The sequence below is a fragment of the Tyto alba genome, unplaced genomic scaffold (genome assembly GCF_018691265.1).
Source record: "Tyto alba isolate M040663 unplaced genomic scaffold, T.alba_DEE_v4.0 Super-Scaffold_48, whole genome shotgun sequence".
NCBI lineage: Eukaryota > Metazoa > Chordata > Aves > Strigiformes > Tytonidae > Tyto > Tyto alba.
The window spans coordinates 7,208,921-7,281,009 of NW_024881324.1; the positions used below are offsets into that span (position 1 = coordinate 7,208,921).

General features: G+C 43.0%; 1 long non-coding RNA gene across 1 annotated transcript; it reads left to right on the forward strand.

The window, feature by feature from the left end:
* Positions 1 to 21,996: 21,996 nt before the first annotated feature.
* LOC116963171 lies at positions 21,997 to 36,161 on the forward strand. The gene is made up of 4 exons (XR_004407992.2): positions 21,997 to 22,166; positions 22,996 to 23,196; positions 24,977 to 25,172; positions 36,053 to 36,161. It is a non-coding gene; the product is annotated as an uncharacterized LOC116963171 (long non-coding RNA).
* Positions 36,162 to 72,089: the final 35,928 nt, after the last annotated feature.

Consider the following 72,089-nt stretch of genomic DNA (forward strand, 5'->3'; position numbering starts at 1 on the left):
GCGCTACTGCAGCACTACAGATCTGACGGGTGTAGGTAAATGGGGAAAATGTCAGTCCAGTCCTTTTTCTGGGGTTTGCCAGCATTACAGAGGTACTCATATAGAAATCCATCAAATACTGTTACCTCCATATATGTGTTAATAATATTCTTAATCTTCATTATATTTTCTCTTGGGCCTATATGCTGCACAAATATTTCTTGGCATGCCTACAGATCTCTAATTGTTTATTTGGCTTGCCTTAGGCCAACTTTAAATGAATGTGTACCAAAATCTTTGCTGTGTATGGGATTATTTAAGTTCTATTACTATACCTGTGCAGTATTGTTGATCATATGTCATCCCATTCAATAAAACCAAAAGAAAATGCAGAAAGGGAATCCTGATGAGTTTTTGATCAAAGTGATATATTGAGGAATCCATTCAGTGATATTGAAGGGGGTTAGGGCTATCTCTACATGTTTCAAGCTTGGTAGAAGTAATTGTTTATACTTTTTTCAGAGTAACCTAGAGGGGACAAGGTTGTGCTTGTAACTCTAATCTGCAACGTCTAAGCTACCTTGTCTGGTAGCACAGAGTTCAGTGTGGGCAGAAGTCTTGCCTCTGACACTTGATAAATACATAGGGGGCATTTCCTCTCAGGTGAGCTTGCTTCTTAGTCTGAACCAGAACTGAGCTTGGGTGTTTTTGTTTTTTTTTTTTTCAGTCTCCCTCAGCAGCCTTTCCTTTGGATCCCAGCGTTAAGCGTGTTGCATGAAGCCCTCTCTTTTATGTGCACTGGAGTGACCTAGTTGTCCTAGGTTGCCTCTGGGGGTGAGCAGCCAGTGACCTGAATACACCCACAGCAGTGGAGACTGAGTTTCTGAGTAAATGCCAGTGAATGGGGAGGCAGACAGACGTCAGGAAGTTGGGCCCACAAGATAGTGAAAGAAGTTATGAAATATGGTGCTATAAAAATTCTTCTGTGGGGTCCTCAAACCATTGGTGTATCTCTCTTGTGGTTTATGACATTTCTGGCATGACAGAGAATGACAGCCCTGTCTTTCAGTGTTTGAGGTTATTTATTGTGTGTCATTGCCTTTCAGCCTGCTGTTCCAGACAGGTACCCTCACATCCTTTCCTTATTCCTACACTGTTGCTCCGCTTTGCTGTTTCTGTGTGGTGTTATCTACCACTTGAGTTAAAAAAGACAGGTTGAGAAAAATGTGCTGGTGTATTTGCTCGAATGGCACACTGCAGGGGCCAGATTTCTCAAAGAACTTTTGTGCCTGTGTGGCACTGATACTTGAAGTAGGGTGGTTGGGTGTGCAGAACAGAGAGTGCAAATGCCTGCAGAGGTCTGGCTGATTGTGGCCAATGCGCCCTGAGGCAGGCACAAACGCAGATTATGAGGCTCAGTGCTACACCAGTGGCACACTCCAAAGTGTTTGGCAGTGGTCCTGACAGTGCCAGGGTTGAGGCTGTGGCAAAAAAAGGTACTAAACTGCTTGGATTTTCCCCATAGACCATAGGTGGCCCTTGGGCCACTCGCTGATCCACCTGAATGAAATCATACCACAGTTAGTACCCCTGACTCAGTTCCTATTGTGTATTCTCTCTGTTGCTTCAGTTTGGACAGATTTCCAAACTGCTCTGAGTGGTTTGAGTGCCGTGGTGTGGTGAGTGGACTGGCCTCAGTCATGCTGAAGGGCTTTTGTAGTTCAGTCCTTCTGCAAATAGGAGTCTCCAGCCCTAAAGCGATGAGCGAACTTCCCCAAAGGCGGGAAGGCAAGTTAGAAGGGAGGGCAAGCTAGAAGGGAGGCTGCTCACAGTTTCTCTTTGGTTCATTCAGGTTAAAAAAACAGCTTTGCATATGGAGGAAGAGCGGAGGCCTCTGTTGGCTGCCTTTCAAGAGACTCGCACCTTCCTTCTCCTCACTTCTGCACCAGGGAGTTGTGATGTCTTTTCATATACCCATACCCCATCACAGACCTACCCTGTCTCTACAGCTATCACAAGGAACTTGTCACATCTCTGTTTGCTCTGACCCCAGCATCTTAACCCACTCTCCCTGTGCTCCCTCACTTTTTGTTTTCCTCATCTCTTTCGCCATTTCACCTCCTGTTAGGCAAAATCTCCCCCGCAGAGCTACGCTGGAAGAGAGGCCACGTGTGGGTCAAGAGGGGAGAAAGGATTTAGACACCTCTAAGTGCATCTTCTTGACAAATAGCCTGGTTATGCTGGGTGAAGAGGGAAACGGATCTGATTCTTAGCCATCACCACCGAAGCCTGTGCTGCTGCTACACTCCAGGCAGCGCTCAGTTCCCGTAAGAGGAGCAGGTCAATTGGAAGGTTTCTGCGGCCAAGCTCCAAAATGCTCCCCAAGAGCCTCTGGGAGTGTCAGCAGATTTCTAACCGAGCCAAGAGAAGGGCCTCAGCGGATCGCCTGGCTAGCTGACAGCACCTCTGAACTATGCGTAGGATTAGCTGTTGTCACACGTGCAGCCTTCCTGTAAACTCAGGGTGTTCGGCTCTCTCCACTCCCTCGAAGCATTGCAAAGGACAGGGGCTGCGGAGGCGTAGGAGCCGCGGGAGGTTGGTGCAGCACGGCGGTTAACGCGGCATCTCCGGGTGGTGAAAGAGATGGGGAGAAGCTGTGAAAGAGGCTTTTTGATTTCATTACTTTCTTCCCGCACCCTGCATTCTGTCCGCAGAGAGCGTTTAGCAGATTCATGGATTTGGACTGCCATGTGAGTTGAAAAAAAAAAAAAAAAAAAAAAAAAAGTGAGGGAGAGTGAGCGAAAATAAAAGGAATCCATTAAAAATTGCCTCTGCTACCTCATTAATCTTTTGCAGCAAATAATACACGCAAAACTTGGGCTAGAAAAGTCTCCAAAGAATAACATTATTTTTTGTGAGGTTTTAACAAATTAAAGAAATAAATTAAGTCACTAGCACAGCAGGAAAGTGCTTGAGGCCTCCAGGATTTGTATGTTTTACAATTGTTCTAAAAATAAACTGGGAAAAAAATTTTAGAAGTCTTTCAGTTGAAAAATAATATTTGCTTTAAGCGGCCATGTTTGAGTTTTGCTCCCGTGCGGTGCTTCACCACCTTCCCCAGCCCTGAGGCTGACTTTTGGAAACAGGAGGCGGAAAATGGTAGGAGTGGAGGTAGCAAAGCAGTGCGGTAAAGGGAGAGGCATGCTGGGCGTTAGCAGGAAGGATGTAAAGCGGAAATTAAACCCCCTGTGCCTCACCCCACTGCAATTGCTGAGACAACGCATGTGTTAGAGATTAGCGACTGGCTTTCTGGCTGCCCTAGGCCCATACCAGTGGGAAAATTTCTGGCAGCTTTGGTGAGGTTCAGAAGAGAGGTGGCTGGTACCCCAAATAAATGGCCAGGCTGGTGTGTCCCCCCTCTCACTTTATTCTAGACTAGTCACTTTTTTAATGAGCAGAACAAGGCTTCCCAGGTTGCCAGAAATCAGAGGAACAAGGGCTGCCTTCTGATTTCCTTTTTCCATGCTCCTTTTTGTAATTTTCAGTAAAGTGCCTAGAGAGAACATCACTCCTTTTCTATTTTCTCTTTTCCCCTAAAATTGACCACTTTCCCTCTCATCCCAGCTGCTGCCTCAGTACTTGATTCCACTGCCTCTCCTCCCTGGGCTACCTCCACTTCCCATTCACTGCCTGCTGTCATTTCTTCCAGCTCCACCCAGGCCTTGCCTTGAGGAAGAATAACTACACTCACTCTCTTTCTAGCCTGTCCCAGAAATTGGAATAACTGTTTTTTGTCAAAGTCAGCTGAGCTGCATGATCTGCAGGTGAACAGAATTCTGGGGGAGGATTTTTAAAGGTATAAATGATGGGTAGGTGTCTAGCTTCCCACTGAAGATTATCACTAGGAGTTAGGTATCGTGAATTTTTCCTACTCCAGCCATTGCTCACACTGAAGCTGAATGCATACACATTAAAAAAGAAATTAGTTAAAGGATGCCTTCAGAGTTGCAAAGGCAAGGCTTCTGTTTTCTGGCAGGTAATGTGCAACTTGACTGTAACTGCCCCCCTACTCACCTAAATTCTGCAGTAGTGGAAATTATATATGTGCATGAGCAGCATAAGGAAACATTGACTGATATTCTGCATAGCTTTTTGCTGCTGGAGCTCTGACACTTCTTCCTCCAACCTCAGTTCCCTTCCCTGTAGAAGCCTCTGAAGGGACTCGGCCACTGATTTTGTGTGGATTACATGGGCGCAGAGTGATCAAACGTGTACAGCATGAATACACATACGCACCCATACACGCATGTGCATGACACTTCCAAGTCAGTGAATGCCAGAACTCCTGTTACCCCTGGTATCTTCAGTTAGTCCCCTTGTGAATGTTCTTCTGCTGTAGCCTTTAATTACATATGCTTCTACTATTTCCCCCCTCTTTCATCCCTGCATTATTTCGTGCACAGAATGGGCTGTACTCAATTACTGAGCAGAAACTTAATATTTAGTTTTCCCCTTACTGCTCAGTGTGTGGCCCCTAGCCTTATTTACTGCACAATATTCAAGCCCTGTGCTGATGACAAAATGGTTGATTTCCTCATGGGTTTTTCTGTGTCCTCATCATTGTATGTGTATCTGTGGCTACAGAAGTGATTTATGGTGGAACTTGTTCTGGTACTTGTCCCCAGCATCCTGATGGTGCCCATTTACTGCTTTCATTCTTGGGGTGGTTTTAGAATGGAAGAATATGCCAGGGAAAACTGTATAATTTGCTGTGAAGGGAGGTAGCTACTTTATTTTGTTCTTTTGCAGCTAGTACATGTTCTGTTTTGTTATAAAAGCTGTGGGCGAGCAGCAAAGAGGAAGGCTGTTTTATTCTGCCTGCTTTTGTTCTGAATAGAGGACAAAACTGCCCCTTCTCAGAAGGCTATGGGGAGGGCTGAAGAGCTTTTACAGAGGACAGTGTGAGGCATCCCAGTCTCTCTGACACCCACCCCCAAATGTGGAGCAGAGCTCATGGGAAACTCCTGAGCATGGCACTGGACCATGACATCCCCACATGGCCCCCATAGAGGGTCTCCTGGGAACAATCAGGAATGGTGTAGGGCTTGGAGCTGAGCAGAGCACACTGAAAACTGTTGGACTGAGACAAGTATTGGGAGCTCCCTAGCAGGTGGACACACAGCAGCCAGAAAGGAATGGAGGGGACTGTTTTTTTTTTTCTGTTCCAAGATCTCTATTCTCTCTGTTTTGAGTAGGTTGGATTTACATCTGTGCAGATCCTCACCCCTTTGGCATGCTTGGGCTGCTCACATTAAAGAAAAGGTGTGAGAAGATGACCTCAAAGTACTGGCTGGCTTGAGACCCAGTTGCACCCAAAATGCAGCCAGCTTGGCAGCAGCTGGATTTCTTTGGTGACATCTGCCTGTGCTGTACACTGTTAAATCCTAGTGGCAACCCTGGCTCTGGGGCTCTGTAGAAAGCTGCTGGCTCTTGCTGGTGGCTGTGCTAACTCCTGAGTAGTTTAGGAAGATAAGTTCTATGTGATGCTGACATTTTCCCCTGAGGAGAAAGGGAATACATTTGGTTTCTGTAGGGCTGCAACAGCAACCACTGCCTCAGACGTTTTGTTGTGTTTGGCTTGTGTGACTAGCGATGGTGTTTGCTGGGATGAGAATGGCAATCCTCCTTTCCTTGCAGTTAGAAAGTCAGCAAGGTGTTTAAAGATATTGATGGTTGGATGGGACTGAGGCTAGATCAGTATTTAGCATAAGGGCCTAGCAGGCTGAGGAGAAAGTCTCTGAGACTGTGATGGACTGTTATAAGTGTGGGGCTTATGTGTGAGGTGGCTACCAGGTGCTAATTGAAGGAGGAAAATAAATGTTTTCCCATCTATAATGTTTTATTGACGTTTTCCTATACATAACCTTAGGAGAACTTCATTTTGTGTTTTAAAGGCCAGCAGGATTGTCCAAAACAAGAGATTGCTAGAGGTGCATGACCTGATCAGAGTTTTCTAGAGCAGGTGACTAGATAAGGAGGAACTCCCAGCTTCCTGAAGTGAGGGGGGACATCGTTTAATAGCCATCATTTAAAACATGAGTAAACATATCTACATGAATGATGTCTCAATTTCACTACTGTGGGAAAAAATAAACCCTTACTTACTGCCCCAGTCACTGTGGTGTGAGGCCCAGGCTTGGCAGGAACCATGGTTCAGTCTCCTCTGAATTGCCAGCTCTCTAAACAAACTGTATGTTGTTGAAATGGAAGAATCTGTTTTCCACTGGGACTTAAAGTAATTTGTATTGAGCCCTGGGAGTTTCCAAGCTACCAGATTTTGAAATTGTCTTTGTTAAAACAGGAAAGAGGTCCTAGAGCATAGAGATTTTGAGTCAGTGGTCTGGATCTGCTCATCATGGGAGCAAAGGGGAGATCTGCAACTAGTTTCCGTATCTGGACAGCAGTGTTTATCAGGGTAGGGACAGAGATGCCAGTAGCCTTCCCTTTCACACTTGTTGCGGGAGCAGAGAGCAGCTGTGTTGCTGCATATCCCCCCTCATCACTCTGATGGTTGTCTCCAGCCTTGAGTACCAAAAATCTGTAGCAACAGGTTTCTGGCCTTACAGTGAGAAAGGGGAGGAGATAGGCTTGCAAGAGACTTATAAGGTCATGTCACACTAGAAATCTAGTGTTTGCCTTTGTTTCCTGAACAGCACAAACTAACTCCAGGAGGCAGAAAGTATGGAGCAATAGGACAGGTTCTCCTGAAGTGACCGTGGGATGGCCTGCGGGGAGCCAGGCTAAATTGAAGCTAAGGAATGCTTTATGGGCAGCAAGTTTAGAAAGATATTTATTTTTTTTTTTTTTAAAGAGGGCAGCTTGGAAGCTGTGGCTGGTTCTGAACCAGGGCTTAAGCACTGTAATGGGCAGGCGTGGAGGATATTCCATGTCTAGCCTTGGATTTGAGTCTGATTTCTGTGATAAGAACCATCTTTAATGTAAAGCTGAAAAGATAGTATGAAGATGAAACAGTTGCAAATAAAAGAAGTCTGGTCAGAATTTTCATTTACATGGGCTATGTAAACCTCCCTCTCAAGCTGTAGTTAATGATCTATTTTTACTTTCTTTGCTTCCCAGAGGCAAAATTAATAACTCCATGCCAAAAAGGCCAATTTTCCCAGCGTTTACCAAAACCAGCATGAATTTCTCAATGGCCAATGTCACAGAAGTTGCTTGTCTAAAAATTTAGAGAGTTTTGTAAGTATCAACCTTGTGGACAGAAAGGGGCCAACTAAACCCCAGGCCCTAGACAAGTTTGGATCTTTATCCATACTTTATATCTCATTATTGTGATCCAGGTTCCTTCTGCTTGATGTCTTTCCAAAATTCCCCTGTATTCATTTTATCCTTGACAGGTTAGTGAACATCTACCAGCACTTGTATCAAAAGGTTTCAAAAGAGAACATCTGAACATAATTTTCAGATAAATGCAGTATACGATGACCACAGATAGATGGTCTCTCCCATGAACAGTGTGAGGCCTGTAGCTCTGAAAGGCTTTCAATTTAGATTTTTCCCTAGAGAATAGTGAAGATCATGTCATCGCAGTTGTGATCCTGTAGTGTGGTGAGCTGAACTGTGGAAAACTCAGGTGTATATATATACCTACACCTTAGCTACCCGGAGGATTTTGTGGCTTGGGTCAGGAATACCTTGTCAGGTGGAATGTTGCTAGGGCTTAGTGGCTTGAGTCTTCCCCAAATTAGCCAAAAGGGAAGAAATGAACTGTGTATTCCACCCCTGATGCAGCAGAAGTATACAAACAAATGTATCCATCTCTGCTGGGCCACATTCACATGCACGTGTTGGATCTTCAGTGCCAGATCCTGCTATGAACTCTGTAAGTTCTGCATGCTGTTAGAAATGGCAGAAGGAGATAGATATCTGTATCTCGACACATGCACATACTTTTTTTTTTTTTTTTTTCTGACCTGCAGCATATGGTGATGTTTGCTTAATCCATGGAAAATTCACATACCCATGCATGATGCGACATGTATTTTCTCCACAAAATGCAAACCATAGTTTTACATTGGGCTGTATTTGTTACTGGATCCTCAGGTCCTTTTCTGCTACATAGCTAGGCAGGTATGTTTGGTATTTCTGGTCTTTTTTTGTTTTTTTGTTTTTTTTTTTTTTTTCAAGTTTTTTTAAAAAATATACATAAAAGCCAAACAAACAAACAAAAAAAAACACAGCCCACCAGAAAACACATAAATAATTCAGAACACATGCTTTATGTCAACTGTTTAACTTTTACTATTTTATCTCTATAAACAGGACAGAGACAAATCCCATCCAAACAAGGAAGGGAAGGAAGATGCATTGCAAAATTATGACTGGGTCACGTGAGTCAAGAATACATACACAGATATATTTTTTGACTGGAAGGCCCAGTTCAGAAATATGATGCCTTCATTTTAGTGCTTATGCAGTGAGTTGCTGAATGCACGTACAGTAAGTTGTGTGCACTTTGGCTGCATCTGACTTACATGCATGCAGTCACTATTTGTCCATGACTTTGAGTGTCCAGGCTTCCAGATGTTCAGAAATCCCACGCAAATGTTCTGTAACAAGAGACTCCATTGGAGGGTGCTAAACTTTTTGGCATTCCCTAGGAATTCAGACCCTTATAAAACATGAAGTTTGGGTCACTTTTTGTAAGGGTGAAGCCAAGTCCAAGCTCCTGAATTCAGATGGAATTGCTCTGTTGAATGAAAAAAGGACTTGGGCTGGGCCCATAACAGATCTTGTCTTCCATGCTGATGTGGCAGTTTCATTTGCTTTTTCATCTTGTGGGTTCTTGAATGATCGTCTGCTGAGAGAATTCCTGAAAGTTTCTTTAATTTTCAGCACACCTTACATACTACCTATAGACTATGCCAAAGCCCTAGTCTCTTTATATGGAGCTGTTCCCTCACACACCACTTACTGTGGTTCAACATTGCTAAGAGAACCTATCCCTGGTCCTTTGTAGCTGCTTGATTTGTTTTAATAACTGGATGAGGTATATTATTTTGTATATTTTCTGACACACTAGAATTAGACCCATCCCTATTTTACTGTAGGGATAATAAATGTCACCATTACATGTCTACCACTCAAGTTCTGATATGCACTGCGAAGCTAGATAGCACAACAAACTAGGTAATATCCTAGGCTGTAATGTCCACAGTGTAGAACACAACAGGCCAGTTCAATCTTTCAAAAGATTCATTCCTGAGAATTATTTATCACCCCTTTCTTAAAACCCTATATGAAGGACATGTCACAGCATTGCTGTGAATATCCTGTCCCAGTACCTCATTTCTCTGCAACTAGAAAATTTCTCTGATGTACAACATAATTATCTTTGATGCAGATCTCATTGTCTCCTCAGTGGCCACAGAGGCAATCAGTAACAACCTTTTATGTACCAGACTGATGGGGGACCCTGTAACATAGATGTTTCTGCTATGGTTCCAAGGACCCAGAATTCTGGGGGCCTTTCTCTGCCACATATTTCCCATCTGACCTCAGACAACTCTGTTAACCTCTGTATTTTGCTACCTCAAAGGGATACTATGAGGGCAAGTTCACTGGTGTTTCCGGGGGTGTTCAGACACTACACTGACAGGGGCTACATAGGTGAAGAGAGAGAGAGAGCAGACATACAATTATTAATCTGGTAAAGGACTGATATTTAACTCAGCACTACTCCCAAACAAACGTTTTATCAGCATGTCTCTTATCTCTGGAATTTTGTTTTGTGCTGCGCTACTTTACTTGTTGGTTTGTGTTTTGTTTTGCAGCTTCCTGGAAAAGAGAACTTTAAAAACATGAACATAAAACGCCTGGTAAAAGTTGTAACTGGCTCTGACTGTCCGTGGTATGACAGCCAACAAATATCACCTGCTGATGATTTACAGATTCCTGGGAGATGTGGTGTTGAGTCTCAAAGAATTGGAACAAGAACAACTCGCCCAATATGCTTCTCGGGAAACAGTGTAATGTATCCACCCGCTTCATGCTCTCCTAATTTAGGACATGTGTGGTGTGTAATGATGAACTGGCCAACTGTTTATGTCGCTGTAAATCTCATTCCCCACCTTACAAAACACCCTTGGTTGACCCCTTCTTTCATGAAAGCTCAGTCCAGTGTTTCCAGTGCACCTCTTGGGAGAGAGACGGATCACACTAGCTGTTTGCAAATGCACTTCTTCAGAAAGAAAAATGCAATGTTATCTTGTTCTTAATGCATTGGGTAGCCTTTTCAAGTCCTGTGACCCACTTTTGCTTCCCTTTAAACTGTGACCAGTATTTATTTATCCCTTTTTAAACACAATAATTTATTTAAGAATCTAATCAGCAGTGTTGAAATGATCTTTGCACTACACCACTATCACTGAAGGAAATTTATGAATGCATTATACAAGAAAGATCCCATTATCTAAAGAGCTTTCTACTAAAAGGATTTGGCATCTCAAAAGTAAGAGTTGAAATTCTGAGCTAAATTTATAATGTAGATATGTGAACATTATTTATAGATCTGAAAGGTATTCCAGCTGAATCTGACAAGTTTGTCTGGATTGTTTATTAAAAATAGAACTGTTTCAAGTTCAAAGGATTTCATAAGCAAGTTGGGTATTTAGGAATCAGACAGATTGTAAAGGTACTTGTGTAACAGATAGAAGTTTAATGGTCTAGGCTGCCTCTTCAGTGAGTGGAGAGAGATTGGCATGTTGCAGTTAAGTTTTGTTTTCTTAGGCACTTATGTCTGGATGGGAATTTATTGGCTGATCATCTCAGCAGGGCATTACAGTGCATTTGTAGTTAATCATTATCATCATTTGCCAGTTCCAGTTCTCTGGGCTTCAGATCAAGAGAACATTTCTGAAAGCTACCTGAGATGTAGTCACCTGGAGCATAAAATGACCGGATCAAAAAAAAGAGAGTCCCACCTGTGCAGTCTTGCTCAACCATAGGAACTGAGCTGTTGCTGGTTGTGTAACAGGACAGATACTACAGGACGATCTCCACTTAGCGCATGGCTGATGGAGAGAACATCATCACTAGAGGACCTAGTTCATAAGTCCCAAATGGTTTCTAGGGTATGAAGGCTCCAAGACATTTGGCTCAACATAGTCAGGACAGTTATGTTTCTGGACATGCTCAGCAGAAGAATTAAAGGTGCTTCAGTGGGTGCTCTGGAGGGGGACCCAGTGGTTAGGGGAGAGACACAAGGTCACTTACTTGCTGTCAGGCCTCTCCACTCCATCCAAATGGCACTGTGGGCACCTAAATGCAGGCTTAGATCCAGTCCTTTGTCCTCCATGGACTTGAACCGACAGGTGGAGATAACCAATTAGTTCTACCCAAATGTAGGTCTGGAATCAGGATCTGATAGCTGGAATTAATGAGAGCAGTACATGTGAAGCCTGGTTTTCTATGGATTTGAATCTCATGACTGAATTATTCTGTGCCTAAGAAGGCATGAGCTCTAGTCCAAGGTTTGGCTGTGGTTGTGAAGTTCCTCAAAGTGCTTGACTCTGGGGATTCTCTGGTGACTAATAAATATGATAAAAGAGTTCTTCACGGAGGTCTCTTTTGTTAAGAGCACTACAATTATTTCCTGAACTGCCTTCTTACTTTCACAATATTTGTGGAATTTAATCTTTTATCTATTAGTCCTCTAGTAGGTTGACTTGAAATGTGAAAAAAGGTTCACAAGTCTTTGGTGTGGGGAGAGAATGTAGACAGGTACAGGGCAACATGCAGTGATTTCCTGAGAAAAGTAAAATAAAATGAGCATAGTGTCTGTCCTATGAAGCTTACTATATATTTGAAGGATGGACAAAGCACAAGAGTATGGACTGAGGGTGGTATGGTATATTAAGGACTCATGTCAGAAGGACTGGGCAATTCTTTTAGCAACCTGATGAGACCCTCAGTTAAGTTTGCCACTACCTACACTGCTGGGGTCTATTGACATGATCTTGCTCAGAGGTATGATGCAGGAATTAATATCCTCGCACTTTCCATTACCTCATTTGCTTAGTTATATATTATATATTCCACATGGGTTCTGTAGGGAAAAGAGAAATAAAGATGAAAAGAGAGGACTGCCATTTTTTCCATGAAGAGCAGATTGCAAGAGTGTGGCATTTTTCCCACACATCTTGAATAGTTTTGGGCTTGAGCTTTTTGAGGAGTTTTTAATTAATTTATTGTTTAAGTAACTGTAATGAGAAGAATCCCTGCCACACTGATTCTAATGAGGATTGCATGTGCTCTGTGTCTTTCTCATTGTGGCCTATATCATTTAAATATCTTAACCAACATGTGCTGTGGCAGATTTCACTTATATCTGCTTAAATTAAAGCTTGTCAGTTTAGGAGCTAAGAAGCATGCAAATATTTGAGAGAGATTTGACATTCAATGCTGAAATCATTGCACTAAATATCTGGCATCAATGACATTACTTGAGAAGGGTTAGAAATTATTTCTGTGTTGTACAGGCTGGACATTCTGGATTTAAAGAAGAAAAAATATACTTCACCTTCTGTGTTCATAATTAAGGTCTCCACCAAAATTTCAGCTTCTTTTTCTTCTATATTTTCTCTGAGCAATATGTGACTGTTTGAGTTCCTCAAAGTTGCTGCTAGGAGAACAAACAGTACCAATATCTCAGAAGTAGTTGGAGTAATAGCACGATTTCGCTGTAAAAGGAATGGCATTTCCTTATGTTCTCATCCCCCAGAAATGCAAGGGAAGATGGCGCTGAGCTGGAAGAATCTCATGGAACCTTGAATATTTGAACAGCTCTAGCTGCAGGAGATGAAGCTTAATTTCCCGTGTGCATGTATTTTTTCTTTTTATGGGTTGCTGTAGCAAAACACCATACTGTATGTAGTATGTACAACAGTGTACAGCATGGAAACTTTTCTGTGCTGGAAATTACTTGCTTGTTGACACACTGAAGTCAAACTTGGGTATTAATACAGACGTATTACACCTCTAAATTTAATCTGAACTATAATGTAATTGTAGTGGTATTTAATTGTCAATTATGAAAAGGACCAGAACCCAAATACTCCAATACCAAGAGAGAGTGTTTGCTACCAAACTTTGAGTTACGGGATCAGTGAATATGCAGTGGACAAACAATATCAGTGTAGGTAGGATCATAAGATAATTTAGGTTGGAAAAAAACTCAGGAGGTCTCTAGTCCAACGTCCTGCTCTAAGCAGGATCAGCCATGAGATGAGACATGTTGCTTAGGGCTTTATCCATGTGGGCCTTGAAAACCTCCAAGGAAGCTGCACAACCTCTGGACAATTCTGTTCTCAGGGGAAAAAAACAAAACAAAACAAAACAAAACAAAAACAAAAACAAAAACAAAAAAAAAAAAAAAAAAAAAAAAAAAAAAAACAAAAAACCCCCACAAAACGAAGCACCTTATAGCCAGTCTGAACTTCTCTTTTTTTTCAATTTTATGGTCTTTTCACCATGCACCACCGTGAAGAGGTTGGCTCTGTCTTCTTGATGGCCTCCTCACTCAGCAACAGGGTGCTCTGCTGACCACCAGCTTCTGGTGACTGAGATGCAGAGAGGAGGCCCAGACAGTGTTCTGACATTTTAGATGGTATAAAGGCAAGTAATGGATGTTAAATACATTTCCTCTTCCAAAGTCTGCATATTGGCCTACTCCGTCAGTCCCACCACTTCTTTCAAAGCATTTTTTTTTGGTTCAACCTCAGACTGCTGGGTTTCCTAGTGTTCAAAGATTCAGAGAGTTGGGAAGAGGGAGCATTTTCTGATCTGTATTGGTTTATCTTGTTTCCAGTTAGGCACAGGAAAAAACACCACTTTCCACAGAAAGTTTCAGTGTCCCATTTTCCAGTTTATTCTCCAATTCTTTTAGGATCTGATTTCTGGGCATAATCGTCTGCAGTTATAACTTGGTAGTTTCAGTTTGTATTCCTTCAATATTTCTTATTTATTGTTAAACTATGTGTAAGCAGTGGTACAAGCCCTGAGCATATCCTGCTCTGCATAGTCTCATCAGAGCCATGAGAGAAGAGTCATTAACTCACATCCTGGCCCTGCTACCTGTTCACTCTCAGTTATGTCAGCTCCAATTTTTGTCCCTTGCAAATGACATACAGCCCACTGTCATGTTCAGGTCACTAGCTTTGAAGGAGCAGTAATCTGCCCCTCCATCAACTAAGATCAACCTAGTTGAAGGTCAGATCTGTCATGCAGATCTATTTATAATATGAGTGAATCTGCAAAAGAAGTGGTAGGCAGAATACTGGTGGGGAAGCTGGAGTTGACAGAGCTGAGCCAGATTTTACAGCACTTGAGCTTTCTTGTAAGAGAATTTTGCTTTGTGTTCAAACTCAGGACAGGTCCAAGTGGAGGTATTGTTCAATCCAGCAGAAACAATATGGAGGATTGGGTTCCTCCACCCTGAAATGTTGTGCAGCTCTACCTCTTCAACTGCACTTCTTCATGCTGTGGACCTCTGTGATCCTCTCCCTTTCCTCCAGCTCTCCTGGAATAATCCCTGTTGGCAGCCTCCTATAGCACTGGAGTGCTGAATGTTTCAAGGCCAACTGATAAATCTTCACTATTTGGATAAGAAAACATATATAGAAAGATGAAATGACATGGTACTGCTCCCTGTGCTTTGCAGAACTGGTATTTGCTGTTGTCTGGGCCCCTGTTAATTGAGAAGCTTAGGAGAGGGGCTCAGGAACTTCATACACTCAGGGTTCTTCTGCATTTTATTCTCAGTGATTGTATTAATTTAATTTGTTTCCCCTAAAGAGCTGGACAGGCTTTCTCCAGCTTTGGTGCTGCACATTAATACTTAAGCATAATATGGCTTAGAAAAAAAGATGAATTGGTGAATAGTTAGGAAATTCAAGGCACATTGCCCTTTTGAGTAATGATTCTGCATATGGCAGGGGGAGGAAAATATTGATATAGGGCCTCTATGACCGATTCATGGGTAAACAATTATTTAGAAAACATTGATTTGGAATGAAAAGTCAGCTCAGAGGCCTGACAGTTATACAACAGTCCATGAGATTAATCTGGGAAGGTTGTGAAGTCAGTCAAAAATCAAATTCATTCCTGAACAAAACTGCCCTGGTTTTGGAAAATAGAGAGAAAAACAAAGCAATGTTGATTGCTGTAGCTGGAAAAAAGCATCCTCCAGGCTTATGACATTATAAAGACAAAATCTTGTACATTAGATAGATCAAGCTCAATGTTCAATATATGCACATGAACAATATCCTTTTGAGTGATGAGTGTGTAAGCTCTACTAGAATTTCCAGCACATGAAAGACTTTAAATGGACTCATCTAAGTTTTTATGGCATGCTGTGTAAGCCAGCAAAGTGAGGTTGGAGAGTCAGGCAAGGGACCTGGGAAGGCAGAAGTCTCCTGGTAATCCTTATTATCTTGGATGTATCCCTTTCCCTGCTCTGGTTTCCCAACTGGAAAATGAGGATAATGACAAGGTCCGATGGACAGTGTCTGCTTTATTTGTTCTTAGTTTATAGGTTAGATTTCTTTAAAAAAAAAACATAGTTGGCTCTGCTGCAGCCCTTGTGAGAGGAAGATGGGTCCTCCTACCCTTTCTATCCATGCAGTAGTGTCAAGGAGGAGGTGATTTCACAGAAGAGATAGTGTATGGCAGACAGGAGGGGCAACCACTCATTAAGAGAGGTCTCCAACCCAGGGGGCAGATTGGGAGGTAGCAGAGATAAGCAAGAAAGACTCACAATGAAGTGTCTTTAGGATGGGAAGAAGCAGCTTCACAGGGACTATGAATGACTTGCTGTGGTCCAAATATTGACAGAATTGAATGAAACCAGGGTAGAAGGCATCCTTGTAAGGATGCAGTGGGCAGGGAAAAAAATTTATGTTATTCATTTTATGGTGATTGTGTTTGACCTAGTCAGTCCAGTTTACACTGCTTTAAGAAGTTAAACATTCTAATGTATATTTTAGTAAAATCCAGTTGTTTTATGATCAAAAGCCTTTCTTATCTCTTTTGAGGGGCTTTGGATAAGGGAGGTTTACCTGCTAAATTGGGATCTCTTAACACAAGGATGCTCTTTCTTTGTAAGATGATTTAGGATTCTTGGAGTGAAAAGTACCACAGAAGAGTGAAATTGTAGTTATTGAACTGCTGAATACTCACTCAGGTCTAGAAGTTAATTTCCTGCCCTCATATGCAGCTTCTCCCTGCTGATGAGCACCTTGAATTCTGCACAGTTTGTAAGAAGTTAGTCCTTGAAGGTATGCTATTCTTCTCTGGTGGTACTGAATACAAAGTGAAAGCAACCAAGATTCTGCTTGTCTTGGCTGAAGTAGAAACATCTTCAATCAATTAAACTATTGAAATGATCTTTTGTTCTTTGATACCTTTTTGTTCCCACCTGTCCCTTTGTTATATCCTTTCTGATGCTGAAGTGAAGGCTCTTTGGAGACAGGGCCACCTCTGCTTCTGCGTCTCTGGAGGTGGGCAGATCACTTCATAGTGCTGCTATGGAATGGTTTCCATCAACTCTAGGTCCCAGTGGGGCATGTAATTCTCCATAAATGGAGAGGCAACTTTCCAGATTTTATCAAAAAGAAACACAGAAAAGAAAATATGTGATAGATGGTTTTCTTTCTTTTGATCCCTTTTTCTGTAGATAGTGCATGTCAAATTTAACTTGAATAGTCCCAGTGAGATCCATTTTATTAGCTCTAATAATTTATATGTCTTACAGACATAAACCTCCCTTCTTGCCCATTCCTGTCAAAGTCACTATACTGAATTCCTCAGATATAGTCTGAGCCTACACAGACATCAAGATCCCAGTAACCGGAATGTATTTTTTAAGTCGCAGGGAATTCTCGAAGTATCTTATCACCCAAAGTCAGGTATTAATTGTAAGTAATAATCCTAATTCTTATTAATTATGGCTGTAGAATTATGTTGGACCCTCTCCATTTTTTTTAATGTTTTAGGCAAAGCTCCATGACACTTTGACAAATGTTTAGAAAAATGGCCTGTATGTCTTTTTCTCAGAGCAAATAAATTAAATTTTATGGAATGGAAGTGGAGGGTAGAACTGAATAAGCTAGCTGCAATGGAAATAGTCTTTCAAAACATTGGAAAAGTTAGACACTCGCAATAGCATGTGGTCTAATTTCCTGAACCTGTGAGAAAGGACATGAATTACTATATAGCTTACTGCTGAACATATGCTTGCTTCCTCATGTATGTAGAAGGCAAGGATGGAATATGTGTGTGAGTCAAGTCCAGCATTTCTCATTCTGTCTCTTACAAGTTCAAAACCAAAGCAGATATTGTGAATGACAAAATGTCATGCCATGAAGTGAGCCAGAGTAGTCTAGATGTTTCTAAACTGGACTGGACAAGAAGAAAAGTAACTTTTGCTAACGGATACCTTTTTAATTTGTCAATAGCTTTTATACTGGTTTTAAAAATCTTATCAGAAGCTTTGGAGTTATATTTTTTCAGTGTGTACCAAAATGATCAATGTTATAATTTTATGTAAAAAACATACTCATCTGCTGCTCCTCTGGCATGGCAGTCTTTCTCCAATATTCCTGCACTCTTTTCACAACATTTCCAAATAAATTTGCTGAAGCTTGAAGTAGAGGTGGGGACAAAGAGGTTGCAGTGGGTTTTTTTGGAGTGTTTTCTTTAATGTGTGGTTTGGTTTGTTGTTTGGGGGGGTTCGTTTGTTTGTTTTGGTTTTGTGGTTTTGTTTTGTTTGGTTGTTTTTTTTTTTTTTTTTAAGAAACAAACATCCCTGAGTTTAAAACTCGGAAGGAAATCTTCGCTCCTTTGAGTCAAGATCAAGGTGAGATCCTGCATACATAGGTTCGGTTGCCATCTAGGGAATGTAGTGCATTCACAATTCATATCCAATTTACTGCCTTTACGTGAAAGGATTCTGGATTTCAGAGCCTGATGGTGGAGTGACACTGAATACAAGATTATTTAGCACTTTATAGAACTTTTATTAGCAGCTCTATAATCACATTAACTTAGACTGAAAATTTGAACTAATTCTTTCCCTTGAGGCCCAGGCTCTAATAATGGTAAAAATCTGTGAAATAGGATAAATACAATTCAATAATTATATTGATAAATAAAATGAAAATCAACTAATTGTGTCATTCAGTCAGTTGCCTGCCTCCGTTGTTGCTGCCTTTCTGCATCAGTGACTGCTAAACTTTTTCTGTCACACTTCAATAAATTTAATTGTGCAGAATAAATGAGCTAATTTTTGAAGTCACAGGCTCTGTTTGCAAGATAAGGATGATGATTTATTGACCTCCTCTAACTCTGTAAGAGTGTCACCCTCCTTTTTACTGACAACCATAAGAAGGGGTTTTGTCCCTCTTCACCCAACGCCTTGCTAAATCCTGCTTTGTATATTTACCTTCCCATCTCATTTTCTTGAAGTCACATAATACACCACAATAGACCAAAGATCCCTGCTTCAGTTGGTGGCTATACAGACTATTTCAAGTGATTAGCAGAGCTGTAGGACTTTTATATTTCTTTTTAGTGTTGTTTTCTTCAGATGATCATTTAATTCTCTGGATTTTGGAAGGATGGCTGCTAAGGGGAAGTATGGGAAAAGGGACACAGATTAATACCTGTTTTTTCTGGAATCTCTGGTCTAATCTCATTCATGAATCATGAGCTCATCCACCCTACTGGGTTGTACACTCACTTCAGTGCTCATTCACATTGATAGTTTGACCATGAACACAGGAAAAAGTCAGATATTAGGCATTGGGCATGCCTCATGAAAAAATTGCCTGCTTTTGTAACTTCTGTTTCTGTTTCTAGGTTGTTGTGTTTAGATGCTGAGAAGATTTTATCTATCTTATCTGTTATATTACTGCTGCAATGGGTTTGCTAAACTGACATAAAATGGTGGGAGTGAATAGTCTGAACCCTCTCTTTCCCACCTCTTTGATTTACTTTGATTGTGATCCAGGGTTTTTTTAGCAAAACATCTGTATGACAACCACAACTACCCTTTTCATAAGGCTGGATCTTTTGCTCTATTCTTTAAATTAAAGCTACAGAACAACCTATATGCATATGGAAAGATACTGTGGTACAACTCTGTCTCTGTTACAGCAGAAAAATCAGTTGTCATGCTGTAGCAATGTAACACGTGAATCAAAAATCTTGGTATCTTGTTGAGTCAATAAAACTCTTTAGAGAAAAATAAAATCAACATCAGCACATCAACTATGTCAAAAAATGGTCTCAAAATTCTGCCTCCCTTCCTCTGGCAAATCCAATAAAAGAGAAGGATGGGGACACCTTCTTCATATTATTGAATGGCTGCCTGCTGAGGTGCATAGGGGTATGGAATCCAAACAGTTTTCCATCTCTGTGTACACTGTGTTTGTTCTTTACAGTGAGATTAAGTCTACTCTTCTTTGAATATGGAGCTAGGCAACATAGCAAGTGAAATATATATGAAAGCTAGCTAGACTTTGACAAACTTGGCCTCCTAGAAGTGCACAGCAAAAGACTTTTTATGGAGCCAGGATTTCAGTTGGGCACCTAGAACACAAACTGTGAGAAGCCTTTTTCTCGTGTTTTAGTTGTTATATGGGACCTCTTTCTGCTGTAATTTTCTTCTAAAGAAGACTTATAACCTCCTAAATATTTCCTGTCAGGTGCTGGCTAGGTGAAATGCATCCTAGGGAATTGCAGCTGGAGGAATCACAACATCGCACGTACAGAGCAGTCCAAATTTCTGCCAAACTCTTCACTGTGTTTTTAACTCAGACTGCTTGCACTCTGTGATTAATGCTTGTAGCAAAAGGCAGACCTAACCCAGAAAAGCCTTCTGCATCATGGGTCTGCCTTTCTTCAAACAAAAACTTATGTCCAATTTAACAACCTGCCCTGGGAGCTCCACACAAACCTAACACAGACAGCTTTTGCATGAGATGTTAATTGCTGTTCCTCCCTGTTTTCATCATGTAGTTGGTGTCTGTGCCTTGGTTGCTGGGGGTTGCTTAATTTAGACTATCTCAGGAACCTGTCAACCTGCACCTGAGCAATTACATTGAAATTTGGGGGAGTATGAAAGTAAATTAAACCTGAACAAAACTTACTCTTTGGTGAAGAAACCTTTGCCAATTTTAACAGGATAAAATTCTGCCAGCATGTAATGTTTTATTGGGCTGTACTGAAATACTTTGGAGAAAGATTTCCAGTTCATAAAACACTTCCAAAACGTCAATTGACCTTATGTTTTGTGGGCCATTATAATTTTTCTCTTTGCAAACCAACTCCCAGTTGTTCTGCAGATTTCTTGCACCAAGAACAAGAAGATAAAGTTTGTACTGAAGTGCTGGACCTTGTGGGAGGTACAGGAGATTTCTGAAAATGCTGTCTGATTCAGATCAACGTTTCTAAAACCATGACTTCCACTGAAGGCATGCTGTGTCCTTCCTCTGAAAGAGGAATTCAGCAAACTCTTACAATAAAAGTAATGCTCATTTTCCAGTTCAGATTTTTTTTTCTCCTGTGACCTTTTCCAGATCTTAAATTGTAAGTAGAAGAGTAGAACATATTTTCTAATTAATCTGAATTGAACACACTCATCATACTCTGTAAATCATAATGCAGTTCTGTCCTTCTTTATCCTTTTTCATTGATGCTCTGGTTATGTGGGTATGCTGGTCTGATCTGGAAGTGACTTGGCAGAATGCCACACAGAGTCTGATTTACAGAGCAAGTACAGGGTTCAAGCTTTGGTGAAATAGGCAGTCTGTAGATTAAACCAAAGTTAGGCAAATAATGGTTCTTCACAAAAGAAAGCCCATCTTCCCCGTTGCTGAACTGCCCAGGTATGGAGATAAATCAGAACTGAGTACAGAGATGAGACTTCATACTGCCCGATGCAATTTAGGTATTTAGGTATATTCCAAGAATACAAGGTTTTTGGTTCATTCTGCAGAAGAAAGGGAAGACAGACCCATTATTTGGGCAATGCATGGCCAAGGCCAGGGTTGAGATTTGAGATCTTTCGGTGTTCTTTGATGTTTGAAAACTAAGGTGGTAATACCAAAACCATCCAGTTATGTAAAAATGAGGACCATGAGGCTGTACTTGAAGCCCAACTGAAAACAATTGGAAAACAATGTCTGGAGACCAGAGCCATTCTCTGTCCATGGCTCGCTTGGGTCCCTGTATTGCCAGGCCACTTCCAGAACAGACCTAATATGATCAGATTAGAGCATCCCCTACTTCATGAAATATGCTTACTGCATGATGTTTGTTTCCCGTTGGGATTTTTTTTTTATGTTGTAGTTTTGAGACTGCCTTGGAATATTTTATATAACATCAGCCACTGTGCAGATTTGTGTATTGTACTCTAATTACTTAAATAGGGGATTTTGTATGCTACAGCCAGTGATTCATGAACTGCAGGGTATCTGCAAAAACAGGCTTTCATTGGGATTATGGGATGTAAAATGCCTGAAGGTTTTTGCCTTTGATAGCAGACCTGCCATTGCATCACACAGGGCTTGTCTAATAAATTGTATTAGTGCTTTCCAGCATCCTGATAATTTCTGTCCCCCAACTCCTTGCTATTCTGAAGTGTTTTGAAAGAGGACTGGTTCTCGGTGAATTATTGCTCTGGCAATCATTAAAGCATATGTTCATCATGCTTGCTGTTGACCATGCAGTATAACAGAGAAAAAAGGTGAAAAAGTTCTTCAGGAAGGACTTAATATTGTGATATTTGCAATTAAATGATTTCTAACTAGAAATAAGGGAGTTGTGGAGGGTGTGGGGAAAAGGCAACAGTTGGATGTTCTCAAAGTCTTCAAGGAGATGTATCACTTATCTTCTATCAGTTTAGGGTTATGTAGCTAAAACCCCTACCTGCTTTTGGAAATAGTCTGTCACTGAAGAAAATGGAGATACTGTTTGATTCAAGGCATTGTTTAACTTGGCATGTCAAATTATTTCAAGCCCACAAGGAGGGGGAGGACATGCTGATGACTGTGTTCATGCCTGTTTATCCAACCAACGTGTTAGACTGGGAATCCTTGCAGACATAGGTAAGTAAGTCTAAGGCTTTTTCATTCTGTGAGATCCAAGGGTAACTGGGCAAGGGGAATCATAAATATATGATACAGCTTGCTGACTGATAAAAACCCCTAATTCATCCAGGGGAATAGCAGGTTTTTGGTGAAATTTCCTTGCTGACTCTTCTGTCAGCCCATTTCTAAATGTCTGCAGGTTTCATGCTATAAAGACAGAAATAGGGTTGTTTCCTATTTGCTTGTGAGTTTTAATTATAGCAGGCACAGTATTTCAGACATGCCAATGCTTGTTTTTATGTTGGGATCCACATGGCTGCATTTTCTTTCCAGGGGTTGGGAGAGATCATTTTCTTAGTCATATTTCTCTCAGATCTAGAGCTGTCTAGATAAAAAACAAAGCAAAAAAACCTTACTGCTATTAGTTCCCTTCCTTCTGAACTCATCACAGCTCAGGTACATTACTCGAGTATGAGTCATGGTAAGTAAAACTGCAGTGTGTGTTTGGTGTCCATGAGGTTGTTCACTGACTTTTATTCCCATGCATAAGGGTCATGTCAGCCATTAGCAGCAAGAAAATCCAAGGCCCCTCAGTCTTCACCCTGATTCACTTACGTTTGTTTTAAGCTGCCTAGTGTGCATCAGGTTGCTTGCTATTTTAAAATCTCGCTAAAAATATGAGGGCAGCAAGCAGTGTATAATTGTGTATATACTGTTTATATACAGATGCAGCTGTATGTTCTTGGCTGGGATCATCTGTTCAGCAGAGGTTCTTTGGGGTTAGGTGCTTTGTAAAGGTTTGGTTTTGTTTTTAAAGCCCTGCACGCTTCCACTCTCCTATTCTCAGCTCCATTTTACAGCACTTGACCATGCAAAGCCATGCTCCCAAACAGGGCATTGGAGGAGACTCAACCCAGCAAAGCTGCAGGAAGAGCAGAACTCACTGCCACTGTTTTCCATATGTTCCTCTCTATGGGGGCCTGACTGGACCTCAACCTGAGGAGGAAGAAGAATGGAAACTTAATGGAGAAACACGTCCCGCCCCCAGGTATATGAAGCAGCCAAGGTCTTTTTTTCTTGTTCTCTCTGGTTTTAGCATGTTTCTGTCCTGGGGGGAAGGGGGGATGTGTACTGGAGGCAGCATGATCATCCTTTGCTCTGCCTAAGTCCACAAAATCATCTCCCCATGCTCAGCCTTAATTTGCAGACCTTCAAAAGAACCTTCTCCGATTTCCTCCTCTTTTTTTTTTTTTTTTTTTTTTTTTTTTTTTTTGTTTTAAGTTAGTTCACATTGATTAATCATTTTAGAAATGTTTAGGGCTGGGATTGTGAAACCTTTGCTGGCAAGAATTTCTCCCCTGGAGTCAAGGAGACTACTCATTAGCATGACTACTTGCCAGCGTGAGGGAGGGATTCACAATCTGGACGTTTGTAGTTTTAAAAATATGTCTCTATTTAGCTGATTTGAGCAGCTGAACAGGGCTGGTTATGAAAATCAGACTAACAGGCTGTCACACTTGGGTGTTTTACTTCAGAATGCATCCATGGTGAAATAGTGTATTTTTACATAGTACACACACATTTAGACAGTATTTCAGATGTCTGATTGGTGTCTTCAGTCTTACAAGCATTATGTGACACCCTTTCAGCATAAGCCAAACCAAACTGTTTGTTGTTAAATCCCATCTCTACACCCCTCTTAACTTACACACAGTGTAAAAATGTACGTGAGTCCATACTGACAGGAAAGCCATTAAGGGCCAGTTATACAACACTCTCGGAAGTGGCTAGTGCTTGCAGGACACCTGATTTTGAGCCCACTGGGTGGAGGGGGTAGAAGGTGAGGAGCTGGGTAAGGTTGTGTCTGCAGGACATGAAGGTGGCGTGGCTGTACCTCTTGTTCCTGCTTGCAGGAAACAAAACTCCAGAGAAAGAAGTCTGTCACTCTGACAGAAAACCCTGTGTTTTATATTACACCGGTTCCCTACTGTGAGTGAGTCACTCCCCCTTTTTTCTGAGGACAAGCGAAACAATTCTGCCTCTGCTCTGCATGGCTAACAGCAGCAGTGACCTTCAGGCTTGCCACTTAAAACTGGTGTGGGATCATCCCAGTAAAAATTCAAAACAACGCTATCTTTCCTTTTCCCCCACGCTCCTTCACCCACTCCACTGCGTTTATTCCCCTGCCTACAGCATGGCCATCCAGCACGGGTGCTGGGCTGCTGGAGCACAGGAGTTCCCTCTTCTGCCTGCATCTCCCTCCACCTTGCACAAAGCTGACAGGGGGATTTTTCACCTCCTCACTTTCCTTTTTCCTCTTTGATTAACTTTGGACCAGATGGCCAGTTCCCAATCTCTCAGCATGCATTTGACTGACAGGAGCCTTTGATAAACCTCAGAAGAATGAAGTCATCTTCAGGTCACCTCCTCTGCCTGGCCTTTAGCATCCCGCACATACCACCATTATCTGCTGAATAGGAGACAAAGGAAATTAGCTCCAATTCCCTATCATCCCCATTATTTCCACACTGATTTAAACAATGAGGCAATGAGATGCCCTTCACTTTCCTTCGAAAGGTACAAATGTCAGCTGTTAAGAAATGCAAACAAGAGGGTTCCCATGTTAATGGATGGGCTTCTTTGTAAAGCCATGAAGTGGTAAAGTGGATTTATTCACCGCCTGCCTGGAAAATGCTTAACACACTTCTAAGCAAATTCTTTAACCACTTTTATTTTATACACAGTGCAGAGTGCTTGAGAAGCCTTATTGTTTTGGTCTGGATATATATAATGAGGTGATATGCCACTGTGTTTTTTTCCATATGCAGTTATCAGAGCTTCATTTGAGACAGCCCCGAACTGAAATCTTGGAATCCAGATTCCTTGATATACAAAAAGGTTTAGTTTGTATGAATCCAAGTACTGAGATGTAGGAAACTCCAATTTCGAGTGAGGAAAGAAATTTGGATACTCTGGACAGAGGACACAAGAGCGTGAATCAGAACAGAATTTCTCCAGAGATTTGTAAGTAGTTACCTCACATCCACTTGGTTATTAAACTTTTATCTGAGAAGACAAATAAAAATACACCATAAGAAATATTGCCCTAAGGGTATTTTAAGCCAGGCGTGCTAGAAAATATCTTTTAAAAATATTTATTTTCATGAGATTTCTTTCCCAAGATTGTGCTCTTCCACTTGAGTTGATTTGACTGGCAGTTACTTCTGGTTCTTTGGCAAATGAAAGTATCTGAATGTTTGGACGTTTGCATAAAACCATTCTCCAGACCACTGGCACATCCACATACGTTGCAGGAGATTAAAACATCAATGATCTCTAAATTAACTCTTGGGAAAACTGATCCATAAACTGTGTTTTACATTAAAAAGTACCTTTGCTTTTCTTCTTTGCTTACTAGTCTCTCCCTGATAAAGCAGTCAGGATCTTGCCTCAAAACAGGGCTCACTCAGAGGCATCTCCTGACATACAGTTGAAAAGCACCACACAAGAACGTATCTGTTTATTCCACAGAGCAAGGATCACACTGAGAGCTAGAAGCTGTGAGCTGTATTCCTGTTGCCTGCTATGAAACATGGGAGCAATGACAGGTCAAGAGACTGGTGAGCAATTCTGGCCACCAGTTATGACAAGGTGCTAGGCCCTGGCTTCCTGCGCAGCCAGTGGGGAAAAAAGTCATTTTGGTACCCAAGGCAGGCGTGTCAGTCCTGCCTGCTTGATGCACTGTGACTGCTGCTCACAAAAGGATGGAGTCCGAATCACTCCTTGCTTATTGGCCTCACATGCCATTGTAGCAGAGGTTTCTAAGTTAGGCAGTTAGACACTGGGCAGCCTGAACATGGCACTGAAAGTGATGGTCTGTGAAGGCTTTTCAGCTGTTTTAGAATCCCATGTAGTGTTTGCCCCATACCTTTAGCCACTGATAAAGGCTGGTCTTTTTTTTACAATGTCATCGCAGGTACCTGCACTTCACCAGTGGCAGAGAGAATTCTGATGGTTATCTAGGCTGATTTATGCTTCTTGGCCCACCTGGCTAGCCTCCACCATGAACTCTGTGCCCAGAGAATGGTGGCAGAACTGGAGCGTAAGAGAACATTTTAAATAAACACCCTCTCCATATGAATTCAAACATACTCTTGTTGCTGGAGGACATTAATATGGAAGGCACGTAGCACCTTTCTTTCTTTGCTTTAGGAGAGTCTTTTTTATCGCTTTCCTTACTAGTATAAGAAGTTCCATATTGTGGCACTGCAGTAAAGGATTCCCATTCAAAGCTGGGCATGTAACCTCAACAGAAGTCCACTACTTGAGAGAGGTCTTGAGAAAAGTAAGTTAAGCCTAATTAATGAAAGTAGTCATTCTTCAACCACTCCTGCAAAAATCAAAAGAAATGTTTTGCTTCTTTCATCTTTCCAGCTGAAAAGCTTCCAGTGTGGCCTCCACCATTAAAGGACTCCAGCTGCTTTGCAATTATACCTTGTTCCTCTTTCCTCTATATTCCATCTTATAGTGGTGAATCTTCAATCACCACAGTTTTGTTGGTGCTGAGAATAAAAGGATGGTCTTCTGACAGCTCTGGAGAACCTGTAATTCACGTTACTTCTTGAAGTATTTGACTAGCTAACACGAAAAGCCAGATGCTTGCTTCCATTTATCAAGTCTCCCCTTTTCCATGCTGGTGTTTCTATCTTGATAATGACTGACTTTGTCACCAAGCTGCCTTTTTTATGACCCCTTGACATCAAGTTGGTCAACTGACTGGAGATGGGCCCTAAGGCTTAGCTAGTTAGAACATGGCCTAGTCTTGGTATTTACAGGAACAGATGGCTTCTTCCCCTGTGATCAGCAGCCTTGGTAGTATTTTTAAGATATCTGAAGGCACCTTTGCACTGGTAAGAGTGGGAAGAACAACACATTTCCATGCATCCTGTTGCAAGTTTTCTGATCGAAATCTGAAGGAAGAATTGAGCTTCTGGCAGCAGTTATGAGTTTGGTAGCCACAAAGCTTCTTTTAAAGACCCCGCTGTGTCAGGGTGCAGATCAAGGTGAAAAAACATTCCTCTGAAGAGCTTGTTTTCCTTAGATAGGGAAGACTGAGTTGTATGGAGCTACCTGTAGCAGGGATCGAAAACTGTCTGCAGTATTAAGTATTTTTTTTAATCACAATTCTCTCCCACACTTTGTTTTTCACATACAGCCTGTCACTACTTGAGGTGTTTGGCTGTCCATCTCTGCCGATAAATGGACACACCAAAAAGTTGGACAGATATACTGGCACCAACACAGTTCGACATAGGTCACTTTACAGTAGATATTTAAGTCAGCCTGAAGAAGCAAGAACATGGAAAAACTCTAATTTCAAGGTTTTGATTTTTTTTTTTTTTTTTTTTTTAAGCAGAAGTATCAGCTATCTGCAATTCAAACTGAGAGGTTGAGGGTGGGGGGCTTATGCTTCCCATTTTGCTTTTAAGAAGGTCACAGTGAAAGCTTGTGATTGAATATTTTGCATGGAACTGCCTATGACAGAGACAAAGACAAGGGGTTTGTCAGAGTGATATGAAAAGAAAGCAAAAGAAAGAGAAAGATCTGTGTTAGATTTTTAAGGTATATTTGAAAGAATGAAATAAAAAAAAATGCTTTCAAATCCTCAGGGACTTTCCAATTTATCAAGAAAGACACATTCTTCCTAATGAAAGGTTACTGACCTTCATGAATGTGACAGTTCAATTACAGCCCATTCATATGCAGAGCAGCCGTTGATAAAGGATTTAGGAAATGTGACTAGCATAGCAAAAGAAAAAGGGGGGGCAAAATGTCTAGAAAATTATTTTTTATTGTGGAGCAAGAAATATAAATAAGAATCAGTCAGGTAGTAGAACCTTTTCTTCTCTGGCCCAGCAACCCATTAGATTTGCTTCAGTGAATACATTGACTTTTTCCTCTTCTTTTTCTACTAATATTTCTGTCTTTTTAATCCTCTGAACTACTAAACCTAACAAATCATAAAGCCCTTGGGGTGCTGAGATGCAGGGTTTCAAACATTTTTTCCCTCTGACTGGCAGAGAAAGCTGGAATGTGTCCTAATGTTATTTTAAGTGCTTGACTAGTATTTAAACTCTTAAATGGATGGAAAGTTAAAGCAGCAGCAAATGCACATGCACATACATGTACCCCCCCTTCCTTTTCCTTCCACCTTCTCCTCCCCCCGTGTCCCCACACACACTGAGCTTGGCCTCTCCAAGGCTGTTAATAGCCAAAGCAGATATTGGCTAGACTCTCTGGAGCCAGCCTTCAGCCAATGGAGGGTGACACCTGTGAGCTGATGTTTGTTGAACTCCTCCAGGTGTAGGAAAGATGCTTAAAGAGACATAAGGCAGGAGCTATAAAAACAGGCAAGTATGTCACTCATACATACAGCTCTCTGAAAGATCCCAAGGCCAAGTTGTTGCGAAACAACTAGAAAGAAAGAAAAATGTTTCACTTGCTTTGAAATAATTCCAGATTATCTGTTTATCTCTCCACATGCACACACACTCATGGATCTAGGCCTAAGCGTGCTGTGCGCACAAGTATGCGTAGAAAATAACATGAGGCCTATGTCCCTACATACGTACGTACAAACCCATCTTGTATTTTAAGGTGATAGCAGGCTGAGCAGTTCTGGAGTTAGATGAGGGCAATCCTTTGCTTAGTGTAAGCTCTCACAGGTGGTCCCAGATGGAGCAGCTGTGATGGAAGTTTAGTGCTTACCTATATTTATGTTAGATCATGATTATGTGGAAGGCATTGTCTTCCACAGAGCAGCAAACAAGATTCTTGACTTTAAGCAAGTGCTCAAATCCAAGTGCAATCAGATGGGTGTGAAGAAGTGCTAAAACTGTCCATGGAAGTCTGAGCCAAAGGACATTTCCTTGACCTCCACTCAGTATCTGTGAAATGGCACGCATGTTTCTGAGAAATGAGAAGCTTGGTTAATTGGCACTACCTCCACCCAGATACAGGGCTGAAATTTTCCACACTGTTCAGGCTGAGAAGAACTGCAGGGACTGAGACTGAGAGATCTCTGTTCTTCCTATCAGAGTAACTGCTGGGACAAGAGGCCAGTGCAGAATATTTTCTACTTTTGTTATAACAAATTACAGTTTCTGGGAAACCAGAACCACTCTTAGTACTTCAAACTGCTGCACTAGATGTCTGTCTTCCGTGCCTAGTTACCTTCTCAAAGTAAATGTCAAGACCTATCCCTAGTGCATATATTGAGCTTCTTGCTTACTGGGTGCTGAAATTTGTACATGTTCTCAGGAAAGTCCTGAGGGGCCTGTTCTTGAGGTCATGAGGTTTTTCACCAGTAGTCACCCACTGGTACTGGCTGCTTTGCAGAGTCTCAGCCTCTCTTGGCTCGCTTGCGTTTAGGTGATCGTTGTAGAGGAAAAAACAATTCCTTGTCCTTAGTCTAAATTTAGATCAAGGGCTGGCATGGAATTGGCTTTGGCAGCATTGAGTGATAATGTCTCATAGTGATGTACACAAATAAAGTAATCAATCTGTCTTTATTGGTTCTTTCAGATGACTTTGAAATGCATAATTGTAAGGTATTGAATTATGGAAATCATGGCAGAAATTACCAGGATCCCTTTGGAATGGTCACATTCTTGCTTCTCTTTTAAGCAAAAGTCCATCTGATCAAAGGGCTTTTTAAGGCAGAATGCTTTGTTCTCCCTTTTGTTCAGCACATACCTGAGACTTTTAGGAGGGTGTTAGGAGTCCCCAAGAGAAATTAATCCAATACATTCATGCAAGAACTGTCCAAGAAATCTGTTGACACAGTGTAGCAGGCAACACAGCGTCTATTTTGGACACCCTGAAATTTTTTATATGCTTCTTGTTTTCCCTGGTAGTATGCTGCCCAGGCTGCACTCGAAGGTGTGGGTAGGCTCTAACAAATAGGTGACCATCTGCCTGTCATAGCTTTTAGCTGTCTCATAGCATGACAAGATTAGAATCAAGGCCCTTTGAGCACTGGAGAGGAGCTTCCTAGTAGTATGCTCACCACTCGTTTTTAATGTTGAAAAGAAAAACAAGATAAAGGGATTGAAAATGTTGACATTTTTAAGTCCAGAAAACCTCTTTGGTGTCTGTCTGTACAGTTAGATTCATTACAGGTAGGGTCCCAAACCAGCGGAACAGTTAAGCACTGAAGCTGGAACATTATTTTATCGGAACTGAGGACTGAATCTATTCTATTTAACATGGAGAGAGTACAAGAACTAATCCAAGTACATTCTATAAAATTCCCTATGTCATTTCTCAGGTATGTTTTCTGCAACACGCACTAGCCTATTTGGACTACGATATGATATAAAGCCTTTAGTAGAATTCATCTGGGATAACCTTTCTGCAATGTTTTGTCTTTAACTCTTGTAGATAATGCATGTCATCTAGGCTTTTTTTTTTTTTTTCCTCATAAGACCCACAAAACAAGACTATAAAACATTTGGTACACAAAATCTTTACTGTCTTTTAAAATTAGGCTTACTTTTCACCACTAGTAAAATCTATTTAATTTAGCTCCAATGGCCAGTGGACAATTTGATCAACTTTAATTTTTAGATAGCTTCATTTTCATGACAGATTTTAATATTCAAATTCAATTAAAAGCCTTTATTACTGAATGCAAAATAATAAGAATAATTATTGATACCAGCATCATGAGAACACTTCTGATCACATTTGCTTTGGTTAAAAATACAGTCTTTGTTTTCTGCTTACATATAATTGGCAGAGTTCCTTTAAAGTTTACTCTTGGCCCTGAGACTTGACAGTGCAGTCAGGCATGTGGCTGAGAGCACTCCTAATAGGCAGGCTGTGTAACCTCACCAGCTAAAGCTCACAGGCTACACGAGGGCTCTTCGCCAGAGGAAAAAACACAGTCCACTGCCGCTCAAGCTAGCATGAACTTTACATACTGCACGTCTTGTTGATTGATTAAAAATGTAGTCATCCTTAAAGGCAAATCACCTAAGGACTTACAGTAAGTCACAAATTCAAAGATGGTTTTATGTAGTGTACTTTTACGTAACAGACTCTTTCAGGATGAGGACTTTGTTTGCAGTAAGTGCAAGCTGGTTGGTGACTTCTGGCTAGCTTGCTGGTTGAGGCAGGTTCTCCTGAATCAGTTCACGTGGAAACCAAACTGCACCTGAGCAAACACTGGAAGGTGGGGAAGGAATTGCTTTCGGTTTGCAGCCACAAAATTTAGAGTGACTTATGCATGTTCCAGTAGGTAAAACTTTCTCCCATGGACGACTGTGTGATAAGATAGGGCAGGAATTAATTTTAATGGGGCTAGTAAACATGAATTATTGTATGGCTGGTCCCCTCCTAGCTGGTTCTAAAGCTGTGTCTAGAGGAAAAATATTAACCAGATTCTGTCTCTCAGCAGCTCTGATGTCCTCAGTCAACTGGTATGAGATAGCATACAGGATAGCACTTGCATATATATTCTCTAGATACCAAAAAGAGTAAGCAGAGAGATGTATGTGATGGTCCATACACTGCTCTCGGTAGGCTTAATGGTTTGTAGCCACAGTTTCATATCAGCCTGGAGAGCGTCGGGAACAGAAGAGCAGACTGGTGTGCAAAAGCACATTTTGTCCAGCCTGGGAAAATGGGCTCTGAAAGTTCATATCAAATATTCATCACATTGATAGTCCGTCACTGAATCAAACTGTCCACAGATTTCCTTCTGTCAAGTAAGGAAAAAAAATAAAAAGTTCCTTTTCCAAGCAGATGTGATGCGCTACCAGTGTGTGCTATCAGTCCTCTTTTCACTTGGACATAAGTTTTCAATATGGGCATAATTCTTTCAGGTGCTGCTCATTAAAACTGTGGAGAAGAGGATAAAGGCACAGCAAGTTGTCTGTTTTACTATTATCTGTTTGGCCTAGTGTATACTGTACGTGTTAGGGTAGAGACCACTCTGTCTAGTGTCTCACAACATATTGATAGTAAGAACTGGATCCAGACAAGCAATGTTGGCTCATTTCCAGAAAATGTTACAACTAGATGTGTATATATCAAACTTGAATTATTTAAACAGACCCCAACTCTGGCATATCAAAGTGCCTAGAAAACACGTTTCTTCAAAAGAGCCTTTTCTACTTTGGAATAAGCAAGAAAAATAGTAACAGGCAAGATATATTACAAAATCTGGGCCTCAGTCCAGGAAAAGCACAAGTTTCCAAGATCCTCACATTTGTACATTATGGCCTATATTGAGGTCAAACCTTTTTAAGGTGCAGATTTTTCTTCTGGGTACTTGAAGAGGAAACAATGTGGGTTTGTTTCCGTTTTGTTTCTTTATGGTGCGTAAAGGAATACTGTGATATTTGTTTTTTTAAAAGGTTGTGGCTTCTTTTTTATTGCTAGGTTCTATTCTTGTCTTGTCTTCTGATTTGCAATGAGTCTTGCTGGAGCTCTTAGGGCTGAGGACTGTGGTTCCCTCCTTGAAAGGAAGAATACTGAAACTTTAACGGACCTTCTCCAATGTGCTTTTTAGCAATCAAAGAAAGCCTATGAAAGCATGAAACTTGTGAGCTTTTATTCATTTAAAATAGGTTTTGCTTTAATTGTATCTCATAACCCTGCCAGTTTTGCAGTCCTCCAGAGTCTCACTATACTAATGAGATAAATAAAGCACGAATTGCTATTGTCTGAAAAGAAGGCACTGGGAATAATATCTCAAAAATAATATTAATAAAGGAAAAAAAGCTGAAGAAATATCCTATGCTTTTGTACACAACAGGGATGGCCCTTAAAGATTTTTGCAGGATAAAGAAAAATCCCCTCAGTGGTTTCAGCAGTTCATCTCTTCTGACCACAGTGAGGGAGGGTGTAGCCAGGGGATTGCTCTGCTCCAGGTGTCATCCCCTTCGAGAGCAAGCTGGCATCATCACAGGTCGGTATCCAGGGCTGCCTTCCAATCCCTCCCTGGGGTCCCTTGAGGGCAGTGCTGGGTGACTCCAGATCAGGACTGCGTCCAGCCTGCCAGGGTACTTGGTCCTGCCCTGTTGGTTTGTACTAGGGAAGAGCTATAGCAGGCATATTATGTATTGCTGTCTGCCCTTGGCCTCGCTGTGTAGACGCTGATGAAAATGATTTCTCCTCAGCTCCCTGCCTGCCACAGTTAATTCTATGCACCCGTTCTTTTTAATAACTGCATGTGGATACGTGCAAATGCCATTATTAAGATGCCTTGTTTAGTTTTATCTTACTTTCTATTTGCCTTTGAATGTAAAGGAGCACAAAGGATCTCATACTGAGGCACATACTGACCATTCAGTAGTGCTTTTAAGAAGAGAGGTAAGATAGAATGGATAGGCATCTCTTTCTAGCCAGTCAGCTACGTAGTTTAACACTGACGCTACTTTCATGTTTTTCATGAATCATTGGCAAAGTCAGTATCAATCTTACAAAAGAAGGGAACATTTTCAATTGGCTGCTCTATTGTACGTTAGAAACGCGTATGTCCATTGCATGGACTTTGCACACAGATACTGTTTGAATATTTGCATGTATTAACCACCTGACAGACAGGTAACACATTAGACCTACCATGTATGTGCCGTGCAGGTGCTTGTGCATCCATCCTGAGCTCATCCAACCTGTTGTCTGTGTGGGCTGGCTGCTGTCTCCGTGCAGTTGGATGGCCCTGACTTGGCACGGGAAGTGCTGAGCTGGACTCCTTGGTGTGGTCAGTGCAGCTGGACATCTGCAGCCTAGTGAGAAGTGTGTTACTGGTCTTGCTCAGACCTGTCTATGGGGCAGCCAGCAAGCCTAGGCAAATGTCCCAGTGCTTCTTTTCAGTCAGATTTCTGGACAGATAAAAGAGGACACGTCTGGTGAAACTGGCTCCTAGAGTAGCCTTAGTTATCTGACAGTTCTTGGCCTCCTGTCTGCCAGTTTAATTCACTATTGAAGGTGTCTTCTTCTGTATGGTTCTGATGTGCCAAAGAACTGGTCTGCCTTTGCTCCATGTATCTCCTCTCCTGCAAGGAAGACCAAGAGAAAGGGAAAAGCTAATAGAAAATGGGTTGTTTCATAATTCCCCATGACTGGAGTAGCCCTGCAACCTTGCTAGAGACACCATAATTTATAGCAAAAGCTGAAGTGGTGCAGAAGAGTCAGTCCTCAGGTTTCAGTTGTGGGAACTTTCCAGGGTGAACTCTGCATTTCCACAGAGACCTCATCATTTCCATGTTGTTTTCTGGCCTGTTCTTGGATTAAGTGGTAGCCACTAATCTCAGTGTCTCATACTGAGAAACTTGGGAAGGCCATGCCTTCTACTTCTGCCTCATATAAAAGCTTGCTTCTTATACAATGAAAGAATAAGGGCTTTATTTTTTTTTCTGTTAAAGAATGTGTGGGTAGGAAAACATCCAATCTGTCAAACTCTTCGTGACTAATAAATATTAACTGCTTCAAGTCTTCTAATTATCTCAATTTTAAAAAATCTGTGGCCAACTACTTAAATATTTAACCATCTGCCAAAAAGCACTCTTGGAGGTTTATTCTACAACATACAGGCAATGTTGTTGAAAATGGAAACTTTTAATGCAGTGCATAGATGAATATGACATTAATTTTTTTCTTAAGTCGATAAAGATAGTATGTTAAATTTTGTCAGGGTATCCACATAGTGACACCCCCAATCTCCTCTAAAAGTTCCTCCATTTGAACATGCCTGGAGATCAAATTGGCACAGAAAGGTTGAAAAACTTCCTGTATTAGGGTACTGAACAGTTAGGTAACCCATGTTGAACACAATGGAGCTAGGATGGAGCACAGGATGTGCCTATTGCCTCCTCTACATGATGCAATAACTAAACATGGTAGGATGCATGCAAAACAGGAATAATGATACTCATTTTCAATTCAAGCTTAGCAAAGCAGATGTATACCAGCTGGGCTCCCAACTCATGGTCTTCTGACTTTCACTTTCCTTTGCATTCTTTGCTTCTCTTGATCTGTCAATGTCTGTAAGACTGATGCCTTCGGGGAAAAGAAGAGGGAGAGAGAGACTTTGAAATCCCAGGCAGCAAGCAGGAACAATCCAGACAACAGGTGATATTTCAAAGCTTCAGGTCAGAATGAGTCATGAAGCCCTGAGGCCTTATATCCCTTCAGATCCCCAGAAGTCTTCTGAATTCTAGAAGCTTAGTGACCTCTTTAAAGGTAATAATGAATAATCAATACTATATTTGATCCCTTGCATGAAGGTATTAAAACAAATGGCACTAGGTCTTTTGAAAGGAAGAATAACAATTTGATCTTACATTGTAAAATTGCCATGCTCAAGACCACCTCCTGGCTCATATGCTTAATTATGTAATGACATCCAGCTGGACTACAAAGGATTCTTGCAGAAAGCCAGGGTCCTCTGAGAATAAAGTATCTGATAGGAAATGTTTAGACTCTGAGATCCTCTGACACAAAATGATGTTTCTGAGGAGGATCCTATGTCATATCATTTTTATGGTGTTCTGCTTAGGACAGAGCAACCAAAACAAGCCCATCCTCGATACAAATGACATTGATTTTTGGGGGGAGACAGAGCAGATTTCAGGTCCAGTTTCACCAACACATGAACAAAATTCCATTCAGTGAGATCTTTGAAAAGGCTGTGGAAGGGACCTATGTAAGTTTAAAATCAGTTCCCTCCTTTCCCCTCATTCCTCCTTTCCCACCATTATACGTTCCCTCTATTGTTACATTAGAACTGTCTTGCAAGACACAAAGGGTGAGTGGTATCAACCTGAGTTGTCCCCTGACTAGTCAGGGAAAGTAAAATATCATTTCGTTATGGAATAAACTGTGTTGTGTTACAGATGTCTGAGCACACATGGACCTATGAAACTGCATTTGCTATCCAAACAAGGCAAGGAGCCCTGCTGAATTAAGGAAGAAGTTCTAGAGAGGTGACTGCTTCCTTTCAAGATGTCAGGGTAGTATTTAATTTCCTTTTTTCTTTCTTTTTTTTCTTTCTTTTTTTTTTTTTTTTTTTTTTTTTTTTTGGTGAAAGCTCTGAAATGCTCATTTTATAAGTTATGATCCTGGGATGCCTGCCACATTGGCTAATGTTTCGATCCAAATTACAAGTGGGACTTGCATGTCTTTCTTGTCTTCTGGGTTGGGATATGTACATCTTTATTGGTTTATATAACAGTTGTCTCTTGTACATAATGAAGTGTTAAGAGAAACAGTGTGTACAGCCTTGGGTCTGGAGCTTGAGACTAACAGTGAACCAAGGGCATACTACAACGTAAGATCTCTAGTACTGATCCTGACATGGACCTCACACCATCCCTGATGGTAGCAAAGTCCATTTGTGGAGCTCTGTGTTGTATAATGGCTGAAAGCTCTTCATTCAGTGAAGAATCACAGCAGCTTCGCTTCCCATCATTTTTGTCGGAGGACAAGGATTGAAAGATGTTTCACAAGCAGTGACTTCACAGGTTCTCTGGATGAAGAGTCTTGCTTTTATTGTCTTTAATGTGACTAATAATACTGTGCTCTTTTTATGAGGTACAGCAATTACTTCCAGGTGATTTTCTTTATTTTCTATTCTTTGTGCTTTGCACTGACTAGGTGAAAATGAGAATGTATTGTTAGGACTCTTGTAAATGTTTCAAAATTAAAATTAAGACAGAAGAATCTTTTAAGATGATCAGAGACCTACCGTTTTCTTAAGTCTTGGGGATGGAAGGGCTGACATCAACTCTGATGGAGTCCTGTTAAGTCAGGTCTCAAGCATGCTCTGCTCTTCCAGTCCTACCCCCTCCCTTAAAGTGAAGTTTGCATCCATATTGCTATTAGAAGCAAATATGTATGTATGGAGGTATCACACGATCAGAAACTATAACACAGGAGCAAGTCCTAATGTTGGACCAAACATCCATGGAGTTGGTGGGGATGTGTACAATGACTTTACTGAGTTGCTATTCTGGCACTGTCAGCTTGAACCTATTTGTCCTTTTCAGCTTCTGTTCAAAGACAAAGGCTCCATAGCTGTTCCTACTCTTCACTGATGGTGCTGTAATCCAAGATTTACTTTAGCCTTGCTCTTTTCAGTCACTTGTTTCCAAAGTTATTCTTTCGCTCTATACAAACTAGTCAGATTATTTTGTGTGAGTATCCCAGTCAAATGAGATCTTTCAGAAGGCTATCCTCCTGAAGGATAGGTATGCAAGAAGAAAACATCATAATAATAGAAACAGAATTATGAGAAAGAAATGTGAAAAATATCTAATATCTAAGCTGTAATACTTTATAATAAATTGTTAGTTTTCTCCTGTTTCTGAATATACTAGTTTTTTCCTGGCTTTTCAGTAAATTCTCCTATTCACTGTTGGGCTTTGTGTGTGTGTATGTATATATATGTAAGTATGTATATGTGTGCATGGCTGTATATATACGTGTGTGGGGGGGTGGGAGTGTATATATAGAGATATATGCCACAGTTTGCTTTAAGGTAAATTTATCATAGTTGTTGACAGCTGAAGCAATAAAAGGAAGGAAATTAATATTAAAGGAACAGAGTTCCTAATGGTTCTATAAGGCAACAATAAAGGAGCTTATATTGTCTTTCTGTTTCACAGAGAACTCCATGAGTGTGCATCTAATAAGCTCATGAAAGTTGGGGCACCAAAGTGGTGGAATGCATTGACAACGAATACAGCCCTCTTTCAACTGGTGATGGATTTTCTGTAGATAGTATCAGTAGTTGCAACAGAAATGAGATGCAGTGTATTCCTTCCCTGGAAGAGAGCTGTGGCTTCTGACTTCTGTGCCTGGAACTTTTGACTCTATTTTGCTTGCTTTGGTAGTCTGGTGATGCTGTCAACTTCATGAGAGCTTTTTTTTATGTTGTTTTTCCCCCTCTCTCCATTTTCCCTCCACCACACCCCAAGTCCCAGTATTTCCTTTCATGCTTTGCCTGAATATAAATGAAACTCTCTGACTGCCAATACCAAACCTATAAATAAGCATAACCAAAGCAAAACTTCCTTTAAATGTTATCAAAAACTCTGGTCTAATCCTAGCTCAGTCATGCCCTATGGGGTTGTCAAGTTAGCAGCAGTGTACTAGTTTTCCTGCATGTGGCTAACACAGTAGCAGCAGTCTGGTACAGAAACATCCAGAAAGGTTTAAATTAGTTTTAATGCTGGTAGCAGTCAAGTTATGGCAACATAGTACTCGGCACACGTTAATTAGCCATACCTTTTCATGTAGGATTGCTGAGCTCTGTGTTGACACAACTACTGTTGGTTCTCAGACAGTTTTTAAGTCTATGTTGGGGTACGTACTAGCCTCTGCTACACAGCAGCCACCACAGGACAGCAATTTAGACATAACTTCAAGTACTGTCAGCAGTCTTGCACTGAAAGGGCCTTGCTGTTCTCCCATCTCCCAGGGGAGATCAGTGAAAAGGAGGCAAGGTCACAAAGTGGGAGCATCTTGGCCCGTGACCAGGGATAACATATACTGCAGTCCTTTTTAAGCAAGCTTGCTCATAGATCTCGTTTAAAATCTCCGTAAGTCCAGATTCAAGGACTCAATTATGATTAAGGCCCTCGTCTACTGTCTATTAGAGACTTCCACTGACTAAGTGGGCAGCTGGAAGAGTTTGAAAAGCCAGAGTCTGCAAGCAAATGGTACTTTTACATGGATAATACTTTTGATTTCAATATTTACATCCTAAATCACTATTCAACCATTTGAATGCTCTGACCCAGATGGCTCTATCTGACGACTTGAAGGACTCTTTCCCATGAGATAGCCTTACCCTTCTCTGAAATTAACTGACAAAAAACGTATTAGGCTTTTCTCCCATGTTGCCTACTCATCTCCATAAAATCTTCTTTGGACTAAAAAAAAATTAGAAAACAATGTACTGAAGACAAGGTATCCTGTAAATAAAAACGTATTTTATAAGAAAAGAGTTGAAAGAGTTAAAAAAGTAAACCAGAGTTCATTCCAAGCCTTTACATTTTGAAAACATTGATGAAATTAGTTTTTCACTGTTTTACCAGCACTACTTTCAAGCTTCCTTCCCACGCTGTTGTGCAAGTTACTTGCAGAGTACGCAGGGATACAAATCTTCACCAAGCCTGACTCCTAGTTTCTCTGACAAATGCTCATGCTGTGAAAGAGGAGGCATTCGGCTGCCCTGGATTGAACAGGCTGTCAGAAATACCCAGAGAAGTTACCATGAAAAGAACCTTCTTCAAAACTTGGTTTAAAGTGAGGGCTGTTAATCAAGGCCTTGGTGCTCTCATTAGAGAGAGGAGGAACCATTTAAAGTCAGGAAGCTGCAGTATATGAAAGTCATGAAATTGAAATGAACGCATCTTTTGCCAGCTGGTTTCACACCCCCAGTTGGCAATCCACAAAGGTTTAGAGGGGGAATTAAATCCATTTTTCAGCAGAAATAACTATTTTTGTGATTATCATATAGATTCCATGAGCTACACTTTGGTCCTATCAAGACAGGCAGGCAGCTGCATGAGAGGTGGAAAGAGAGAAAATGATTGAGATGAAATCACCACCAACAGCTACTGCAGGCAGGAAGGCAGTGTTGGATCCTAGCCACAATACGTCTGCAACCTGGTTTGAATGGGCCTGATGGGATGCCATAATGTAACCTACACTGAGCAAGGTACGTGGAAAGCTGTCTGACATGGGGCTCTGCTTCAAAGAAAAAATACAGATTCCTTCCAGGCTTTAATTGCTTTTATTTTACTTGTTCTGCTCTTGGGGCTAAGATTGCCTTCAATAAAATAAGGTCTAAAAAGTAGAGTGAAATAATACTCTAAACCAGAGACAAGTGAGAAGAGCTGGGAGAAGAAAGGGTTTTCTTAGTGTCAGTCTTTAAACCAGATGAAAAGCCCATCTGATGTTTCTTATTACTGTATGGGGTATAGTTCTGTCCTCTGTTGTTTTTTGGTTTTGTTTTGGTTTTTTTTTTTTTTTTTTTTTTCCAAAAATCACTGCCCTTCTAAGTCCATGCAGCATTATTGGATGGAAGTGATTTTGGTCAGAAGATTGCTGCCTTACTTCAGAACTGATGACTCAGGTCCCACCTTCATCAGCTCTAGGCGCAATCTTACCCTCCGAGCACAAATGCTGCAACTGAGTTTCCAGCTGCAGAGCAAATCTGTTTTGTATATCAAAGGTCAGGATCAAGTCCTCAGCTGTGAGCTGCAGGAGTATAAATACTTTCTGGCAATTGGACTTCTGTTGTCTGGTGTATCTTCCCAGCCAACAATTGTGGCGCCTGCTGTTTCTGATAGCAATTTCCCCATCCCCTTTTGGATTACTGGAAATTCACCCCTGTGCAAAGAGCACATGTATCTCTTGAAGTCCCAATTTATGTCCCGTTGTGATTATTTAAGAAGTGCCTGGAATCCTTGTAGGGACTCAGCCCTGGGATGAACTAAAGATTAGTTTCTATTTACTGCAAAGTACCAGAAAACATCATAGCCAAGCATCCTTGGCAGAAAGCAGAGAACAGCTAGCTGTAGCACTCCAGCTACCTCGCCGCTGGTGTGACTTGAGTGCTCAGAATGGCTGTGGCTGAACACATAGGTGGCACATTGGTGCATTTCTGTGTTAAAACAGAGAAAAGGGAGGCTGAGAAGGGGAAATAAAACAAGTGACCTTTTTGAGCTTTGTTAAAAACTGCACTGATCTAGACAGCAAGAAGCGAGGACTATCCATAAACTCTAGGCATTGGTTTAGCAGTTACTAAATACTAGGGAGAAAAATTGCTTCTCTGTCTACAAGATAGCATGTCAGTTCTTGAAGCAAGACTCCCTTGTACCACCCCATTACTCGAAAGATCTCACCTGTGAGTATTTTTTTGTTGTGAAATAAAAATAAAAATGGGCAGGTCATGGTTTTAGAGACTAGGCTTAGAGACTTTTTTTTTAATTTGGTCTAGAAGACTCCACTGATTTATTCAGCAAAAGGGAAAAGAAATACCTACAGTCTCTTGTTGTTGGTTTGCCAGTTATGGAACACTATATAAAACCTACAGATCAGTAGTACACAACCTTTTCAGAACCCATGTGTCATTCTGACAACTTTCCAGGACCAAGGGGGGCCGACTTAATCTGCATACATATTAACATAAATTTACATAGGAATTGAATCAGAGATGAATGTGCACAGTTGTTATTATTGTGTATTTACAATAAACTTCACTGTAAGTGTTGACAGCACTTCACAAAACAGAGAGAAAGACAAAACATTCTTTGAGAGTCAAAGAGTAAATGAAGCACCATTTTCCTGTAAATGGTTCCTCATGTCTTCCCAAAAATTTGATATGGCCACAGGCATCGAGGAATGCAGCTTTGAGTCTGTCAGATGGCTTCTGTGTTTGCATGAATGGCAAAATAAATCTGATCTTCCACAGGGAGGAACATGCTGTGGTCTGTGGTTGGAGGGACTCTGATATTTTTTCATGATGGAGATAAGGATTTGGAATTTCTGCATCCTCCTCCAACATTGTATCTCAACACTTTTTTACTGATCTAGATGAGTTCCACCTCCCTGAAACCTGTGCAACAAGAGGAAAAGTTTCACTTATGCTTCTGTCTACTTGCTGATTAACTGTTGACCTACTGGATCTGGCATTTATGAGTCAGAGGTGAATTCTGAGCCAATGCTGGAAGAGGGGTTGCAACACTGCTGCAGATTCGTGGGCAAGACAATGAAAATCTGCTGTCTCCTGGTATGGGAAAGTCAGTGGTGCACAGTAGGGTTACAACTCTTTCATGCTATTTCATTCCAAAAGAAAGGACCCCTCTGAAAAGACCTTTAAATAGATGTACTTTTGATGTAGAGCAGAAAGAAAAAAAATATTCTAAGGTTGATTTTTTTTCAAAAATTAATCAGCAGTGGGCAATGACATTTAATAAAATGGCCTGTAGCATCCCTGGCCATAGAAGATCCTGGGAAAAACTCCAAACTGCCAACACAATTGCTGGATAAGCCCGCCTAAGGGACCTGGAGGGCACTGCCAGAAGAAATATCCCCTTTAACTTTCAGCCACGGTGATGCTGTGCATTCATTACCAAAGAGGTGGAAGAACAGCATGATGTGCTCTGAATAAATTGTTCAATATACTTGTTTAGATCTTGGAGTTAACTCTTATTTAGACTGTTATACTCCATGTCTTTCCTCTTGAGAAAGTGCAGAATAATAAGTAAAATTATGTACATGTCCAACACAAGTCTCTCTGTACTATGTTTTTTGGGGTCATGTTGTTCAGGATAGGAAGGGAAATGCATTAAACCTTAAAGCCATACACTTGTCAGTTCAGATAAATCTGATTTAGACCCAGGGTTGAATGTGGCAGCTCAGGAAACATCTTGTTTAGAGCTAAGTGGATCCCAGCAATGGTTTGAGAGTCAGATGTGATACAACAGGCATAAATCAGAGTAAGCCCCTGCAACCTTTACAGAAAATGTATCACTGTGGGAGCCGGGTGTTGTTCAGAACATATTTTGGCAGGTCTGACCTCCTTTAGGACCTTGGGAATGCGAGAAAAGCGCGTGTGAGTTGGGGCTCAAGGTCCCAAGTGGTTTGCCGTGGAAGCTTAACTAGTTGTCCTGCATCAGCTACCAGCCATATGTGAGCTCTTAGCCTGTGGCAAGTATAAAGTCATGCAACTTATCCTAATATTTTTTGACTGAGTTATCTCTGTGAGCCTAGGTCTGAAGAGAAGAGAGGAACAATGGCCTTTTTAGATAATTCTCCAGTGGGCCCAATCTCAGGTTGTAATTGCACCTAGAGGAATAGAAGTTTGGTACAGTAGCGCATGTCTTTTAGTCAAGGTTTTCTGGGCTGTTTGGTTCAAAAGCTCATCTTTTATACTGTATGAGTCACTTTGCTATTGGCACTCTAAAACAGGAGAATGAAACAATTCTGCAAATCGTGGGACAATTATTGGCCATCCTAAAACATGTTCATGCCTTATGTGTGAACAAAAAATCATAATGTTATCCCTGTGAATCAGAGTAACCCAACTCAGAGCTTTTGCTTACAAATCATCTCATAAATTATTCAGCCATTTCCAATTTTTGGGTGACTTGCTGAAGAAAATCTGGGTCATAAATTGATATGTCCTAATTTTGGCCAGTGACAAGGTGGATTATATAAGGACTTTCACTGCAAAGCCCCAAGTCCTATCCTCTGCTGCAGTAAATACTTAATTTTTTTAGGGAGTATGGAATAAATCTAAGAGACTGGGAAAGCTTCGGATTTAAATACACTATAGCCTGGTGGTTAGAGATGTTTCCTGGGAGAGACAGGCTAAGTTCTCTGGTCTAACTCAGGCTGAAGGGGGAGCCGAAACCATCCTCTGGCCTCCCAAGGAGCAGATCCAGCTGCCAGTGGACGGGAAGTTGATCAGGTTCCCTCCAGGTGCTTTCTGTGAGGCACCCACCTAGGAGACAAGTTCTGGAAACATGGAAATAAGGCAGAGGAATGCTTTGTTTGTGAAAATGCAGAGATAACCATCAAGATCCTTAGAGCCAGCGTAACATACGTCTCCAGCAACTGAAACGTAATGGAATTCCATTGTGTAACGTTCAGCATCTGTAAACTTAGTTGACCAAATGTGAGAGATCTTGAAGATCTAAGTTTGAATTCAGGTGCCTAACATGGCAGCCCATTACTTTAGGCTATTTAGGAGTTTAGGATCATGTGCTTTTATGTTTACTATAATCTTTTCAGCTCTTTCCTCAGATTGCTATTTTGAGCTAACCTCAGTACCCACAGAGTCCATCCACGGACTGCTGAGTTTGCTATGAGACTAACTGCAACTCTGAGCCTGGTTTTCCCTCCCATCTGGCAGCAAAAATGAACTGCTGCTGACTGAATGACCACTGATTCTCTTGGAAGCAGAGCTATGCGAACAGCAACAGCCAACTCTGTCACCATTTGTGAGGATTTGTAGCTTGGGCCCTGAGACATCTGGCTGAGATATTTACGCAGTTCTGTATTGCACTCACTGAGGCTCTGCGTTCACATCTGGAGTCTAGACTGAGTGACTCTATGGGCTGGCCTTCAAGCCTCTGAACAGCTCATGTCCCCCTTGTTCTCTCACTTCGTCTTTTTATTGCTTTATTGGCTTATTTATTTGCTGTAGGTGCTTCTATCTCATCTCCTCAGACATTCCTGCCACAGCCACTTGAGAGCTTCGGTGAGGAATGGCAGTGGCTGAAAGAGACCGGCTAAAAGCAGATGGGGCAGGTAGGGGAAAAAGGCTGTGTTGTGGCGAGTTTCGACCGGGTGGTTATGGCAATGGGGGATGCCTGGTGCCTGGCTACACCGTTTCTTCTGAGTTCTACAGCTGTGATTGTGAGAAATGACAGTGCTCAGCTGCACAGTTTGCATTCAACACATGTGGCAGGGAGCAGGGGGTTCTGTAAGCTGTTAGAGGTGGCTGAGCCAGGCAGGGAGCTGAGCTGCCCACCGCCCTGGGTGAGACCCATCAGCGAGCTGCAGGTACAACCTGGGTCATCACAGAGTTTGGATGGAGTTGGTCCCTGTTCATTGTCCTGCTATGAGGATGAGGTGCAGGGAGCCAAGGCCTAAACCAGGACACAGTGACTAGTATTTAGTAGCCTAAAAGTAGAGATGTGAGGTATCCAAGACATTGGCACAGGGCTGGTGGATGCATCACAGGTCCTGTGGGAGAGACTTTGGGCATCTAAAGAGACATCCAGGTTTAGGAAACTAATCCCTTCAGTTAGTCGTACGTCATTCTGTCTTTGTGCTTAGTTGTGCATTGTTTTGAATAGAAGATGCTAAGAACTCTAGCCCTGTGCTGGTGCTGTATTTTTTGTGATAGGTGAACTTCTGCTTGATCCGACACTGTCCCTAGCAGTATTGGCAGCTGCTGCTGCTGCCTGCATTGGGAGCAAATCTTCACAAATGTTGCTGTCCTTATTCTCTCTTCATTTATTTCCCTTGGGCCTTTAGTCTGTTAATTCCACTTGCTCCTCTGCCTGTCCCATATTCTCCTTGTAACAGTTTTCCTTTGTTTTAGATTTTCTGGTTGCCTAACAGCCCTGTCTGCCACTACTGAGGAAATACTGTTAGGGAGTCAAGGGCTAAGTATTGCTGACAGCAGCGGGGCTATGACCTGGAAATGTAGTTGAGAAACTGAATGGGGTAATGGTGAAAATGTATGTAGTGCTTACAAAGATGGGTGCTATGGATGTACCTGTTTGTGTAGGTAGATCTGTCTGTATTTGGATATAGATAAGCCAGAATCTACATTAAGAGAATATCACAAACTCTAGAAATTCAGCCACTGAAATACAGTTCAATTCACCCTTTAAAGAAGGGCAAAAAGGGATTTCAGATATTCTCTGTGCATTCAAAGTAGCCAGCAACAGCATGATGGCAGTTCTAAGTAAAGGGCCTTAATCAGAGTGTATAAAAAGACTGGAATGATGTTTGAATAACATGTCCAGCTCCTAAGCATTGTCCCTTTCCTGCTATCAATGACACCCATTGTGCAATAACAACATTTGCACAGAGATACGTCTTGTTTTGCACATGGAGAATATATTGAAGCAGCCATAGGGCTGCACTAGCCTTGGCTAGAAAAGTCCCCAAGGGCCCGTCTGCCAGCTGCTGACTGATGTAGAGCTGCTGCTGCTGATAATAGGGTACATGTGCTGGCTTTGAGCTGAACTAGGCAATCTGGGGCACAGTCAGATGTGCTCAATGAGGATCAAGTTCAAACCTGTTTAAGAAGTTAGTTCCCGTCAATGGTGATTTAAGCTAAGTAGTTTTGCTGTGTATTGGAAAGGACGAGGAATGCTCACGCAGTCAGCTACTTCATCTTGGCTGTCACAGTGATGATTTCAACACAGCCAGGGGAGTCAGAAAGACAACAAACAGCTGAGATCTGTGACATCCTAAATCACACAAACACAAGCTGCTAAAGGTGTATTTCTGCTAGATGTTTGCTTCTGTGTAGCAGAATTATGCTATATACGTCACACTCTCCGAGTAGTTGAAATCAAGAGGTGCATAGTCTTCTTTGAAGACATAGATCATTGTTCCACACTGGAAATGGCTGTTGTTGGTTGAATGTTGCTGATCCATTCAGGAGCTCAACTACAGCAGGCAAAATGTCGGTGTGGGTGAGGCTAGAATACACAGATTTTTGCTGTAGAGATTGACATACCATCATCAGAGAGCAAATGTAAATTCCCCCATTTTACTAAATGCTTTCACTGGAGAGGAGATTTAAAAAATTATCACTGCAAGAATCAAGAAACAAAAATACTCTAATAATTAGGCAAAAAGAGTACTGTACATGACATGTGTGTTAATGTGACCTGAATCAGCCATGTACCTTCTAGGAAAAGGCCATAGGTGCTAAGCAGGATATACTTTTGTGTGAGTGGTGTTTCACACCATCCGGTGTCATAGAAACCAGCTATATTGTTTTCCAGGCTTGGGAGCCAGAGCGGGCCTTGTATCAGAACAGTCATATTGTGAAGTTGCTGAGCATAGCTCCTTGTTGTTTCCCAAAATTATTCAAATCCTTCCTCGGAAGAGCATGCGTTGCACAGCAGGAAACAGAACTGAAGATCTTCCTAGTGATTATCACCTCCTGAAAGTATTAATGCCATATTCATTCTGATGGAGAAACTGAGTTCTGGAGCAGTTGTAACTATTCAGCTTTTTCCCTGAGTGATGCCCAGTGAGGGCACCTTCAGGCAGATCCGCAAAAGTATTTAAGCCTTAGGTAGGCCCCTGAGCTATAAGTAACCCCAGTGCCAAGATTCATGCTGGTTGTGTCAAAAGGAGTTTAGATATTAAAAAAAAAAAAAAAAAGAAAAAACAGACACTAATTAAGTTCCTTTCTAACTTGGCCAAACTATCGTTGAAACAAAGATGACTTCTTTCTGGAATAAATTGTTCTGTCTGCTAAGCAATCACTTTATTTTATAGTGAAATAGCAGATGAAAAAATACAAGGAAAATGGTTTAAATCTTGTTATTCGGGCAAGGATCCCACTGACCACAACAGTATTTTACCTTTGCATGGATTAGGAGAACAGCAGGATCTGAACAGCTGGTCACTTAGTTGGGTTGTTGGTATTTCTAAACCTCTAATAAGGCAATGCTGAATGTAAATATCTTATAATCTGAACACAGAGATCTTATAAGCATCACTCAAGGCCTCTTGAAGGCAATGCATACGACATATGAATGGAAGCTGTAATCTATAATGCCTCAAATCCTTTATGAGGATTATCTCTGTTATCTCATCTGACATCAGAGAATTACATGTAATATAGACACATAAATGGCTTAGTCACAGAAAGATTCTTTAGAAAAAGGTATCAGAGAGGAAGTTTTGTTTGTTTCTAAGCTGAGGAGAAGAGGGAAAGCTCTGCAAATGTCAAGCGGATTGGAGCTAAAGTCCTGTTTGGGTTCACTGCAGATCTTGCTCACTTGGGAGAATTAGCAGAGGCAACGGAGTCCCCACTGTCTTGATTTGCATGTAGTCATTTACAGCCCTGCAAGGGGCAGATGTCATACATGCTTGTGCCTCCATTTCCCTTTAGCTAGGTTCAGCCAGTCTGCATGAGTGTTGGGGGCTATGGAAAGTGTAAGACAATCAATGGTTAAACCCTGTAGCTCCACACTGGCCAAACGAAAGCCTTAGATATGAATAACTCAAGCTCAGGACAGGATTGCTTGTCTTATGAGGCTCAGTTGCATAGCTAAACAGTTTTACTCATTGCAGATCCAGCCTATATTAATCTTTAGTAGTTCTCTACTACTCCCTTCACCTATTTTTCTTTGTAGGACCCTGCTTGTTTCTTCAAAGAGAAAACTGATAAAGTATGGTGCAGTTTCCCTGCTGTCTGTGACTCTCCTTATGACTCCTACCTATCTTGTCTCTTTTTCCATTCAGATGAATGAGATCCTAATTTTCTTCTTAAAATCTCACTCTGGGTTTTTTGTTTGTTTGGTTGGTTGGGTTTTTTGTTTGTTTGTTTGTTTGCTTTTTTTTTTTATTTTTATTTTTATTTTTTTTATTAACAATAAGGTAGATCTGGTCTTTCCCTTCTTAGAAATACTTGTCTATGAGCATCCCTTCCCTCTCCAGTTACCAACCAATTACCAACTCTTTCCTTCCTTTCATCTCTAATTGCATCTCTAACAGCACTGAATGTGTTGTTTATTGCCTATAAGCCAAAGTCAGAGTTGCTGTCTTCGACCCTCTCCACTCGAGCCTCTACACTTCTCATTCATCTCAAACCACTCTCACCAAGCTCCCTAATGATGGTAGGACAAAAGGAAAAGAAGGGAAAGGACATGTTGGCATACCTTGTAATTCTAAATACCTATTTTGTATTCTCCTGTTTTGGGAAATGATTAAAACCCCACTAAAATTAATGAAGTATTTCTATTGATGTAATGATCCTTAGACCAGGACCAGCAAAATCATACATTACGTGAGTCAGGGTTCAAGGAGGAATTCCAGTATTTTCATTCATAGATGGCTCATTTCCTGTAGCTTTCACACTGTCCTTTCCACTCCACTGACCTCTGTCTGATTGTATACAGTCTCCTTTATATTCCCTCTTACAGGATAAGTAGTTGGATGTGCATAGAAGAATGTTCCGTTTTCTGAAAGAATTTCTTGGATTCCCTGAAGAGATTAGTACAAAATTTTAATTAGGGGCACTGGCAAAGTTCCCAAATGCTGGTATATTAGGCTGTGGTTTTCATTTTCATCTCCCATTTTGGTTCCTATACAATTCACAGGATTTGTGATGAGTAGTTTACTTTAAATGATGCACATTTTGTCCCTCCAGTTTTTGTCCATCCCGTTGATACAGATGAGTCACGATAAGCAGCAAAGTCTTGTCTTTTTCTTTTCCTTCCAAAGACTGGGGAGGTTGCCCAATAACCTGAGGACAATTGTCCAAAAGATGTCAGAGTTTGAAGTGACCAGTAAAATTTCCACTAAAACTCTGGAAGGCATACAGGATGCAAGTGTCATTAATTAAGCTCTAAGAACCTACAGTGCTGTGGGAACCTGGCATAAAATACACAAGCTGAACTTTGTTTGCAACTTCCTTCTATTTAGGAATTCATTAAAGGGCTGAAGCATTTGCAGACATTTCAGGACCCAGTGCTAGAATGGCTAATTGCTGGCCTGGTCTTTTGTATACAGTGTAGCACATAAAAGGACTGTGATCAAAGAATGCAGGTGCTGCTGAGGGCAATGAGAATGCAAGTATGGTGATTGCTTGCCGGATACAATATATAACGTTTCATTTAGCTGTGCTTTGCTTTGGTCCCTGGTAGGATTTTGTAGGAATTGCTGAATGATTTTGACTGAAGTGATTTAATAAATGCATTGTTTAAGCAGAGCTAAAAGTTAATACTTCTTCTTTCATCTTTCTACTGTTTTCCCCCCGTCTAGCACCTGAGGGAAACATAGCCACTGCTGCAGATCTAACTGAGATGAAGGCTTTAGAAAGCTTTTTTACCTTCTTCAGTTAGGGGTGACTGTCACAGTTAACTTTTGCTGGATCTGTGGTCTTGTAGTAGAGGAGAGTGAAGTTATACAGTACAGCTTAGCTTATGTATCTTCAGAGTGGAGCTAAAGAAATCACAAATAATTTTATAACTATATTTACCATACCCAGATTTCCTTCAGTTCCTGCTCTAACTGTTCTCATCTTGCCAGTCTTTTCATGTATTGTTTTCACCAAATAGCAATAAGAAGTCTATGGGGAAGCTTTCTCCCCTTTTAACCACCATCCTATTTGATCACCCCCCAAAAATAGCACAAGCCATATGAAACAAGTGGAGCTGTGGACCCTGTCTTGGAGAGCATGCATGAGTAATTAAATAATATGCCCTTCTGTCACCATTTTTGTAGGGAGGGGGATTAAAATCTGTGTTCACAGGCTGAGAGCAGGTGTCTGTGATGAGATCCCATGCTGTGACATGCATGCAGCACATTCTTACATGAAAAGCCCTGGCTGATGAAATGACCACAGGAAGACAACATGGAACCCTCCCGGCATGATCAGAAGAAGCTTAATTAAGCTCAGTGGTTAATTTTAAAGTGAGTGTGTGCCTGTTCTAGAACAGCGTTAAGAAAACTGAAAACATGGCCATTTTTTAATTATATTCTGGTCTTCCTGACATTCCTCAAGCAAACTGTCTTGCTTCTTGCGTGGTCAAATGATGCAGTGACTCAGAAGTGAACACACATATCTTTACGTAGATGAGATTTAGTAACTTGTCCGATGTGGTTTTAGAGTTTGTTTCTTAGTTGTGAATGTTTTTTCCTTTGGCAGAAGATAGCACTGAACCCACAGTTTCTGCAGTTATTCTCAACACAGTTGTTTTAGTTGTAATTATTTGACTGAAAGCATACAGAAACTACAAATTCCCTATAATTTTGTTAGAACTTTCCTTAGAGAAGGTAAAAAAAAAATAAATTTCTTGGGCAAAACTCAGAGAAAATATGAATGTTTGAATGTTTGTGTTAGAATGATTTGGAAAAAACAAACAAACAAACAAACAAACAAACAAACAAACAAAAAAACCAAACCAAACCAAACCAAAACAAAACAAAAAACAAGAAGACAATAGTACTGATGGCAACAGTCCTTTGCCTTGTATTACTGTGCTTTTCCACTACAGAACTTAATATGCTTTCCCAATTTCTGTCAAACAACTTGAGAAATTCTTTACATGTGCACTACGGCTGTTGCAATAGTGGTAAAGCAGAGGTTTGAAAAGTGAAGTAAATTGTCCTAACAATGCAGTGAGTCAGTGATGAAACTGGAAAGTCAAGACTAAAGTACCCATGTCCAACTTAATGCAGAATATGTGGTGAAAAACTGTAGCCTACCTATATATGGATTGATGTAGTTACAAAGCAAAACTTAAGGCTTCATAAACACCTTTGCTTTTTTCAACAGAAGAATTTGTTTTCTGTTCCTGGTCTTGTTTTGTTTTGTGGTTTTTGTTTTTTTTCTTTTAACCTCAATACAGGATAGGTCCTTCTCAAACATGAAAGAAAGCTCCGTCTGAGAAATTAATTAACCAAATTAGACATAAAATAATGAGTGGGTGAGAAGGAGGCATCAAGGGATGGGGGTGGAAGGGGAAACATGGACAAGGATAGCTAGAGACAGTTCTCTGTGAGGATAGATGATTGAAACAGTGGTACAGTACCTTGACTAATGTAGAGCTAATTAAAACTGTATAGGACAAAGCACTTCTAAATATACCATAGGGAACAATCTTTCTATGGTAAATCTATCCCCAGTGAAATTCCACTGACTTCAGTAGGTTTTCTTCTGGGATGAATTTGGCCTGATAACCTAATAAGTCTTTTCTGTCTCTAATTTCTAAGGACTTTTTATCAGAAGCATAGCAAGGAACTTCAGTCTGGCTTTTGAAAGTGCTGAACATCCAAAACTCCTACTGAGGTCTCCGGGAATTACAGGTACTCAATACCACTGCAAATTAAAGCTGAATGAACTGTTTCATGTTTGCTGTGAGTTTCCTTTCTGTATAGTGCCATCACATCTGCAAAACGACCCTAAATTAACCTTCCTAAGCCTTTTGAGGCAGAAACCTCCTATGCATAGGTACAATACCTTACACAATGCAATACAGGACTTAGCAAAGGCCTCCATGCACTAATACAATAAAATTAATCAGTAAAACCAACAGTAAATTATAAAATTACAGTATCTGTATTTGCGGGGCAATGGGGAAAATACATATTTGGACAAGTTATGTGTAGATGGGCCTACTTTTGTTACCCAGTTTCCACCTGACTGTCCATGGTCTGATTTGTCAGATAAATTATGTCCAATGTGTTCATAGTTTTTGTGAACTTAGAAAATTTGTCTTTTTATAGCTCTGTAAAAGTCACATTTAGAAATAGTCAAAAATAAATGAATGCATCTTATTATTGCCTTCAGCACAGAACAAGTGACTCTTCCCTTCACTCTTCTAGTGCTATGGATTCATGTACTTCTAATAAAATCTCTGTGTACCCATTAAATTTACAGTGGGAGTTACAGTTGGCCTCTTTGAGGTGACCAGGACTATCCTGTAAAACCACTTCAGACTTGTTTTGAAAAGTTCAGGTCAAACACACAACATGCCCTTTGGAACATTTTTCCTTTTAATGCACTACTATTGTAAAGTCTGCTCTGCTTTGGCTTCCACTCCATGGAAGATGTACATCATATAGATAACGATAATGTTTTGATAACACGCTTCTTTCTCTTACTTAATTTCTTGGGCTTATCTGAGAAAAAAACAAAACAAACAAAAAAAAAAAAACAAAAAACAAAAAACTAGCCAACAAATTCCCAACAACAGAAAACCCTACCATTTAATGAGTTGTGCTCTGGTTTTATTCTGAGGTCTGTCTCTGAGAGGAGGATTACTAGTTTATCTCTGTTACTTTAAAAAGCAGATCTGTTCGATTACTCAATGTTTGGTTTTAAAAGGGCAGCTCCTGGGGATCTTAAAGAAATCCATAATGCAACAGGGAAGGAATACAATAGACTGGTTTGGAAAAAAAAAAAAAATACAGTGAGGGGAAAACATAACACACAATACATTTGGTGTGAACTTTTCCCAGAAGATTGCTTGAGCCTCGTAGTTCACTTACAACCAGAGCACAGTGATGCTGGGCAGCCTGCCAGTGCTTGTTATTGTAGTACTGTGTGAGCCAGTTCCCTGGTGAAGAAAGAAAAAGAGAGAGAGAGAGACTTTTCTTTGTCTTTCATAGGTGCCCCACACTTTCCTCTACTCTCTCTGAACACCCTCTCGTTCTTTACATCAAGGTGCTTTGGTACACGCTACGCTGTGCAGATGTCATGCTACTAGTTTCGCATGTGGTACTTTCACAGTTCAGGAGGACTGACACAGGGCTGTATCGCCTCACTGCACTGGAGGTTTCAGATGACAGCTCTGCCTGACAGTCTAACAGTGAGGCACCCTGTGATATGCGTAGTGATGATGAGTAACACCTTGTCCTCACAACAGAAGTATCTGGGAAGGGAAGCATTCCTAGGAGGGGGTGCCAGGCTAAGTTGCATGTCTACACTGAATTTTGCAGTCAGATGTGAGCCAGGATAGCTTGGGCTTAATACCATGCTACAGATGCCAGTGAGGCATCTCGCAGTTGTTCAGAGTAGTGGCAGACCTCCTTTGTGTTAGCCTACAAACCAGTGCACAGGCATAGATGAGTTAAAAGCTCACAGTCTGGCCCCGAACGTATAGCAAAATTGAGTATGGATGAAGGAGGCCTCCCACGTTCTTGTATCTATATTCTACCTGGAAATTCATCCAAGAACATTTCAAAATCAGCAAACATGGTAAGGGGTTGTTTTTATTTCCCCCCCCTCCACACCAACACACCTCCTCTTCATGCTGATATGTTGCCTTGAACCCTGGAACTACAGCACTCTCTGGGAAGCACTTAACACAGCCTCCATCATAAGCATGCTGGGCTCCTAAATGTGATAAGAAGCTGATAAAAATGATCTGAGCGTTAAAACAGCCTTAGTGGAAGAATGTTTAGCTAAATAGATACCATCTGTCCCTTAAAGAGAGCACGTCCTTGTTCTGCCCTGGCCTGACCACTGTGAGCTATTGCTTTTGTGGTGCAGTCCATGTGTGTACTGGCTGTTGTTCCCAGGACCTGCAGCAACTGTTTATGCAATGTGGACTTTATGAGAAACAGTTTTATTTGCAGGGATTTTTTTTTTTTTTTTTTTAAAAAAAAAGAGGATTAAAGATTGGTAATGAAAACAACATTTTTGCCTAGTACAGAAAAGTACTGGACTGGAGCTCAGCTAAACACTCATATTAGCCTGTACAGCACACTTCTTTAGGGAAGCCAAAGAGGGAAGGAATCCTGAAGAGCTAAAGGCAGCATACAAATCACCAAAAGAACTTTCATGTCAATAACAGTGCAAATATTTTCCAAGGGACATAGGCAGTTAGCACACAACACTGAAGCTACAGTTTTAAAATCCATTTTCTTTACCTCCTCATGGATGTAGTGGAACAGAGCTTGGATAGAGTGACACTACAGACAGTTCATTGAGCTTACTATGCAGATACATGGGAAAGAGTTTAAAGAAAAGAATCAGAGGGTGACTTGCTCTGAGAATGACTGAGCAGACTTTGGGACTCGCAGGATTAAAGCAAGAGTGCTGCCTACCTAGAGAAAAATCCTAAAGAGCATGAGGGCCCCAAGAACAGAAGAACTCTCATACTTCCCCAGAGAGGGTCAGGTATTGAGACCTGCAGCGGCATAGTCACACCATCTAGCTAATCTATGCAAATTCACATGATACCGGCCAAGTGAATCTGAATATCTGCCATAGGTGATATAGAGAGGTCAGCCTAGCTGAGGTGCCTCACTGGGATACCTACAGCTAGACAGGTAAATGCCCCATGATCTCAGGGTCCTGAGGACACTAACAGGCCTTAATGGTCATGACCAGACTAACTTGGGTCCCCCACTCGCACCCCTTCCCATGGATCCAAGTGCCCCATTTCAGCTCAGGCCTGGGCCTCCATCTCTGAACTGTGTTGTAGGTAGAATGGAATGGAGAAGAGTTGAGTTGGAAGGGACCTACCTAACAATCATTGAGTCCAACTGCCTGACCACTTCAGGGATGACCAAAAGTTAAAGCCTGTTAATAAGGGCATTGCCTAAATGCCTCTTCAACACTGACCAGCATAGGACATTGACCACCTCTCTAGAAAGCCTGTTCCAGTGTTTGAGCACCCTCTTGGTAAAGAAATGTTTCCTAATGTCAAGTCTGAACCTCCCCTGATGCAGCTTTATACCATTCCCAAATGTCCTTGCACTGGATCCCAAGGAGAAGAGCTCAGCTCCTCCTTCTCCCCTTCCCCTCCTCAGGAAGTTGTAAGGAGCAGCAAGGTTGCCCCTCAGCCTCCTTCTCTCCAAATTAGACAAACCCAGTGTCCTCAGCTGCTCCTTATAAGACATGACTTCCAGCCCCTTCCCCAGCTTTGGTGACCTCCTCTGAATGCATTCAAGAACCTTCACATCCTTCTTACATTGTGGGACCCAACTGATGGGATTGCATGCCCATACTGTGTTCCTCCACAGCACGGGAATGCAATTATACAGATACAGCAAATTATTTCAGGATGTGCTACTTCAGAATGCATTTGTCTTGTGGGTCCCTTTGCAAAGAGGAAAGCATGGTCTGAAAATGCACTGGCTACCAGTTTGTAAGTCAAAGAGTAACTCAAAACATAGGTTTTAGCTCATGAACTCCGTGTCATTTGAAATCTTTGCTCCTTAAAGACTGTCTTCTTCCTAACAGCTCTCTGGACAGGAGGCACTCCTGGCAAGGGAATTTGTCTTTAGCCTCACTCTTCCTGCTGATCCACCAAATCAGCATTTGGACACATGTGAGGACCTGTTGTCTCTTCACATTGAGCTTGCATCAAAATGTTGAGAATCTTTAACTGAATAGACATAGTCTAGCAGCTTTCTCCAATAATTGCACCAGTTTTGCAACATAATTACCAAGTGTGTGCTAGAAGAGTGGTTTTTGTAATTTCTTTTATCAATTTAAAAAATCATTGAGGTTCTTTTGTATCTGAATAACATCACCAGTAATTTCATCACACCAACTTTCTCAAGTGGTTTCAGGTGGGCGTATAAAAAGAAAAATCCTCAGTCCTTGGCAGCTATCTTACAGGCGCATAGCAACTCTTAAAGAGATGCAGTTGCCTTTTAGTGTCAGATGACCACCTGGCCAGCCAAGTCCTTACCCACATCAGCATTATCAGCAAAAATCTTCCTCTTTAGTAAATACCTGCAGACTTAATTTAAAAACTTGGTGACCCGTATTCACACTCCTGGAGAAGAAAGTTTATCTTTGCAGACAGCAGTGCCGTGAACTGCACTGCGCTTACTCACTAGTGTTTCGTCTCAGAGCTTTTTCGGTGTCTGGGCTGATTTGGAACTTTCTCCAATGAAAATTCCAAAATGGAAGCTCAGTTAATGCCAGCTGTGGTTATTTCCTGTCCTAGGGGAAGACATCCATTTCTAAAGTGACTAGACTGACACCATCAGCTTCATGTTCAGGGCCCACCCACACACTGTGTCCATTGCTCACCTGGCTGGTGGAGGGATTGATTTGCTGGTAGTGGCTGTGTGGAGTTGTACTCCAGCAGGCTACTCATGGGTGAATGCCTCATTAACACATCTCTCAGGCTTCACCCTTCATGCTTTGATGTGATCAACTGTATGAAACAGAGTCATGGTCAGGTCTTTTGAATTTAGATTGAAAAAAAAAACATCATTCAAGGTATGTAGGCTTCCTCTATGAAAGATACAGTCATTGTCCACATTATACTCTGGATTTCTATGACCCCATACTCCCTACCAGCTGAAGCTCTGACAAAAGAGATAGCCCCTACATCAATAAACCATGCAAGAACTTCATTGTAAAAATAGGTAACACAATATCAGGTGGAGGGCCATGAACTTCTCCTGAAGTACAAGGACAAAGATGGTCAAGAACACAAACCAATTCAGTACTTCTTTCCAAGAAGACCTCACCATCAACAGTGTAGTAGCAAGTGTCCCTTGGCACATTGCTAAGGGATGGTGAGGAAATCACACACCCTCTCTACATCTCTGCAGAGTTCATGCAGAAGGAAGCAAACCCTGTCTTTCACCTCTGGCATCCCCACAGCCAAATGAAGGTATATGGTATAAATGCCTGCCTTTACATAGTCTGGACATCTAGAGGGATTTGCAGGGACACCCAGAGGCTATGCCCAGTGCACAGCCACCAAGGGCAGGGACGGCCCCTGGGGCCCTTGGGCACGGGGACTGCCTCGGGGACAGCACCCCACAGGCCTCCATCCAAAGGGGGCTGGGCGGAGGGGCGGTGGGCTGCGCATGGGGACCCCTTCACCCCCATGTCACAGTGCCAGCACCCGGCAACGCAGCCATCACAATGCCCCGAGGCAGTATAAAAGGGGGCACCCTCCTGCACTGCTGCCAGAGCTGGCCCGGGGACCAGCCCGAAGACATCCAGGAGCAAGTCCCCGAGGAGCGAGTGGGATTACCTGGAGGGGGATGAAGGAGGAAGACCAGAAGCTGGACAAGGCTGCTGGAGAGGAGGAGAAGCAGCAACACCTGGAGGTGCCTGAGGCTATGAGGCTTTTTCAGCTGGGGTGCAGCATCAACACCAAGGGAATGCCTTCTTGAGGAGCAGCACTGCAGAGCTCGTCATCCTCATCCCCTGCGGAGCCAGGGGCAGCAGCCGTAAGAAATGGGATACAGAGTTGTTGCCAGGGGTCCCGGTGCTTTGGAGCAGCCACTGGTGCCCTGCCAGGCACAGGAAGGATTCCTGCCCCCAAGGTCCATCAGGCCGGGGCCTTTTGCCACTCTCGGAAGCCCCCGGGGTGGCTCCAGGTTGAGGGAGAACAGGGCTGGGGCATCTCCTGAGAGGCGTGACCAGCCTGTGGGATGAGGAGGCAGGTCTTGCTCACATGCTCAGGGAGCAGCCGATCGCCAGCACTGGGGTCAGGAAGGAATTTTCCCCCGGGGCAGATTGGCACTGGTCCCCGGGGGTTTTTTGCCTTCCTCTGCAGCACTGAGCAGGACCACTTGTCAGGGCCCCTCTGCTCCATCCTGGCTGGCTTACTGCCTGCTGCTCGTGCACCACGAAGATGGCCTCTCGTGCCCTGCAGCTGGGGGGAGGAAGGCTTTTTTTTCCCCCAAGGTGGGCTAGCAAGTGTCCTTGGGGGTTTTTGCCTTCCTCTGCAGCACAGAGCACGGCCCCTTGCCAGGGCTCCTTTGGGCCATTTTGGCCGGGTGCCGCTGCTCCCGCTCCACGAAGGTGGCCCTCGTGCCCCGCATCCGGGGGGAGGAAGCTTCTAGACTCCCAGGGGGGCCCCAGCGCGGCCCCCGGGGGTTGCTGCTGCTTGTCCTCTGTAGCACTGAGCACAGCCCCGTGTTAGGGCTCCTCTAGGCCATTTTGGTGAGGTTGTTGCCTGCGGCTCTTGTCCCTCCAAGGCGCTACTTGGAGCCCTGGCCCTCTCCGGCCCCTCTCCTCATGGCAAGTCTGTAGCAGGAGTGAGCTCAGCTCTTCCTTTGGCTCCGTTTCCCCGGGGCTCTCCCCTGTGCACAGCAGCCTGTGCTCGGGAGGGATCCAGGCTCGCGGCACCACCCGGAGCTGCCACTTTCCAGCTCTCCCTGCCCGCAACACAAGCGCGGGGCAGGCGCGGGATCGCTTCTCACGCATCACTGGCCAGGAAGCACAGCGGAGCAAGTTTGGAAGGCCAAGAGGATGCTTGTCATCGGTACATGTCCTGCTTTGGGAAATACCCCATGGTACCACACACCTCATCTCCTTTTTCTTCTTTCTTCTTCTGCTGCTTCTGCTCCTGCTTCCTCTGCTTCTGCTTCTTCTGCTTCTGCTTTTGTGTGTGGTTGGTCCTGTCCTTGTTCTTCAAGTCCTCACTCTTCAGGAAACGGAGACTGCTTGGCCTGTATTCCTGCTGCTACTTTCTGTAGCTCTGTGGATCTCCTTTGCCAGACCACGAGGGACGTTTTTTCAAGCTAAACTGAAGACTGCATCAGCCTGCCCCTGGCTACACGTGTGCACTGTGTTAGTGCTTGTGAAACCCCTCTGGAAACCCCCCTGGCACCTCAGGCAAATAAGTGTCATCATTATTCGACTCTGGTGAGCGCAGGAAATAGACCAGACCAGTTATGGGATGTTATACCTAGAGTTCTGCATGCCCAGCTCTGCCCTGGGCCTGAGGGGTCCCTCAGGAGGGCAGATCTCTCTGTAGTTGCAGGTCCCAGGCCCACCCAGGAGACAGGGGCAGTGACGGGCACACCCCTACCTCATTGTCCAGGCGGGGACCAAAGGCCCCGGGCTGAGCTGAGACCCCACGTCCCCTGGGCCCTCGGCAGCAGGGGGTGGGGGTCCCAGGGGAGGCCGGTCCCAGCCACTGAGGACTATGAGCACCCCAAGGCCCTGGCAGAAGTAGAGCTGCACTGTTCATATGTTCTCCTTTAGACATTGATGGCTGGCCACTTTGGAGATTGAGTAGTGAATGGCCAGATGGACCTTCGCTCTGTCGGAGGTGGTTCTCTGGCTCTTCTGTTTTAGCATGTTTTTGCAAGGAAAATAGCTCAGGCATTTCCAAAAATGAGTCGAAGAAGAAAAAAAGAAACCCACTTGGAAAATGAACAAGTATTGCTCACCTCAAAAGGCGTTGCAAGCATTTAACTCCGGAGCTCTTCCTGCTTCAGACTGGGGGCTTCATCTTTGAGCCTCGGTAGCATCAGAGACCTGGGGTTTTGCCACCCCGTGGAAACCCAGCTAAACTGGATGAACACAGAAGACTTTAAAAAAGCACAGTTCCAACATGCTTTTTGCAAATTTCTTCAGGTGCTCAAATGATCTTGAGACAATCCACAGCTCTCACGCCCGTCAGAAGGTAACTGCCTCCTTCCCACCAAGCCACAGAGCCAGTGCCCAGGCTAGGACGTGGTTACCCCTCCTTTTTTCCCTACCAGCACATGCTGAGGATATTTCTGATGACATTTGTCCCCAGCCCTGCACTACCAGAAGCAATTGAATGGGAATAGGAATAGAATAGAAATAGAATAGAATAGTTGAGTTGAGAGGCGCCTACAACGATTGAGGCCAAATGCCTGACCACTTCAGGGCTGACTGAAAGTTAAAGCAGGATTTTAAAGGTGTTGTCCAAATATGTCTCAATGCTGACCAGCCTGGGGCATCAACCAACTCTCTAGCAAGTCTGTTCCAGGGTCTGAGCACCCCCTCAGTAAAGAAATGTTTCTGCCAGTCAAGTCCAAACCTCCCCTGAGGGATGCAGCTTTGAGCCAGTGCCGTGTGTCCTGGCACTTGATCCCAGGGAGAAAAGATCAGCACCTCCCTCTCCAAATTTCCTCTGAAGGGGGCTGGGCGGAGGGGCGGTGGGCTGCGCATGGGGACCCCTTCACCCCCATGTCACAGTGCCAGCACCTGGCAATGCAGCCGTCACAATGCCCAGAGGCAGTATAAAAGGGGACACCCTCCTGCACTGCTGCCAGAGCTGGCCCGGGGACCAGCCCGAAGACATCCAGGAGCAAGTCCCCGAGGAGCGAGTGGGATTACCTGGAGGGGGATGAAGGAGGAAGACCAGAAGCTGGACAAGGCTGCTGGAGAGGAGGAGAACCAGCAACACCTGGAGGTGCCTGAGGCTATGAGGCTTTTTCAGATGGGGAGCAGCATCAACACCAAGGGAATGCCTTCTTGAGGAGCAGCACTGCAGAGCTCGTCGTCCTCATCCCCTGCGGAGCCAGGGGCAGCAGCCGTAAGAAATGGGATACAGAGATGTTGCCAGGGGTCCCGGTGCTTTGGAGCAGCCACTGGTGCCCTGCCAGGCACAGGAAGGATTCCTGCCCCCAAGGTCCATCAGGCCGGGGCCTTTTGCCACTCTCGGAAGCCCCCGGGGTGGCTCCAGGTTGAGGGAGAACAGGGCTGGGGCATCTCCTGAGAGGCGTGACCAGCCTGTGGGATGAGGAGGCAGGTCTTGCTCACATGCTCAGGGAGCAGCCGATCGCCAGCACTGGGGTCAGGAAGGAATTTTCCCCCGGGGCAGATTGGCACTGGTCCCCGGGGGTTTTTTGCCTTCCTCTGCAGCACTGAGCAGGACCACTTGTCAGGGCCCCTCTGCTCCATCCTGGCTGGCTTACTGCCTGCTGCTCGTGCACCACGAAGATGGCCTCTCGTGCCCTGCAGCTGGGGGGAGGAAGGCTTTTTTTTCCCCCAAGGTGGGCTAGCAAGTGTCCTTGGGGGTTTTTGCCTTCCTCTGCAGCACAGAGCACGGCCCCTTGCCAGGGCTCCTTTGGGCCATTTTGGCCGGGTGCCGCTGCTCCCGCTCCACGAAGGTGGCCCTCGTGCCCCGCATCCGGGGGGAGGAAGCTTCTAGACTCCCAGGGGGGCCCCAGCGCGGCCCCCGGGGGTTGCTGCTGCTTGTCCTCTGTAGCACTGAGCACAGCCCCGTGTTAGGGCTCCTCTAGGCCATTTTGGTGAGGTTGTTGCCTGGGGCTCTTGTCCCTCCAAGGCGCTACTTGGAGCCCTGGCCCTCTCCGGCCCCTCTCCTCATGGCAAGTCTGTAGCAGGAGTGAGCTCAGCTCTTCCTTTGGCTCCGTTTCCCCGGGGCTCTCCCCTGTGCACAGCAGCCTGTGCTCGGGAGGGATCCAGGCTCGCGGCACCACCCGGAGCTGCCACTTTCCAGCTCTCCCTGCCCGCAACACAAGCGCGGGGCAGGCGCGGGATCGCTTCTCACGCATCACTGGCCAGGAAGCACAGCGGAGCAAGTTTGGAAGGCCAAGAGGATGCTTGTCATCGGTACATGTCCTGCTTTGGGAAATACCCCATGGTACCACACACCTCATCTCCTTTTTCTTCTTTCTTCTTCTGCTGCTTCTGCTCCTGCTTCCTCTGCTTCTGCTTCTTCTGCTTCTGCTTTTGTGTGTGGTTGGTCCTGTCCTTGTTCTTCAAGTCCTCACTCTTCAGGAAACGGAGACTGCTTGGCCTGTATTCCTGCTGCTACTTTCTGTAGCTCTGTGGATCTCCTTTGCCAGACCACGAGGGACGTTTTTTCAAGCTAAACTGAAGACTGCATCAGCCTGCCCCTGGCTACATGTGTGCATTGTGTTTGTGAGCACTGGCTCTGAATAAGATTCAGTAAAATAACAGAAAATAACATAAAATATCATTAAATAACATAAAATCAAATTCTGTTTCCACTTGTAATCTTTCTGATATGTATCCTCAAAAGTGTTCTTGGAGCTGAAACGCCCCCCCCAGCATTTCAGGCAAATAGCAGTCTCAGCATTATTTGACTCCTAGTGAGCACAGGGAATAGAATAGAAAGAATAGAATAGAATAGAATAGAATATAGACTAGACTAGACTAGACTAGACCAGACTAGACCAGACTAGACTAGACTAGAGTGGAATAGAATAGAATAGAATAGAATAGAATAGAATAGAATAGAATAGAATAGAATAGAATAGAATAGAATAGAATAGAATAGAATAGAATAGAATAGAATAGAATAGAATAGAATGCAATAGTTGAGTTGAAAGGGACTGACAGTGATTATTGAGTCCAACTGTCTGACAACGTCAGGACTGACCAAAAGTTAAAGCCTGTTATTAAGGGCATTGCTTAAATGCCTATTAACACTGACCAGCTTGAGACATCAAACACCTCTCTAGCAAGTCTGTTCCAGGATTTGAGCACCCTCTCAGTAAAGAAATGTTTCCTAATGTCAAGTCTAAACCTGCCCTGAGGAACGCAGTTTTGAGCCGTTCCCACGCATTCTGGTACTTGATCCCAGGGAGAAGAGACCAGCACCTCCCTCTCCACTTCTCCTCAGGCAGCTGGAGAGAGAAATGAGGTCACCCCTCAGCTTCCTTCTCTCCAAACTAGACAAACCCAGTGTCCTCAGCTGCTCCTCATAGGACGTGCTTTCCAGCCCCTTTCCCAGCTTTGATGCCCTCCTCTGGATGCACTGAAGAACCTTAACATCATTTTGAAATTGTGGGGCCCAGGACTGCATACAGTACTCAATATGAGTCTGCACCAGTGCTAAATACAATGGGAAACAGGCGTGCATGTCTCTGGTGCTGTCCCTGGCACTGTCTCCTGGATGGACCTTGACCTCTGTTTAGTGTGTCTTGCTTTCTGGATGGCGCTCTCAGATGTATGCTGTGAGTTTTTTACTGGATGGTCCCTGAACCCTGAATGTGTCTGAAGTTGTTGATGGACCATGTTACCTTCCCCTGGCTCTGCCCACCATGCTCAGGCCCTGTGGGATGGCACCTTGCTGGTGAGGGCGCTGACTGTGCTGGGGTTGCTCTCAGCCCCAGGATCACCTTCTTGTAGGGAGCAGCCTTGCTCTTGCTGCTTCCTCACAGTGTCAGAGACTCTATAGTCATAGGACAGTATTGTGTGAAATCTAGCAAGCAGTTACGCAATGTCAAGCATGTAATCCTATTGTTTATAAGACAATGCACATGACATTAGTTGGCAACAGAGGCTAAGGAGTCCACAAACCTTGAGGTGGGACTAAGTCCACCACTAAACCATGTTCCTAAGGGTCACGTCTACACGTCTTTTAAATACCTCCAGGGATGGTGACTCAACCACTTCCCTGGGCAGCCTGGTCTAGTGCTTGATAACTCTTTTGGTGAAGAAATTTTTTCCTAATATGCAATCTAAACCTCCCCTGGTACAACTTGAGGCCATTATATCTTGTCCTATTGCTTGCTACCTGGGAGAAGAGATCAGCACTCATCTTGCTACAACCTTGTTTCAGGTAGTTGTAGAGAGTGATAAGGTCTCCCCTGAGCCTCCTTTTCTTCAGGCTAAACAATCCTAGGTCCCCCAACTGCTCATAAGAATTGTGCTGTAGACCCTTCACCAGCTTCACTGCCCTTTTTTGGACACGCTCCAGCACCTCAATGTCTTTCTTGTAGTGAGGGGCCCAAACCTGAACCCAGCACTCGAGGTGCGGCCTCACCAGTGCCGAGTCCAGGGGACAATCCCTGCCCTGGTCCTGCTGGCCACACTATTGCTGATACAAGCCAGGATGCCACTGGCCATCTTGGCCACCCGGGCACACGGCCAGCTCATATTCAGCTGGCTGTTGACCACCACCCCCAGGTCCTTCTCCGCCAGGCAGATTTCCAGCCTCTCTGCCCCAAACCTGCAGTGCTGTGTGGGGTTGTTGTGACCCAAGTGCAGGACCCAGCACTGAGCTCTGTTGAACCTCATAAAACTGTCCTCAGCCTATTGATCCAGCCTGTCCAGACCCCTCTGTAGACCCTTCCCTAGCCTCAGGCAGATCAACACTCCCTCCCAACTTGGTGTCACCTGCAAATTTACTGAGAGTGCACTTGATCCCCTTGTCCATATCACTGATAAAGACATTAAACAGAACTGGCCCTAATACTGGGGAACACCACTTGTGACTGGCCACCAACTGGATTTAACTCCATTCACGACAACTCTTTGGGCCTGGACATCCATCCAGTTTTTACCCAGCAACGAGTGCACCCATCCAAGCCATTAGCAGCCAGTTTCTCCAGGAGAATGCTGTGGGAAATGGCATCAAAGACTTTACTGAAGTCGACGTAAACAACATCCACAGCCTCTCCTTCCTCCACTAAGCAGGTCACCTTGTCATAGGAGATCAGGTTAGTCAAGCACGAACTGCCTTTCATAAACCGATGCTGACTGGGCCTGATCACCTGGTTGTCCTGTACATGCTGTGTGATGGCAGTCAGGATGATCTGCTCCATAACTGGTCCCAGCACCAAAGTCAGACTGACAGATCTGTAGCTATATGAGAGGTCAGAATGACAGGCCTGTGTTTATTTATGAAATAGAGGCTTCTCATATTTCCTGCAGAGTTACTGCTGTCTGTGATCTAGCTGAGGGAGTGAGCAGGTGCAGTGACTGCAGCAGCACTCTGAAACTCTGGACCAGCAGCAAATGAAGAAACAGTCTCCTTGAGTACAGAGGTATATCAGGAGGTATGCTTACACAACGCTTGTGCAGGACAGTGCTTATAGTTAAAAATCTCACATGACACCTCACTATCACAGCTGCTGTGGGGATCAGCAGTGATATTTCTCAGAGCAAAAGATTTGCTAAAGAGGGCAGATGGGCTCAAGGGAAGTGGTTGATCCAGTTCATCTGCAACGGGGTTTGGGCTTTAATTGCCCAAAGATGCCAAGAAGCAGGGCAGTTGATGTAAGAAACTGAGATCTCAGAAAAAGGGAAAAGGTTTCTTTCATTCCATGCCTCAACATCTGCAGAGGCAAGGAGATCCCATGGTCTGAGCTCAGAGGGCAACTGAGCACCATGCAGCCAGTCACTCCTCCCTTCCCTCCCAGAGATGAGAAGGAACAAATGAGCCAGGCTTGGGATTCGAGATAGGACCGGGAGGGGCAGATCATACATTATGGTCATGGGAAAAAGGCAGACTCGTTAGTGGGAGGTAAAAAAAGAACATACATTTATTACAGACACTAACAACAACACTTAACAGGGTAGGACAGTGAGAAGCATTGCCACACCTTGAGAACACCTTCCCCCCACCCCTCCCTTCTTCCCGGGCTCAGATCTGTTCCCGATATCTCTACCTCCTCCCGCAGTGGCGCAGGGGCAGGGAATGGGGGGGTGCAGTCAGTGCTGCCACTTATCCCATCTTCGGTGGGGGGAGTTTCTGGAACTCCTCCTCCTGCTTCAGTGTGGTTCCCCTCTCACAGGAGACAGTCCTCCACAAACCCTCACCAACGTGGGTCCCTCCCACAGGCCGCAGCGTTCCCCACACTGTTTTGTGGGTCAACAACTTTCTCCGACTGGATTCCCTCCCACGGCTGCAGCCCTTCCCGAGCTGCTCCAGCGTGGGACACCCCCGCATGCTGCAGTCCTCCCAGTGCTGAATTACAGCAGCAGGGCTACCTTTTCTCACAAGACCCCAGCCTTCTTCAGGCACAGACACCTTGATCATCCAGGTGAAACACAGGCCATAAGCCAGTGTCTGTTCCACCGTAGATCTCCATGGGTGGCAGGGGGGGCCCCCCTGCCGTCTCCCCACAGGATCCAGGGGGGTCTCTGCTCCGGCACACCTCCCCCCTCCTTTCTTCCTCCGTTCCTCCACTGACCTTGGTGTTCACGCAGCTGCAGCAACTCCTCCTCACCAGTCCCACTGCCCATCACCACATCCCTTCTTAAATACGTTATCGCAGAGGCGCAGCTGATGGGCTCAGTTTTGGTGCAGAGGTGGGGCTGACTTGGAGCTGGGGGAGCTTCGAGAAGCTTCTCACAGGGGGCAGCCCTTATAACCCCCTCCCCTGTTACCAAAAAACCCCGCAACTCACACAAACCCAGGAAGTTCCACCCCTTGCCTCTGCGAATCACATATTTAAGAACGATCATGAGATCCAACATTCACTACAGAAGCTACTATACACATCAACATCAGAACAAGAAGACAAAACCCAACCGAAACAAAAAAAAAAAAAACTTCCCCACACCAAAATAAAAATAACATTGACAAAATACGGAGACACAATACACAAAACCCCTAGTCCCTTCAGCACACCAGGAAATAAAACTTCCTCACGGAAAGAAAACTTCCGCACAACATGGAAGTTCTACCAATAACCCAGGACAACTCCCAAGAAGAGGCTGTTGACACTGCAGGGAATTATGATGGCTTTTGATGCTTTACTTGAAGAGCTGTAACACTTGCATGGATTGAGAGCAAGGTCACTGTGCAAATCTGTGTTCCTTAATGACTTTTGATTCTAAATTGAATCCATAACCCCGTAAGTGCTTGGTTTTGAGTAGATTGTTCAGGCATGAGTGGTCTCAGCAGTGCTTGTAAGGTCTGGAGCAGGAGAATTGCAGAGGCCTGCACTCAGTGAAGAGCAGCCATAAAGAGGATCTTCACATACGAGTCATTCTGTGGTCCCAGAGTTAGAAATGCTTCTAAGGTTGGACCCTGATCCAGCTGGCTTAGGAACATGTGGGATCCCTATTCAGCCCAATATACACTGACAAGAGGGACCAAACAGTATATGTGAATGTTGTATAGGTTATAAATGTGTACAACTCATACATTTTGGAAGTATGTTACAGTATGGAAAAGTTACTCTGTAGTTCTGAATCAGAAAGTGTTTCTGGTGTAAGGAGCACAAGAAGAAAGTTCAGAATTTAAGTTGTTGGGATATTTTGTTTGGTTCAATTTTTCCCTTCCACCTCCACAACAGAGGATGACATGCAAATACCTTGCAAATAGCTTGGAAGAAAATGGCCACTGATTTGCATACAAAGAGTTGCAATGGTTAGGAAAGTGGATCCTTGAAAGTGGTTTCAATTCTCTGGCTACATATGTAAAAAACCTAGAAGGGCCCTTATCAGAAGAGATGCTTGTGGAGGTGACATCATTTTGATCAGCTTGGGCGACTGCGGCATAGTATTAACAGGTTGTGCTTTATAAAGAACATGTATAGCAGTGACGTTACTCAGAGTAGTATTTGCTATGTTATCTTTTGATTAAAGCTCAAAAACCCAGGTCTTGGGATGGCATGCAGAAGCTGAAGCCTGCTAGCCAGTCGACTGCTCATATAAGAAACTCCTCAAGTGTTCGTAACTACAGTCAGAGTACAGCCAGATAAGAGGTAAAGTTCATTTCTGTTATTTGAAATTTTCAGGATTGGACCCTAGTGAGCACATTTCTTCCTGTCATGGAAGGGTGAAATGAAACTTCTCTTTGATGGGTGTTTTGGCTTTATGAGCTGGTTAGAACGGCTGATCTTAGGACATGGTCTATTTTCATTGCATGTGTTATGCAGATTTCCTTAAAAAGGAATCTTGTGCCTTAGCTAGGAAGATAAATAATGAGAAAACATCTGCTATTTAAGCTTTGGACTGACCTATAAATCTTAATGACGTATGCAATCCCAGAAGCAGAAATCATCTACAGATTGCAAAATTCTCTCACTCCTCCTTTTTGCTTTTCCTTTTATTCTGTTTGTTGGTTTGGGGGTTTCTTAAAACAATTTTGTTGTTGTTCCTTTAATTCCTGGTAATTTGGAAGCCGAAGTGTTTGTGTTTTTTCCCCTCACTGTTTCATTATAACTGATAGGAGCTGCTGAGAGGAGGACATGGCAACCATAATAACACAAGAGGGATGGAACAGACAGCCCCTACAAGGAGCTGACAGGCAGAGAATAATGACGAGCAGAGGATGGATAACTAATAGTTTGGATGATTTACTTTGGAGAAGCTCTGGAGGGTGGGATGCTTCTTTGCCTGTTTATTTCAACCTCACATGCTGAAGAAACCAGTTTGCTTAGCTTCTTTAATCCTTTGCTGCATTTTCTCCTACCAGGGGATGGGAATCTGCTTCCTCTCTTCAGTGCTTTCCTGTGGCCTGCCTCCCAAACACAAGATTGCTGTTAAGAGGTTTCTCTCTCCTTTTGCCTCCAGAGCTGCAACAGAAAGGGCTCAGAAAACATGTATAACAACTGTATCTGTGATGATCATAAAATTAAAGGGGCTAGAATTCAAAATGCTGTGGACAATGTCAGGTTCAGCATTCCGAGAAGGATGTTAGTGTGGGTCATGCCTCACCTGCAGCATGAGTAAAGATAAGGAAACTCTCATCTTGAATTCGCCTGAGACGCTGAATAGAACCATAGGGCCTCTCACACAGCAAGTCATTCTGTTACCTGTTTGTTTATTGCAAGGTCAGACTAATTTTATTCTCCGTTTCACATTGCTTTAATCTAAACATTGGAAGAGGTGATGTTGGGGTAAAAGCCTCAGGAGATTGTGAGCAGCATATGGACCATTTCTCTTGATAAATCATAGAACCATCTGCCTGCAAGTGGGCAGGGATGGAGTAATTCTTCTCCCGAAGCTGTTAAGAGATCCATGCATCCCATGAGTCAGTATCCTTGGTCTGTGATTTCACAGAAAGGTCTATGGGTAAGATGCCTATGAAAATCATTCACTTACCTGTCCCAGACTGGGACAAGAGGGACAAGTAAGCTGGGCTGGAAACTCAACTATTTTCTGGAACTGGTGCTCCCAGGGCAGAAATTACCCCATTCTGAATTACACTAGAGAGGTATGACTGCAGTTCTGGAGTGGCAGGGCTGACACTATTCAGGCACACAAGCAGACTAAAAATAAGATAGTGTTTTATGGTTGAAATGGCAATTCAAGGAGTGAGAGCTAAAATTAAACACATGGTGATACTTTGTTTTGTTGTTTTCAGTGCCCTGAATACCATCTGCTTGAAAATCAGGTGAATCCAAGTGTTATTCTGAAGGGCTGTCCTTATTAGATTGAGATTTTCTGGAGGTGAAGCAAAGAATTTTTTCTAAAAGAGGAAATAAATAGGAGTCTAATAAGTAAATGCAGAAGAGACTGCAAACCGATCAGTGATCAGAGGAGGGTGAATGGGTTTGACTGACATCTCAAGTAAAGCAGTGCTGCGCTCTTTCAATTACAGGTTTGAGACTGCCACAATTGACAGATTAAAGGTGTTCACCCTAATCCAAAATTATACTTTCCTTAGTCAAATTGACCATTGTGTCAGCTTCAATTTGTTCAGATACGTCACCCACAGTGACTGGTTGGACCGATTCACTTGCACACTCTTTGACAAGGTCCCTGTTTTGTGTTCACTCCTTACTCTTTCTATTTCCCTTGTCAGACAGATACTCTAGAGGCATTTCCATTATCTCCCATGTAGCTGTACCTCAGAAATGTACTGGACTGGAAAGAAAAATCCTCAGGCCAATTATTCTGACATAAACTCTACTTATCAGAAAGCACTAGAATATGAAGCATAAGTTAAAATAGCTCAAAAATAGGACACGTTCATACACACATATACACCCCAGGCAGACACCTAAGTAATGCTGTGCTCAGAGTCTCTGTCATGACTGAGAATGGATGAGCACCTTTAAATAAGAAACAACACAAACATTGCCTCAACATCCAGAGTGAAACAGTCTCTCTGAGAATGGAAGTGCTTTAATTTAAAGCAAAACTAACAAATGGTTTGAGCAGATCTGCCCTGTATTTTTTCTGTTCAAAGCAGAAGTAGCATACTGTGTGGAGAACAGTTACCGTGTAATCTCCCTGACTCTTTGAAAAAGGAACAAAAATAAACAGTGTTTACAAACTTCTGAGAACCATGCTGGTGTTGATGCTCTTTGGGTGAGGAGACAGGGAAGAAGAGATAAGTTGCATTTCTTTTCCACAAACGGAAGGAAGAGGAGGTAGTCATCGCATAAGGATAAAGATGTGAAGTGGCGTTCAGATTAGTGAGTTTTAACTGCAGCCCCATTCCTCAGGTGGACTCTCCCTCGTGATCCAGACTGAAAGCATGCCGCATCCCACTACAGAAGGTTCCCATGGGGAGGTTTTGGAGAGCTCTCGGTGGTGTTAACCTCACTTTCCGCAGGAGTACGGGCAGTCCTGCAGACAGCAACGTGTTAACAGTGGGCGAGTGGCAGGGTGCAGTCTCGTGGGCTGTGGACCTGCAGCGGTGCCACCAGCATGATCAAACTCAAGGCAGTGCAAAAGGGATGAATTTCCTCAATCTAATCACCCTTGAGCTTCACGCAAACAAACCACTTCTTGGCTCTACATACTAGCATGATACTTGCTGAAACTTCACTTGAATCTTACTTCAAGGTGATGTTGATGTGTGTATAATTAATTTCACTGTCCTCTCAGATTCTTTTGCATCTCTGCTAGTGTTTTGTGTGGGTTTTTTTTTTTTCCTGTTGTTCTACTCTTTGAAGTTATCCATGGACATAAAATTGAAATATTTTTGATCAGCTTACAAGTATATAAAAATGTCCAGTGTTATCTATCTCTGTAATCCATCTATCACAGTTTCACACACAGCCATTAGTGGAGTTTCCAGGCACTGCAGTAGATAACATTTAAAAGAGATACTATGGCCAGAACAAACATTACTTCCCTATCCACCAAAAAAAGGCTTGCACTAAAGCTGAAGGAAGTGGTTTTTTTTTCCCTCTGCTCACAATAGTTTTGAGTGGGATGCATGCATAGGTTCTGTACAGCTTGCAGGACAGTGGCACACTACAGAGGCCTGTGAAGCAGGACATTAAGGACTAGTACCACTTGTTATTATCAGTGCTAGAAAACCCTTTACAATCTGGAGACTTCCATAGTTAAAATAATTTTATTCTACAGGGCATTTGAAGAATGTTTATCATTCTGTCAACATTTTTCCCAAAATATTATATATCCCTTGAAAGACCCCAATTGAAGTTGCTGGATTTTGGTTTGTAATTAAGTTTTGAATTACAGAGAATGGGGAAAAAATACACTCTCGTTGTTATGGTTTTTAAGCAACTCTAACACCTTAGAGAATTGGTGTAGATGTTTGAACTTTGGCACATACTTTATCCCCCACCACAGCTGTGCCTTTGGGTTTTCTGAAAAGTTATTGAGAAAGATAGGAAATGTGAAACATAAGAGCACAGCACTACCTTGTAGTGTCTATTTATCTAACAGTTTCATTTGCTTCTATGAGGTCTAAAGCACACACCTCATACATACCCCTTAGTATTTGTGTACAGCAGCAGAATTTGGTTTTAATTACTGATTTCCCAGCTTTCTCTACTCATGGCTTACATATGGTAAATAAGGAACTATTCCTTCTATCACTTCAGGTATGCCTGCAACCCTCATGCATAAGCAGGCTGAACAGACACTTTTTGTAAAGATATATGTTGATATGGGATGCAACCTGTGAGGGGAAGTCCTGGAGCAGCTAGGGTCTTTGTATGTTTGTTGTCTGTAAAAGCAAAAGCTACCACTGGAACCATTTGTGAGACTCAGAGTTCAGTTTTCATGGAGACGAGCTGTAGCTGTCATTCCCACTTTAATCTGGAGGTAATAGATTTTTATAAGCAACTAAGCTGTGCAAGGGGGTCCACAGAGGTGAGCTTGTTGAGTTAGTAACAGTTAGTAACAGTATGAAGCAGAGAAGTAAAATCATCAGAGATGCAGCAGGGGAAAAAAAGCAGAAAACCATTGACTTGACAAGATCTAAAAGCCCTACGAGAAGAGGCAGAGAGGAAGGCAGTGCATCAAGAGGACTGAGGATCAGCCCGTTTGAAGGAGAAACAGAGGTTGACACATCTCTTCTTGATTGA